The sequence below is a fragment of the Oreochromis aureus genome, linkage group 3 (assembly GCF_013358895.1).
Source record: "Oreochromis aureus strain Israel breed Guangdong linkage group 3, ZZ_aureus, whole genome shotgun sequence".
NCBI lineage: Eukaryota > Metazoa > Chordata > Actinopteri > Cichliformes > Cichlidae > Oreochromis > Oreochromis aureus.
In genome coordinates, this window is record NC_052944.1 from 42,450,972 (window position 1) to 42,523,060 (window position 72,089).

Here is a 72,089-nt window from a genome sequence, read left to right on the forward strand (position 1 = left end):
CCTGTATCATACTGACTGATGCGAAACACTGACTTTTTTCTTACAGCTTCTAACAGCAGTGCTTACTTAATTTCCTGTTCCCAAGTAAACGAAGCAGCTTGTATGAAGATAAAATACATGGTTGCACAACATCATAGATTGCGTGTCAGTGCAACCCAAAACATTTGATATCTTGAGCAAATTACTATCTTGTTAGCATCTTATCATTTCTCTGATGTAGTTTAGAAATAAATGTGGTATGTTGTGAAGTCCTGATCAGTTTGAGTTCTTAATCTGCAAACAACAGCTTTACGTTTTGCTAGAAATCACAAAATCACTGGCAGGGATGGAGCTTTCTAGGCAGTGGAAACTGTCCAGTGTCTTTATGTTGTACAGATTTCTTTGGCTTATCATAAAAAATAATAAAATCAAGATTGTAAATTTGAACTAGCTCCATTGTTGATTATCTAAATGAGACTTTTATGAATATTTAGTATTGCAAATATGCAGAGAATGTCTAACAGCTATGCAAACCACACAAAATAGTCTCAATCCAAGTAATTGTTTTTTGTCTGTTTGATCTAAGTTTTTAGGTTACGTACATACAGACAGGAGACAGGAGGGTGTGAGAGGAAATGACACACACCCTAAGGCAGATTCAAATCCATATCCTGCAGTGAGAACTCAAACCTTTAGTATATGGGTCACCTGTTTAACCAGGTTAACTATATCAACACTGTGAACTCAGTCTGACAATGAGTTAGTGAGAGTTAGTGACAGTAAGACAAACCCGCTCCCTCCTCCAACTATGACGGCCTAAAGAGAGGCTTTGTGCACGCTTCTCTGGAGTTCACAAACAGTTTTAAAGCGAGCAAAACTGGCAGCTTGTTCCTACTTTAATAACTGGGAAATTTCAGAAGTCCAAAACAACTCCCAAACCACCAGAAAACAGAAGTACCTATGTTTATGTCCATTGTAATTTGTTCCATCTTCCAAGCTGGTGAGAGGTTGTTGTTGTTACTTATGAATTTGATTGGTGAGATTCCTGCATGAAATCATTTGATCAGATATTTTTAATTTCATATTTTTATGGTATACTATTGGCTGCTGTCCTCACTGACAGACAGTGTTGGGGAGTAACGGAATACATGTATCGCCGTTACATATTTAAAATAGAAAATATGAGTAACTGTATTCCGTTAGAGTTACCGTTTAAAAGGGTGGTATTCAGAATACAGTTACTTTGTTAAAATGAATGGATTACATGGCGGTATTTTCCTGTTTCATATGTTAGGCTGTCCCCTCTCTATTTTTGGTAATTCCACGCCGGTGGAAACCCAAACAAAACATGCATTAAGAGGCTCTAATGCCTGTGTCTCATTCTCGTGGCTCATGTCACCTCTACTTGCGGTCGGCATAATGACGTGAAGGAATATTTTTTAAAGTTATTATTCAAAAAGTTATTTAATATGAAGGCAACAGGCAGAGTGTTACAGGCATAGCCCTAAAGAATGTAGGATAATGGGCAGTGTAGTCCGTGCTGCAGGGAGAATGGACTGCCATACACGTTATGTGTCTGTAAGTGTGAGGGAGGGAGAAAAAGAGTCGAAAAGTATGAGTTGTCACCAACCAGAAATGGGAGATGGAAGCATGTAGCTCAGGAGGTAGAGCAGGTCACCTACTGATTGGAAGGTTGGTGGTTCGATCCCTGGCTTCTCCAGTCTGCATGTCAAGTATCCTTGGGCAAGATACTAACCCCAACTTGCTCTTGGATGCATCCATCGGAGTATGAATGTGTGTGAATGTACTTAGAAAGCACTGAGTATAGATAAAGTGCTTGTGAGAATAGGTGTGATTGGGTGAATGTGGCATGTTGTATAGAGCGCTTTGAGTACTCTGTGAGAGTAGAAAAGTGCTATATAAGAATCAGTCCATTTTTTTTTTTTTTTTTTTTTTTTTTTTTTTTATACCATGTAAATATAATAATAACCACTGCAGCCATCTAGTTGGTATTGGCATGGTAAATAACCTTCAGTAAGAGTAATAAATCACACATAGTACATTCATGCAGTTGTAAAAAGCATGATAATATATTAAGTAATCCAAAGTATTCAGAATACATTACTCTCATTGAGTAACGTAAAGGAATACATTACAAAATACATTTGGGGGCATGTATTCTGTAATCTGTAGTGGAATACATTTTAAAAGTAACCTTCCCAACACTGCTGACATGATATGCGTTTTCCTTGTCAGACATTACAAACAGGTTCTTATTCAAGAAATCCTCTAAATCCATTTTACACTTGGCACCATTTGGCCAACTGTGCCATTAATTTTAAGTATTTACTATTAAATAATTTCAAAATGCGACAGCAAAAGAATATGTTGATTTATACATAAATATATTAATATTTTTCCTTACGCCTAATGGATGTTTTTTGAATTTCACTGTTCATTTTACTGTTCACAACACGAACATTGTATTAATTATAAAATGGTTACATGGCTACAAAACAAAGAAAAAATCTGTTTCATGTGCTCCTCTCAGAGCTTGAACCACCTGTCATCAGTATTTCAAAGTCAGATTTGGTCTGAAATTCTTTTCATCCACATTTACGGCATCAGAGAAGCTTCACAGTACTGATCTACAAAAAGGCAGATTCATAATGTTAGATATATGATGTTTTGTACACACATACGTTTCATTATCACATCATCATCATCTTTAGCGTGTGATAAATGCATCTAAAAAAATTTGAAGGAAGTGATAAAAAGGAAACAAGTCATTGAGTAACATCAGTTTTCTGATGATCTGACAGACACAGACAGAGTGAAGTGTCAGACGCTGTTCTTCTGAAGTTTAACAACTTTTCTGCATCAGGATTAAAGTCAGAATGAAAATCCTTCATTTTCTATTCTTCTGCTTGTTGTCAGGTGAGAACTGATGATCTTAATGTTGATCTATAAAAAAAAAGATATAAGTCCACTTTATGAAACATTTTATACAATACACATATTTTCATCTTGTGATTATTTTTTGTTTTTTAATTTTATGAAATTTTTTCATGTGACAGATGCAGGTGTGCAAGTCGAGGCAAAACATAATATCTGGTCTGCAGCTGAAGGAGGAAATGCGTCGTTTCTCTGCTACTTAACTTTATCTGGAAGCACAAAGTTTTTCTGTAAGGAAAAATGTGAGCGAGCAGAAGATATCCTCATTAAAACAGATGGAAGCACAGCTCAGAGTGGGAGATACAGCATTAAATATAAAGATGGATCTCCAGGAAGCGGAATTGTGTCTGCGACCTTCACACATATGATCAAGTCTGACTCAGGAATGTACAGGTGTGCTTTAGGAAGACCTTCTGTTCCAGATTCATACTATGACTTTGAGGTCAGAGTTTCAAATGGTGAGTTTTTACTAAAATTCCCTGAAATAAAAAATGTGAAGAACCCCACTAACTCGTATTTAGCAATACAGACCATATTTATATCAAACAGTTTAATTAATTAATAAATGTAACTTTAATGTGATATACTATGTAGGTGTACAGTTTACACACCATGTAAAAACTGTAGTTGAATTGAAATTCTAGCACCTCAGTGTAAAGCCTACAACAATATAAAATTATTTATGGACTCAAATTTAGGTTCTGCTAAAACCAACTCAGTTTTACACCAAATCCAACTCCCACAGTCTAAAGCCAAATCTGTCTCATGTTCACATATTTAACTGATTTTGAGTATCAGTGTGATGGGTTATATCATGATTTTAATAGCAAAATTCTATTAATGTATTATCAATAAGTAACAGAAGCCATTTTTGCTGTGTTTGAGAAACCTTAAAAAAGATGATGATCTTCCAAAAGTCTCATCATGCTAAAAACAAGTTAGTCACCTTTTATTATAAGTTTTGATACCAGGCTCATCTAGCTGCGAGTCCTGAAAAATGCTTCACAAAATAAGCCAAATGAAAGAAGAAAATAACTTCAAGGGTTCGTATCTTTGCCCTTCAAGTTCATAGTTTGAAGGCAACATTTTGCATGGCTTCATTATATATTGTACAACAAAAAGTGTTGATTCTGAGAGGATCAAGTAAGTATGTGTTTTTTCTGATCTAATATGAAAAGATAACTGTATTTATTTGAACCAGGAAATATAATTATGATATAACAGCTTACAGTTTCAGTTCTTACTCCAATCCAACTGAATGTTCTTCTATTTCACAGATCTGGGTAAAAGGGTTGGTTTTTATCGCACACAAACTGAGGGAGAAAACATCACATTGGGATGTTCCAATACTGTGTATGGACAGAGGAAGTTCTTTTGCAAGAATCAGTGTAAGAATGAAGGCGAGATCCTCATTGACACAACTAATGATAAATCTGTGAGTGGCAGATACAGCATTGAATACAGACCAGTATCCACATTTGGACTGTATGGGACCATCACACAGCTGACCAAGTCAGACACAGGAGAGTACAGCTGTGGTTATGGAAACCCTCTGTCTCCAGATTCATACGGCAGTGTAAATGTTCTTGTCATTGATGGTAAGTTTCTTTTCAAAATAGTAAAAACATTATTATCATTATTATTATTATTAAGATCACAACTCAAACAGGAACCAAAAACAAAAATAAAGTAAACAAATTATAACTATAAGTATAAGAATAAATAAAATCACAGTGAGATTAATGTTACTGCCCGAGATCAGCTGATACACTGGCTGAGACATCACTATACCTTCCTAGAACTTTCTAAATTGAAATAGAGGGTTTGACATTTAAAAAAAGGCTGGATGATCAATCTCAGAGTATTATTTTCTTTTTGTGCTGGTAAATTTAATCATCTGTTCACCATCTGCAAAACCGTATTTCTTATGATGCTTTAATTAAAAAAAAAACAAAACACGAAGATATTGTCATACGTAATAAGTTTCACAGCCATGTTTTTTTTAATCACTGCACATATTATATACTCCCAAAAAAAAAAAAAGCAAAAGTGTGTGTTTTAAAAGTGTGTTCTCCTCTTTAAATACATTTATTTTTTGGAGTTTCAAGAGGACATTGGAAAAAAAAATGAAGATGAGCTTTTCTGAGATCTCGCAAAAGTTCATCTTGATATTTTTTTCTCCAATGTCCCTTGCGGGGCTCCGTAATTTTTTGAATTATGATGGCAGAGCTAAAATTGATTTCATCTAACATTTTCCCACAAGGAGAAGTTTCTACTCTTGCACAGCTGCACTGTAACTGCAGGCAAGTGTAAACATTTTTAGTGTTTTTTTATATTTTAATGTGTAAAAGGTTATTAACTTATCCTTTAGCCAGTTTGATGAGATGAGACTGAACCTGACTGGCAAGATTATGTTATGAACAAAATTCATTTTCTTTTGTGTTTGATAAATGTTTGTATTTACCTGTCTGACAGTATTATTATTATGGTGTATTAGTGTGTATCAGTATTGATTTTTTATTAATTGTTTTATGTATATTATTCACAGCTTCAAACACAACTGCCTCCCCACTACAAACAACAACACAGAGTGAAAGTGTCACTCCAGGAGTCTCTACACATTGTCCTGACTCCTCCTGGCTTCTGGTTGTGCGTGCGTCCTTGGATGGTGTTTTGCTGATGGCTGTTTTCCTCATGCTCTTCTACATTAGTAAGACAAGGAGGAACTTTGGACTGAACACCAGAGAAAATGACACAAAGATGGAGGTGAGTTTGTGTCACTTGTGTCACTCATCTGTTGAACTTCTTATGATATTTTGAATGTTGTATCATTTTTTTCCTGTCTCTGAAAAAAAAAACACTTTGAAGTTTAAAAATAAGAAGCACAATCTCCATGAAACGGTAATGTTGCATGAGGTTGTTGAAAATCTGTTGTGCTTCTCATGTTTTATGCTGTTTGCTTAATTTGTTTGTTTTATTTTCAGTTATTTGCTGCACATGAGAACTTGGATCCAACCTCAGAACATAAAGAGCCCAAACGCAGCAGGACCAAACCTACTCTGCATTATTAAAGACCAAAATCTAAAAAGTAAAAAAATCTGATTCAAAATTTGGTCGATCTACTCTGTGAGGTTATCTTCTCTTTCATATCTGTTTAGTTTTGATGTTTTTGAGCATATTTCTGAGATTTGATGATCACCTCCTATACAATCTGCTTCACCATGTTTTATTTTTGTTCTGTTGTTCTACATCTGTATCAGTATAATTAATAAGGAGACTTTGGAGGAAGTTCATAGCTTGGCCACCTAATCTAGTAATCAAGCAAGAACAGAAATGCTGTTTTGCTCTTCTTCTCATCTGAGTCACTGTTTGAGTTGGACTGTTGATCAATAAAGTGTCTTTGCTTACGGTTGAGCACTTTCATTTTTACACATGAAGCTTTAATGTGTTCAGCAAAACGGTGCTACGGTGTAGTCATATTTGCTTATCATTATTTGTTATTATAGAAATTAACTTTACATTTGTTCATGTATACATGTCATGGATTTAGAAATTCAAATATTTTGTCAGAAACAGTTTTACTGCTGTGAAATTGGAGATACAAACAAAGATTTAAGGAGAAATGAAAGTCTTGATGCATGCTCAATCATACAGGTAGGAAAATCAATTCTATTCATCTGGACGTAGCAATTGCAGCTGTTCCCCAACTCTCTGTGAATGGTACTCATGGTCATTGATCAATTGCCTTCAATCAGTGGTTGTTGATTAATGATCTTAAAAAATTGCATATTAATGATCAAGAAACTGACCTTACAGGGCGTTGTTCGCCAGTGGTGCTAGTAGCTGTTTCAGTCATTATGCAAATATGCTGTTTTCAAAATTGGGGAAACCTGCAGTCATCCCGAGACTCTGACACTTCAACACCTTCTTGAACATGATACAGGACAGAGTTTTGGACTACCACAGAGAACCTTCACTGAAGTGATGAAGGTGTCAGGTTTGGTGGTGAACGTCCACTCCAGTGTGATGTTGTGGTTCTCCTCTGCCTGATAGGAGGTCTGTGTCACATTGACTACAAATGATCCTGTTGAGGAGACAGAGAGGGAAAGAGAGGAGCAGACACACTGAGAACTGGAACAAATCTGTTGTTGAGCTTTATTTGGAGTTCATAAAGTGAAGCTGTAAACTAACCAGAGACACATGAGGTGAGGATGATGAGCAACAGGATCCTGCAGATCATCTTCTCCCTGTGAGAGGAGACAGAGGTGAAGAGTCATCAACACATGAGGTCAAAGGTCAGCCATGAAGGAAAATCTACAGTCTGACCTCAGAGTTCATTGAGGCTGCTTGTGTCCTGTGTCATATCATCAATAAATACTACTGTCCCAGTGGTACTGGAAGCCATGCACACCCAGGCCACCACACTGCCTCCGCCGTGTTTTACAGATGATGTGGTTGCTTTGGATCATGAGCCGATCCACGCTTTCTCCATACTTTTTCTTGCCATCATTCTGGTAGAGGTTGATCTTCCTTTCATCTGTCCAAAAGATGTTTTTCCAGAACTGTGTTGGTTTTGGAGAAAAACAGTTTTTTGTTTGTTTGTTTGTTTTTTTAGCATAGTCCGATCTATCCTTTCTAAGCTAGAGGCCTATGAGTGGCTTGCACCTTGCAGTGAACCCTCAGTATTTACATTCATGCCATCTTCTTTTTATGGTAGACGTGAATATTGACATGCCCTTCTCCTGGAGAGTATTATTCACTTGGTTATGTCTGTGAAGGTTCTCAGTCATCCAGGTCATCGTAGACTAAGGAGCTTGGAAAGAAAAGCGTCTGGACACCTTGGCTCATGTGATTAGGTAGAGGATCATCAGGGGGTCCTTTGTCCCCCTTTGGGGGGGAAACTCCCACTAGGTTTAAATCTGGGACTCTCCACCACTGATCTTTAGAACTGAAGAAGCTTCTCAGATGAGAGGTGAAACGTCTTCAAGCAACTCAAGAAGTCCAGACGCTTTTCTTTCCAAGCTCCTTAGTGTTTATATAACACATTTCTCCAGATCAACACAGACAAAAATAATTATTACCAGTGTTTAAATAAATTAAGTATTGTATATTGACTATTGAGAGCTTGCTAAAGCTCTGCCTGTATAACTCAGTTTTTCTGTTATCTAAACCTGAATATTGCTTCCTGTCTTGGTTCCTGTGAGGCAGTTTTCTTCTCAGTGAGTTTCTTCTTGGTTATACGAAATTAACTTGTCAGTATTAATTCAGAATTAGAACCTATACTTCACGTAATTCTATGCATCTATCTATGCTTCAGTTTTCAGGCCCCTTTTCTATGGGACCAGCTTCCAGTTTGGATTTGGGAAACAGGAACTATCTCTACTTTTAAGATTAGGCTTAAAACTTCCCTTTTTGTTAATTATATACTTAGGGCTGGATCAGGTAACCCTTAATCCTCCCTTAGCTATGCTGCAATAGGTATAGGCTTCTGGGGGACTCCCATGATGTCCCATGAGTATTTCTTCTTCAGTCACCTTTATGTCTTAAAGACATAAAGACCTGGATGGCCGCTAACTTTTTGCTTCTTAATTCAGATAAAACTGAGGTTATTGTACTCGGCCCTGAAAATCTTAGAAATATGGTATCTAACCAGATTCTTACTCTGGATGGCATTACCTTGGCCTCCAGTAACACTGTGAGGAACATTGGAGTCATTTTTGACCAAGACATGTCCTTCAATGCACATATTAAACAAATATGTAAGACTGCTTTCTTCCATTTGCGCAACATCTCTAAAATTAGAAATATCCTGTCTCAGAGTGATGCTGAAAAACTAGTTCATGCATTTATTACTTCCAGGCTGGACTACTGTAATTCATTATTATCAGGATGTCCTAAAACCTCACTGAAAAGCCTTCAGCTGATCCAAAATGCTGCAGCAAGAGTCCTGACAGGGACTAGAAAGAGAGAGCATATTTCTCCTGTTTTGGCTTCCCTTCATTGGCTTCCTGTTAAATCCAGAATTGAATTCAAAATCCTGCTCCTCACATACAAGGTCTTCAATAATCAGGCCCCATCTTATCTTAAGGACCTTGTAGTACCATATCACCCTATTAGAGAACGTCGCTCTCGCTCTGCAGGCCTACTTGCTGTTCCTAGAGTATTTAAAAGTAGAATGGGAGGGAGAGCCTTCAGTTTTCAGGCCCCTCTTCTGTGGAACCAGCTTCCAGTTTGGATTCGGGAGACAGACACTATCTCTACTTTCAAGATTAGGCTTAAAACTTTCCTTTTTGCTAAAGCATATAGTTAGGGCTGGATCAGGTGACCCTGAATCCTCCCTTAGTTATTCTGCAATAGGTGTAGGCAGCTGGCTAACTCCCATGATGCACTGAGTATTTCTTCTCCAGTCACCTTTCTCACTCATGTTTTCTTAGACCTCTCTGCATTTTATTTATTTGAGTTATTATTATCTCTGTCTCTCTTCCACAGCATGTCTTTATCCTGTCTTTCTTTCCTCACCCCAACCGGTCGCAGCAGATGGCCCCGCCCCTCCCTGAGCCTGGTTCTGCCGGAGGTTTCTTCCTGTTAAAAGGGAGTTTTTCCTTCCCACTCTCGCCAAAGTGCTTGCTCATAGGGGGTCATATGATTGTTGGGTTTTTCTCTGTATGTATTATTGTAGGGTCTACCTTACAATATAAAGTGCCTTGAGGTGACTGTTGTTGTGATTTGGCGCTATATAAATAAAATTGAATTTAATTTAATTGAAATGCAGTCTGCATAGTTCACTTGGAAATAGTTAATTTTACATGAGCACATTGTAAACAAAAGTTCAGATAACTCATGGAGTAAATTTGCACCTTGAAAATAAACAAAAAACTGTGATGTTTTATAGTATTAATGAGAAATTGGAAAATTCTTGCATTCCTCAAACAGACAGTGGAACTAATATTACAAATCTGACAACCTACTTTTGTGTTCATTAAAACTCAGAAGGTTCTTCAAAATAACATGCTATGGCATCATATTACCAATTAGATACAGATTAATCCAGAAAACAAAAACCTGAAATTCTATGTAAAATGTATTTAATTTTTTCAGAATTGTTTTTTCACTTTGAGAATGAAATTCCTGTACTACAAGCTACTAACCAGATAACACTCATGCATCACTCACACCTTTAAGTAAGAAACATTTCAGGTTATTTTTTCCTGTATCATACTGACTGACGCGAAACACTGACTTTTTTCTTACAGCTTCTAACAGCAGTGCTTACTTAATTTCCTGTTCCCAAGTAAACGCAGCTTGTATGAAGATAAAATACGTGGTTGCACAACATTATAGATTGCGTGTCAGTGCAACCCAAAACATTTGGTATCTTGAGCAAATTACTATCTTGTTAGCATCTTATCATTTCTCTGATGTAGTTTAGAAATAAATTGGCTGCTGCCCTCACTGACAGACATGATATGCGTTTTCCTTGTCAGACATTACAAACAGGTTCTTATTCAAGAAATCCTCTAAATCCATTTTACACTTGGCACCATTTGGCCAACTGTGCCATTAATTTTAAGTATTTACTATTAAATAATTTCAAAATGCGACAGCAAAAGAATATGTTGATTTATACATAAATATATTAATATTTTTCCTTACGCCTAATGGATGTTTTTTGAATTTCACTGTTCATTTTACTGTTCACAACACGAACATTGTATTAATTATAAAATGGTTACATGGCTACAAAACAAAGAAAAATTCTGTTTCATGTGTTCCTGTCAGAGCTTGAACCACCTGTCATCAGTATTTCAAAGTCAGATTTGGTCTGAAATTCTTTTCATCCACATTTACGGCATCAGAGAAGCTTCACAGTACTGATCTACAAAAAGGCAGATTCATAATGTTAGATATATGATGTTTTGTACACACATACGTTTCATTATCACATCATCATCATCTTTAGCGTGTGATGAATGCATCTAAAAAATTTGAAGGAAGTGATAAAAAGGAAACAAGTCATCGAGTAACATCAGTTTTCTGATGATCTGACAGACACAGACGGAGTGAAGTGTCAGACGCTGTTCTTCTGAAGTGTAACAACTTTTCTGCATCAGGATCAAAATCAGAATGAAAATCCTTCATTTTCTCTTCTTCTGCTTCTTGTCAGGTGAGAACTGATGATCATAATGTTGCTCTTTAATAAAAAAAAAAGGAAGTCATCTTTATGAATCATTTCATAAAATACACATATTTTCATACATTATTTTATGTTGTGAATATCTATCTTTTTTGTGTTTTTAATTTTGTTATCATTTCTTTTCATCTGACAGACGCAGCTGCGCTCGTCAAGGCAAAACACAATATTTTGTCTGCAGCTGAAGGATTAAATGGCACGCTTAACTGCAACTTATATTTGTCTGGAAGCACAAAGTTCTTCTGTAAGGAAAAATGTGAGCGAGCAGAAGATATCCTCATTAAAACAGATGGAAGCACAGCTCAGAGTGGGAGATACAGCATTAAATATGAAGACGGATCTCCAGGAAGAGGAATTGTGTCTGTGACCTTCACACACATGATCAAGTCTGACTCAGGACTGTACAGGTGTGCTTTAGGAAGACCTTCTGCTCCAGATTCATACTATGACTTTGCAGTCAGAGTTTCAAATGGTGAGTTTGTACTAAAATTCCCTGAAATAAAACTATGAAGAGCGCTCACTACCTCTAATTTAGCATTATAGACCATGTTTAGATCAAGCTGTAGTTAATTAATAAATGTAACTTTAATGTTATACACCATGTAGGTGTACATTTTATACAGCATGTAAAAACTGTAGTTTCATAAGTTGATGATAACTTTGTTTATCTGAACCAGGACATATAATTATGATATAACAGCTTACACTTTCAGTTCAGGCTCATTAATGTTCTTCTTTTTCACAGATCTCGGTAAAAGGGTTGGTTTTTATCGCACAGAACCTGAGGGAGAAAACATGACACTGGGATGTTCCAATATTGGGTATAGACAGAGGAAGTTCTTTTGTAAGAATCAGTGTAAGAATGAAAGGGAGATCCTCATTGACACAACTAATGATAAAGCTGTGAGTGGCAGATACAGCACTGAATACAGACCACAATCCACATTTGGACTGTATGTGACCATCACACAGCTGACCAAGTCAGACACAGGACGGTACAGCTGTGGTTATGGAAACCCTCTGTCTCCAGATTCATACTACAGTCTAAATGTTCTTGTCATTGATGGTAAGTTTCTTTTCAAAATAGTAAAAACATTATTATTATTAAGATCACAACTCAAACAGGAACCAAAATCAAAAATAAAGTAAACAAATTATAACTATAAGTATAAGAATAAATAAAATCACAGTGAGATTAATGTTACTGCCCGAGATCAGCTGATACACTGGCTGAGACATCACTATACCTTCCTAGAACTTTCTAAATTGAAATAGATGGTTTGACATTTAAAAAAAGGCTGGATGATCAATCTCAGAGTATTATTTTCTTTTTGTGCTGGTAAATTTAATCATCTGTTCACCATCTGCAAAACCGTATTTCTTATGAGGCTTTATCTTTAAAAAACTTACCCCCCACCCCCCCCACCCCCCCAAAAAAAGAAAAGAAAAAAACCAAGTTAAAGTGTGTGTTTTAAAAGTGTGTTCTCCTCTTTGAATACATTTATTTTTCAATTATGATGGCACAGCTAAAATGGATTTCATCTACCATTTTCCCACAAGATACACAGACTCACTGTAACTGCAGGCAGGTGTAAACAATTTTAGTGTGCTTTATATTTTATGTTATGAACAAAGTTATGCATTTTGTGTTTGATAAATGTTTGTATTTACCTGTATGACAGTATTATTATTATGGTGTATTAGTGTGTATCAGTATTGATTTAATATTAATTGTTTTATGTTTATTATTCACAGCTTCAAACACAACTGCATCCCCACTGCAAACAACAACACAAATGGCTTCAAACCCACCTGCTTTCACTCTACAGAAAACAGCAACACAGAGTGAAAGTGTCACTGCAGGAGTCTCTACACATTGTCCTGACTCCTCCTGGCTTCTGGTTGTGCGTGCGTCCTTGGATGGTGTTTTGCTGATGGCTGTTTTCCTCATGCTCTTCTACATTAGTAAGACAAGGAGGAACTTTGGACTGAACACCAGAGAAAATGACACAAAGATGGAGGTGAGTTTGTGTCACTTGTTTTCTGTCTGTTGTTGCAGGTTTCAGTGAGTGTTGTTGATTCATGCTGTCAGTGTGACTTTCTCAGTGAAATTTAGTGAAAAGAGGTGATGTTACCTGATTTTTCCACAGTATCATAATTTCATGATGTCATATCTAAAAGTGTGAAAGCACCTTTAGTCTTGTTTCCTGACACTGCAGTACATGTAAGCTGCTCTGATGCAAACCTGTTGAACTTCTTATGATATTTTGAATGTTGCATCATTTTTTTCCTGTCTCTGAAAAAAAACCCACTTTGTGCTTCTTATTTTTAAACTTCAGTCTCCATGAAACGGTAATGTTGCATAAGGTTGTTGAAAATCTGTTGTGCTTCTCATGTTTTATGCTGTTTGTTTTATTTGTTTGTTTTATTTTCAGTTATCTGCTGCACATGACAACTTGGATCCAACCTCAGAACATAAAGAGCCCAAACGCAGCAGGACCAAACCGACTCTGCATTATTAAAGACCAAAATCTAAAAGGTAAAAAAATCTGATTCAAAATTTGGTTGATCTACTCTGTGAGGTTATCTTCTCTTTCATATCTGTTTAGTTTTGATGTTTTTGAGCATGTTTCTGAGATTTGATGATCACCTCCTATACAATCTGCTTCACCATGTTTTATTGTTGTTCTTTATTGCTGGGCATTATTCGAATGCATATCCGTATCAGAATAATTAACAATGAGACTCTGGAGGAAGTTCATATTTTGGCCACCTAATCAAGCAACAGCCATGTGCTGCCCCCCTTTAAAATGTAACTTTAAGAGGTTATGACCATTTGGTTTTGCTTTATGTATTTTTGTCTATTGTATCATTTAGAAATTTATGTGCTTACGTATGCAGTGTATTTGAAACTACTGGCCTTTGTTACAAGGTACAAAAAAATAAACATCTTTTAAAAATGCAAAATAATGCAATGTTTCCTTAAATGAATTAGACACATACAGAGTGCTCTACAATAATAATCTTTGTCACTATTCAGGACTTCCCATCCCTGTCTGTCTACACTGCCTCTAAACAAGCCTAAAAAAATAATAACGATAAATTTAAAAAAGTCTAATGAGTCTACAATGGAAGAAATAATTTCTCTTTTGCTTATCATTTGAAAACATGGCGCCACCATGTGACAAAAATAGAACATTTCTTCACCTGTGAACATTTTAAAATGTGAAATATGTTCAGAGTAAATTAAAGTGTGGGGTTTTCTTTATGGTTGCTTCTATTACAGTGGTTGTAGCTGATTAAATGTTTGTGTTGGTTTGTAGTTGTTCAGCCATCAGTGAGGTGTGAGCTGCAGAGGTGGTTCTCCTCTGCCTGATAGGAGGTCTGTGTCACATTGACTACAAATGATCCTGTTGAGGAGACAGAGAGGGAAAGAGAGGAGCAGACACACTGAGAACTGGAACAAATCTGTTGTTGAGCTTTATTTGGAGTTCATAAAGTGAAGCTGTAAACTAACCAGAGACACATGAGGTGAGGATGATGAGCAGCAGGATCCTGCAGATCATCTTCTCCCTGTGAGAGGAGACAGAGGTGAAGAGTCATCAACACATGAGGTCAAAGGTCAGTCAGTGCAGAAAGAAGAAGGAAAATCTGACTTCATTCACGGGTTACTGGATTTGAGCACACAGCATATCTCTAAACATCTCAGAGTTCATTGAGGCTCCTGTGTCACATCATCAATAAATACTACTGTCCCAGTGGTACTGGCAACCATGCACACCCAGGCCACCACACTGCCTCCGTTGTGTTTTACAGATGATGTGGTTGCTTTTGATCATAAGCTGTTCCACCCCTTTTCCATACTTTTTTCTTGCAATTTTTTTTTAGCAAAATCCAATCTGTCTTTTCTAATCTTGAGGCCTATGAGTGGCTTGCACCTTGCAGTGAACCCTCAGTATTTACATTCATGCCATCTTCTTTTTATGGTAGATGTGGATATCGATATGCCTGCCTTCTGGAAAGTGTTGTTCACTTGGTTAGCTGCTGTGAAGGGGTTTCTCTTCCCCATGGAAATGATTCTGTGATCATCCACCACTGTTGTCTTCTGTGGACGTCCAGGTCTTTTTGTCGTTAACTAGTGCTGTCTTTCTTTCTCAGGATGTACCAAACTGTAGATTTTGCTACTCTTATTATTGCAGCAATTTCTTCGATGGGTTTCTTTTGTTTTTAGAACTTAAGGATGGCTTTTTTCCCTGCATTGAGAGCTCCATGTTGTCTTTTCACAGGAAAACCTGCTAAATGCCAGCACCACACCACAAATCAACTCCAAGCCTTTTATCTGCTTAACCCTTTAAAACCGGTCGGAGCGGGCACGCTCCGTTTTGCATAACTATTATTATTTAAACCCCTGTAGAACCGGAACCACGTGAACGCATTTTTTTTTTTTTTTTTTTTTTCATATGAAACCGGAGGAGTTGTACTTGCATCTTATGCCATCAGCCTGTCCTAGGTCACGGTTTCCTTCCACATATAGCTTTGCAAAAATTGCATAAAATGCACTTGCAGCAACAAAAACATAATATTCCAGAAACACGCTTTGCCGATCCGATCAGCTGTTCATAACACTTCCTACGTTGGAATAGACGTCAGCGCGAACTATCGCATGTCCGCCATTACCTGCCTGAAACCGGACCTGACGTAATTTCCGCGGGAAATGTAGTTTTTTACCTTCAGGGCCTTAAGCCTATACTGGTGTCTTTAAAAGTCATGTTTGACTTCATGATTTTCTGTATCGTTTCTGGGATGCTTAGAACTCAAATTGCACTGCTGGAAATAGTTTATTTTGATGCACATGCTGTTTTCTTTTTTTTGAAAATTTGCATTACAATATTTATTTTCGTTTTTTCTGCAGTATATAAAAATTGGTGTATCTCAAGAATAAAACTATGAAAACACTCCAAATAAATTTCCTGTGGTTGGCGACTATTTTGTGCAGCTTTTTTGAAGCTGGAAGAACAAACAACAGCCTGAATATTTCTAATGAAGGATTAGCTTCAGCTCACTGTTCGACATGTCTGTTAAGACTCATAACTCACACAATGTACAGACTGTTTAATCATAAGTCCCAGTCACACCCGGCTTTACAAATAAACACTACGCACAAAATAAGTACATTTTTTTAAGAGAAATAGGAATACACACTGCTGTTGTCTGCTCTTCTTTCAGTTGGTAGCTTTTTATCCTCTTTAACACGTCGTCTCTGGCAGATGACTGTGTTTGGCTTCAGTTTTATAGCATAATAACATAATATGTACACAGGACTCATTCACGTCTTTGTTTCTTCATGGTTCATTTTTTCTTTCACTTTTATTTTGAGGTAAACGCCCAACACTCTGATGAACTTTTAGACACACCAGAGAAACCGGTTCTGATCAGCTGACAAAATTGTCCACAGTTTTATTTGAGTGTCAGAGTCTCATCAGTTATTTTGTTGTAAAGGTCTGAGTTTCTCTGCTAAGGCTGCTGACCCCGTGATCTCAGACAAAATAAAAAATAAAAAATAAATAAACTTGTAAGAGTTGCTTGCTTTGACGGTCCCTTGTCTCATGTCAATGTATGTAGTTTTGCTTCCTTGTTGTCTTGTTATGTCTAATTAATCCCAGCTGTGTTCTCCTCCTGTCTCCCACTCCCTGATTTCTCCAGTGTGCATATAAACCCTGTGTTTTCCTTGTTCTATGTCCTGCTGTACCCTCACTATGCTGTTGTGTTTGTTTTCTTGTTTAATTTAGTTTAGTTTAGTTTAGTTAAGTTCTTAGCGTCCACGTTCAGGTTTTGGTTTGCTTTTGTGGAGTTTATTTTTTATGAAAATTTGGTCCAGCGTTAAAGCTGCTTTTTGAGTTTATTCCTCTGAGTGTTATGTTTTTGGGTCCTACACCCTGCCTGCAACACAGCACTGACCATGAAAGTTTTTTTGGTTTTTAATACATAGGATAAAGAGTGTGGAGAGAGACATAGGTTCATTTATTCTGGCACCTGGACACCAAATGAGTAATGACCCTGTTTCCATACCCAGCTAAAGTGCTAACAGAATGAAGGATAAATGTTTATATTTAGATTAACTTTGTTATAACAAAATAATATGATTGACTAATGGAATATTTCTAATGTAGAATTTACAGAACTCTTTTTTGCAAAGAAGTATGAGTGACAAGTTTTTTTTCACATATAATTTTCACAGGAAGTATAAGTAGTGATGACAGTGGGAGTGCTTGTGTACATGTATGTGAGGGGAGAAAGCAGAGTTTACACATTTACCTGCAAATAAATTGAGTGAATTAAAATGAAAGGTCCCTCAAGAGGAGTTGTAGAATAATAATTAACTAAGATGACAACTGAGCAAAAGTGGAAACAGCAAAGTAAAAACATTGATTTTGATCTTATGAGATCAAAATCTGTCATGGTCAAAAGGCAGGCTGGACTCAGTAAAGCAGGTTTAGAGAGTTTATTTACAGTGCACACAGATATAAAGTATTTACAGACTTTACAAGTAGGGGATAATTCACTGCCTCTATTTACAAAGAGCCTTCAGGGAAGTCGATCCATTAGTAAATCCAGATTCTCCTCCATGGCTTTCTCTCACACACAAACACTCTTGTTGCAGAACATCTAGGCTTCTGCATAGAGGAGATGACAGATTAGCAGACTTTGGAGAAACCATGGGAGACACACTTCCTGTCTTTTTCTAATGTTAAGCACCTGCCTTTAATATTATTTACTGTACCTAAGGAATAAAAAAGGACATAAACTTCATTTACACATTTATGCAAAGGCAATCTATGGAAACATACTAGTTCATCCTTGATAGAGAAATCAGTTTCTCTGAAACATTTGTGTAAATGAACATTGTTTGGAAGATGAATGAAATGAGTTTTTTAGGTAATACAGCAGTCCCACACTGATAAATGAAACCTTGGTTACTTATGAAAGTGCCAGATATTATCCTGGAAAATGTCTAATGAAATCAAGACCACTATATAAATGAAAATTATGTTAAAAGTGCTCCTCCGAAATCTGTGTTCACTGATAAACAACAGCAAACAATGTAAAACCTATTATTAAATTAGTAACAAAACAGTGTAGAAGGCAAGTAGAGGCTTTACACACCACCAGCAGGCCTTATGCTTCTAGATGTGTGACTTCACAGCCCTCTGAGCCATCGTCTGCCTGTTTTCAGCAGAGAAAAGTCACAGAGTCAATGCAGCCTGATCCAAAACCGTATTATAAATGTTTCAGTTTCACACAGAGAGGTACTGTTTAAAGTTAACGACAGCAAATATTTATTGTTAATCTAACTCACTGGTCATTTGAAGTATTTCCCAGAATCTGTCGGTCTTTTCATTATAAACACCTGAGTAGCCTCACAGAACTTATCTTACCAGCCACACCTGTTTCAGCAGCTCTCCTCTAGATCTGTGCAGGTGGAATATAGCTGGATTTAGTATAGTAGCCTGGACAGTGTTCGAAAGACTGGATGTTAGAGGTTTTTTTTAATTGCTAAAACACTAAACTCCAGTTTTTTTAAACCAAATTCTCAGTGGCTTTAACTTAGTTTTTGATTCAAGCACTCTTTTGGCCAAACTTTTAAACACTGTTCAGGTACTTCGACACACTTTGCCAAACTCATATAATCTTTTTTCAAAACCTTAAACACATTCGCAGTCACTAAACATGGTGTGTAGCATGGTTTGTTTGTATATCTGTTAGCCCAAATTATTTTAACATTTTTATAAATCTTTTAAAGATCAGATTGAAGAATTCGAATGATAATTGGTGCACTGGTCTGGTTGATTTTACCAAGCTATCATTTTAATAAAAATAAGACGATTTTCCTTGACAAGTAACATGAAAAAGTTATCTAATTGTGAGGGAGATCTCCTTCAGTGAATTTTAAGTATCGGTAAGTTTTATTCAGTGGAATCAGTAAAGTGTAAGAAAATACTTCACACCAATAATTGAAGAGGAACTGTTGTTTCATCTGCATCTGATGCGGCCTCTTCTCTTACTCTGTAGAGTAAGCAAAAGTAAAGTAAAAGAAAAAAAATAAACATAAAGCAATGACATAAATAAGAAAAAAAGGGTTTTTAAAAGTTTAGTTTGGTTTTAAAAATGACAGGAAACACTAACTTACCCTTTGTTAATGAGGAATTTAGGGTCAACTATTTCACCTAATAGGACCATCAATCCAGCAAGTATTATAACTGCAATCTGTCCACCTGCTAAAGCATTTTTAACTTTCTCCCAGTACTTCTCCTTTGAATTTTTGGCTCCTGCAAAATGACCAAAACTGAACTTTACATTATTCTTTTGATCAAGAAATTTTCATATTGTTTTTTTAAAATTACTAACAAATATAAAACAGTTTCTGAGCACAAACTCTCTCTTGCTACAGTGTACCATTCTATACAACACAACTTTCAGTCATAAACTGTGAAAGGCTGCAGAAGGTAGACTAAACAAAACCTTGAGAAAAGAGAAACACAGAGGGACCACAACACTCTAACTTTGGAACTAATTTTGAGCCATGACCAAAAAAGAAGAACAACAGTGAATCAACTTTGTAAGCAAACTGTTTGTAGAGCAAATGCTTTTGTAACATTCTGTAACACAAAAAGAAAATGATAATCAGAAAAATAATGGCCTTCTCTGGATCTGAACTCCATTAAATTTAGTCAGTCTCACAGTGATAATAATACCTTTTAAAAAATCTGGATTCTATAACTCACCAGTGACGTTGAGTCGACATCTTCCAACACTGAAGCCATAATCAGTGTTGACCTCACACAGGTACAGACCCGAGTCATCAGTCCTGAGTCTGGACAGTTGAAGTCTGATTCGTCCTTCTCTGAGGGCGTCTTTGTCACTCTGGACTCGTCCTGAAAACTTTGCATCCTGAGACTCTGACACCTCAACACCTTCATGAACATGATACAGGACTGAGACGTTATCACTGATGAAGACTTCACAAAAGATGTTGAGGGTTTTGTTGGATCTGTCAGGTTTGGTGGTGAACGTCCACTCCAGTGTGATGTTGTGGTTCTCCTCTGCCTGATAGGAGGTCTGTGTCACATTGACTACAAATGATCCTGTTGAGGAGACAGAGAGGGAAAGAGAGGAGCAGACACACTGAGAACTGGAACAAATCTGTTGTTGAGCTTTATTTGGAGTTCATAAAGTGAAGCTGTAAACTAACCACAGACACATGAGGGGAGGATGATGAGCAGCAGGATCCTGCAGATCATCTTCTCCCTGTGAGAGGAGACAGAGGTGAAGAGTCATCAACACATGAGGTCAAAGGTCAGTCAGTACAGCTAGAAGAACAAAAATCTACAGTCTGACTTCATTCACTTATCACAACATCTACGAACAGACATAATGAGAAACTACAAAAATATCAAAGTAGGCTTGAAGTCTTTTAGAAACATGTTGTAGTTACAGAGTTTGTCCACCAGAGAGAAATGGCGATTTTTTTGTATGTGTTTGAAGGCTTTTCTTTTCAAACAGAAACACACACACACACACACACACACACACACACACACACACACACACACACATCCAAATCCACATGCCTACACACACATAAAAAGACACATTCCCAGCTATAGACATATAGTCAGAGTCAGCACATGTATCTGGCCTCTGTACATAGTGAGAGGAAGAGGAAGAAGTATATATTTATGTACAGTTAACTAGGTGTAACCCGTGACATTGGAGTTTATGTATTTCTTTAAAAGTACAATGATAATAAGATTTATGGTCTGTTTGCTGAGTTTTTTATTTATGGGTCTTTGTTCCTTTCTATTTATGTTGGCTCCCTTCGTGTCCAGTCTGTCCGAATCGTGTCTCTGTGGCTGTCTGATTCAAGTTAATATGTTTGTACTTCTTTCTCTATGTGTTGTCTCTCTTCCTGTCAATATGTTCATCTGCCTGTGTTTCATCATTTTCTCTTCTCACTCTGTCTTGGGGCCACGTCTGTTTAGCCTATTACTTACTACTCTCTGTGTTAATAGCTTCCTGTTTTATTTTGCCAGTCCTTTGTCTCATGCATTATGGTTGGTTTGCCTTCCCCTGTCTCATCATGTTTAATTTGTTCCTGCTCTGTTTCCCAGCTGTCTCCACTCCCCTAAATCTCCCTCCTGTGTATATATTGTGCCAGTGTTACTTTGTCCTTTTTCTGTCCATCTCATTTCCCCAGTGTTATAAAGCTTCTTGTGCCTTTCACAGTTTTGTTTGTGGAAGTTGTGGATTTTGGTTCTTTTTGTATTTCATGCTTAAAATTATCTCCAAGAACATAAAACTGTCTCTAAGTGTCTTCATTTGGGTCCTCCACATCAACACTTGGTCAGATCATCCCAGAAACTATGACACCCCTTTGTTTCATACAAATGATTAAACAGAGCAATGAATAAAACACAGTCTTTGAAGAATAACATTAACTTGTATTTAGTTAGATTTTTAGTTCTAGGCACTGAGTGCTTAGAGAGTTTATGGTGAACAGCTCAACTCAGTGCTGCACCTGAACATCTCATGTGAGTACAAACTCCCCAGTCAGTTCCTTCACACTAACGTGTGGGTGTTTTGTATTGTAAACAAAGTCTTCAGACAGTACAGTTGTTATAATAACCTTGTGATTTGTTAATGGAGTAAATCTTGTTTTTTTTTCTTGCCACTTTTCTGCTGCAGAAGTTTCCTATCAGGGATGCAGAGACTGACAAAGGGAAACACAAGTTTTCTCCATGGTGACAGCAAAATATAAAGTGTAACTCATAAAATGTGTTACACTTTATATTACACTGAGTTACACTGAGTTCTCACATTACAGTGAAATCAGAAATGACATCATCACTTGTTCAGCTTTGTATAAAATGACGGTAAAAAGACAAGAGAAAAGGAGTAGGACTATCTCTCTGAAATCAAACAATACCAGCGGTCTGGACTGAACATTGACATTTTCTGGTACAATTATTAAATAAAAAATATCACAGCTAATGATAATTAGGCCATATATTTTATTTTTAAAAACAGTCAGACCTTTTACAGTTTTCTTAAAAATGCAAGGCAACAGATGCATCCAGTAAGCCATAAAAATAGTTAAAAATATAAATAGTTTAAAAATAAAATACTTACTGTTGTTATTTCTTCTTTTAACTGGCAGACATGAAGCTAGAGACGGAGGGGTTTTCAGTTTGGTTTAAAACCCGTAGAAAGCCAGGCACCTTCTCTGTGATACGTCCCTCCTCTTAGTGATTCCAGGAAGTCCCAGTCCCTGGCATGCCAGTGAGAAGATAGGTCATGTCCTCTGACAGACAGCTAGAAGTGTTTACAAAACAACTAATATATAACACTCTGTCCAGAGGAAGCAACTCATGGTCCAGATCCATGCCGATTACTTATCCATTTTGTCAGTTTAAACCTGCCTTTAGACCAAATGGAAACAACGTCTTGGTACAGCATAACTGCGTACCTTTCACTGGCTGCTGATATGAGACAGTCATTCACATTTAAAAATAATAAAGATTTTATGAATAGTCACCTGATGAAACTAGTCCTTATTTTCTGGACACTGTCTCAAGGCAAAGTTAGCAACACTTAGTGATGAAGTTGCACCAAAACGTATGTGCATTCACATCCTGAAGTTATCAGGGACTATTTGGCCACCACAAGAAACAAATCGACATCCTCTTCTGGTACCATAAAATGATGATACATGTTGAAATAAAGGATCTTTCTTAACCCTGCTCTTTAGGTTTTGAGTACGTTGCTCAACAAACTTTCTATTGTTTGGTATATTTTGCTGACTCCTTTTCAGTGGCAATGCAGCCTGATAGTGACCATTAACAAGAGTTAGTGACCACCTTCATAAATTGTTGGCTTTCTCTGGACAAAGCAAGCTGTTCATCATGACTACATCATGACTTTATTATTACTATTATTTATAGTTGTATTGTTCAGCACTTTGGTCTAGGTGTGTTTTTAAAGTGCTATATAAATAAACGATGATGATGATGATGATGATGATGATGATGACACATTCAGGAAAATACTTTTTTCCCATCGTTTCTGTTTCTCCCCCCTTTTAAATGAATATGGAGCATTTGGGGATGCTTCAAATGATACAATTTGCATGAAATATGTTTCAGTCCTTGCTGATGTGCCCAATACACAAGCAAGCAAAGCATACCCCATTTTCCTTTCCATTAGAGCACACAACTCCAATGTGTGACCAAATCCACATCAAAGACATATTTTCTTGATCTCTGAAACAGTATCTGGTTTCCTTTCCCTTGTCTTAATGTTAGTCTTATTCTCCACAGCAGTTACATTAATACCAAAACTGCCTTGTTCTAGACCTCAAAGTAGCTTGTTTTACACTATTATTTGAGACTGGAGATGGATGGATATTTCCAAATACAGGATCTCCTAGAATATTTTCTTGTCGCTCTACAAATTTAGCAGTATCATTGATTGTGACTGTTTGATTAAATCTCTCTATTTCACTGGCTGTAGTCCTCCACCGATCCATTATGGCAACTTCTTAATTATGGTTAGCATATTAGCTGGTGTATCCAAATCATACAAGTACTGCACAACATTCATAGTTTTACAGCATCCTCTAAAAAATAAACTATAATTCTGAAGTGGCATCCTCTGATCATCCACATATTCTTCACTATCTTCTGTCGGTAACCTCTAGTTAATTGCTCAAGAAAATGCAGACTGTCTTAAAATGACTTTTAACACTGTTTTCAAAATCTCTCATAAGTGAGTCATACTCTAATGGATCAATCAAAAATGTCTTTTAGGCAAAAAATGACAAATGCTCTTGTTGTATCAGTAAAGTTATTTCATTTTGCCTTTTCAACGTGCTAAATACACTCCAATTATCACCATTGTTTTCTTAACTGTCCTAACTGAAGTGATACAGAGGTGTAGTGGTGAGGAATATCTGTTTTTTGGAGGTGACTTTAATTGCATCTGTGAGAACCACATGCTGCCTTAAAAAAAAAGCTTAAATATGCTGATAGAATCTCATGAGCTGTGCAATGTGTGGAGTAACTTTTAGTATCATAACCAATGTGCAGGCCCCTCTCAAGACTTCAGACTCAGTGAGTTTATTATTAGAGATTGTGAAAAGATAACATTTACAGAATCTTCGAGCAATGAAAAATCCACAGTCTCTATTTACAAAGTGCACAAAGCTGGTTTGTCTTATAGTGAAATACAGTGTCTCCATTCACAGTTGACAAAGGAACAGACTCTAGGAAACAAAGAAGAAGACTTGTGGCTTGAAGGACGTTGCAGTACAGCAGTTCGTTCAATGTTCAGGTGAAGACTGAAGGTTTGCTCTCAGTATAAGTAGAGGCAAGCTGATCAACAGATGATGAACAAGTAGAGCAGAGCACTTCCTAGACTGTGATGTTAACATTGATTGAAATGATTAGAGCTCACGTAAGCAAAGGTATCACAGTTATCTCAGTTGATATGAACTCTTGATACATAAAATGTCTTCCCTTAAAGTCAAAGGTCACCAGCATCTGCACTTTGACAGCTTTAACTGTTACACATGAAGCGTTAGTGTGTTGATTGTGAAGCTCAAACTTTCCAGCAGTTTTATTATTATCTATCTGACACACTGATGTTGGTAGAATTATGTAAACGTTTCATGTTAAAACTAATGCTACCAATTGATTTTTAACTTTAAACACAAGTATGTTGTTTTGAATTTAATTAACAACATAATATTTCAATACAACAAAATGCAGTAACGTAAAAAGTTCATTTAAAATGAAGAGCACTTTAATTTAAAGAGGATTGTCCTAATAGGCTCTCCATACTTCTGAGTTTGCACATGTGCAGTGTGGAAGATTTATCATCCGCCATTTTCAACTGAGACTTGCATATGCTTAGTATCCTGGATAGAATGCATCGCCATCTGAGGATTATTTGGTAAGTACAACAATTTAAGGATGACAAATTTGATTAATGTATACTAACTGATAAACATCTGACACTTTCGGGAATACTTTTGCATTTTTTTTTTTAAAGAAATGATGCCTGGTAAATTTTTTAACACTCTAGCTTGCATACCTCTCTCACGTGTTAGAAGTATGAAGACATTTAACAAATATTGTTGAACCTGCTTCGGTGTAATTTTCCAAAAATCTTTTGCGATTCCTGTTAAGGTGAGACTTGCCTACTAAGACCGACAGTTTTAAAATTACTCCCAACATCTACCGCACCTGCTCCCTGACATCAGTAATGACCACTGGGAGCGCCAGCGATCCTGTAGTTTGAAGAATGAAATGAATGTGTTGTGTATTTTAGAAATGTGCATCAATTAAGTTGCTACATTGTTTGAAAGAATTCGACTCCATGTTGATTTCTGGTTTAGTGTCAAACGCAGGGATTTAAGCGATTAACACTTTGATTTGTAAAGTATAAGACATGCATTCATCTGTTGTCATTGAAGTGCAGAATAATGTGTAATACTGTTATAAATAATGTATTTAACTCCTTGTATCAGTTTCCATTGGTTATCATCGCTACCGAAGACAGGAAATCATCAAAGACATGCCATTCATTGCAGAGGTCAAAAACAGATGGCCTGCCCTGTTTTCAGAGACTGAGGTAATTCTTACTAACTTTGTTCTTCTTCAAATACAAGTTCTTATGAAAATGACTTGCAATAACAAAGTACTGTAAATTTTGTATCTTTTAAAATTAACAATGTTTGACTGAAAGTTGTAACATTCTTGCATGTGGCCTCTAATAAAATTAATAGAGAATATTCTCTAGTTGTAATTTTTAATATGTTTCAGGTTGTTGCAGAGTTCACCCGCATCACCATGGTCCCTTTGTTGTCGACTTTCATGGCCAAGCTGGACCACTACGCTGACCACCTTAGTGTTCAAAAAGAAGGGGGGGGGACAGCTAAACGCAATATCAACTTAATCATGGCAGCCATGGATGGGGTATGTATTTTAGTTGACCTTGATTGAGCTCTGAAATTATTTGAATGCTTCTTCAACTTCTGTGTCTGTCATTAATCAGATTTTTTTTTTCAACTGAATATGTGTATATTTGAATATTTTGTAGATACATGTGAATCAGTGACATGCAGTCAAGTGAGGCACCTTAATGAGAAGTAAAATACTAACAAAAGAGAAATTCAATTTGTACACTAGATTTTAAATTTGCTTTCTGTGTGATTTCAATATTTTTATGGTCAAAATTGCTGTCATTACGGATTTTCTGTTCAAATACAAGGTAAAACGCTGAGAGGAGGTGATGATGATGTGTCTCACCGCGGACACACACATGCGCAATCCCACTGCTGTTTCTCTAAATCGCCAACGTACATGTTTGATTACACATGTAATACAGATGATGACTTGATGCAGACTACCTCATTTATTTGACGAATGTGTGTTACATGTTTAATGTTATTGGTCAAAAATGTGCTGCAAAAATGCATGGAGTGAGGCTGATGGAGGGCAGTGCTGAGCTCTAAAGGTATATGGATTCACAGTGTAATCACATTACACTGAGAGCGACATTGACACAGTGGATAAAGCAGCACACTTAGGGAACATCAGTAAATTTCACATAGGACAAATTGACACTAAATCAGTCCTAAGCAATTAGATGCACCAATTGTATTTCAATGCATCTCCTATCATCTCCTATAAATTAATAAATTGATGTAAAATTAATGGTTTTTCTATAATTGCTTCCAGGTCATTTGACCAATTTATTTACTACACACAAAAAATGAGACACACCAAATCTAAATAAATTTTAATGCATCTTCTGTAGGGCTGGGCACTTATTGCATCACTTATCAATATTGTGATAATACACATCCTATGTGATTAAAATGATACACTGCTTTCAAACCTCTAAAAATATATATGATAATTTAGTTGAGACTATTACTTCCATTAATGTCAAACTTATCATCAATTCAACAAGATAAATAACTGCTGGTTTGTCTAAATAGCACATTTGCTAAGTTTAATTTGCAGTATTTGTGAGGCTGCATTGATAGATTTATAGGCAAAAATACTATTATGATCTTTTATTGCAACTCTTATTGTTAAGAAGCTTGGAAAGAAAAGCGTCTGGACTTCTTTAAGTTGCTTGAAGACGTTTCATCTCTCATCCGAGAAGCTTCTTCACTGAAGAAGCTTCACTTTTCTTTCCAAGCTCCTTAGACTACGATGACCAGGATGACTGAGAACCTTCAGACTTATTGTTATCGCAAAAAATACCACAAAATGTCGTGATAAGATTTTAAGTCCATATTGCCCAGTTCTAATCTTCTATTTAATTTTAATATTTTTAGGGGCACAATTATTAAATATATTGTTGAACAATCTAGAATTGATTAAAGCAAAAATGAAAGCTTTCACGTAATGTCAAAATTGAAAAGCTTCGATTTTTGGGTTCATATATTTGTTGATCTGACTCAGAGGAGTCAGTGCCTTACCAATCATGAACCTCACTGCACGTCACTGATGTGAGTTATGAAACATTGCTTAATCACTTATCTGGATTATGTGTTAATATTTTTGACTTTGTTTTGTAAAGAGGTTGAAAGGAACCAAAATAGGAAACTTCTCTCATATTGAGTTCTTATCTCCACCAGAATCCCAGCGTTGATGTTCGACGGGAATGCATTCTGAAAGCTGTCTGTGTCTACTTAAATGAAAAGCCAGATGACCTGTTTAAGGAATTCTTGGTAAGTTAAAAAAGGAAAACGATCAGTTATTTTCCTTTTTTTAAATTTGGGTTTAGAAATGGAAGGTGGACTTACTTGTCCATATGTATATGTATGCAATTAACTTATCTTTTTCTTTTATTTTTATTTAAAGGATGTGGATCTTGGTGCAAGCAGAGAAATGGAGCAGCTGACTTTGGGAGTCTATGTTGTCAGACATGAAGGAGCAAACTCTGCAGATACACCTGAGGACATTGATGTCATCATAGAAGGATGCACTGTGCTGCAAGCTCTTAGTGATGTGGCAAAGGGGTGTGCCCTCCTGCTTGGACTAATCTACAGTCTAAATCTGAGCTACCCAAAGCACCTGAAATACACATTTGAATTTCTTCAGAAGGTGCTGATGGAGTTGGATGGGAACAACCTATCCATGAAGGTGCAGGTTCTGAAAAACAAACTGCTTGAGTGAAACAGCCTGCACTGAACTATAGAGGACACTGAACTTTAAGGTTCTCGAACTCTTCTCCTTGCACTTCATGAACTGTTCAGTTTGAATTGCTGCAAGAACTTCTGCAAGGCCTTTCACTTTTCTGCGTTCTTTGTTCTTGAACCTTTACCAACATCCAACTACACTGAAAAAGACTGCTCCTAACTTTGGACTTCAGTTTAAGTTTTGAAGCAAAGGTTATTTTTCTAAATATGGACAAAAATGACACTAAAGTAATTTCTACCTGCTGTATTGTGGGATTTTCATTGTAGCACAATCAACTTTAAATTAAGTCATGTTAATGTTAAATGTTGGAATCACAACACTTTCCAGTTTTACTCATTTCAGTTTAACATGACATTCTGTATCTTGTCTTCCTGCACTTAAAATGGACTTGAATATATGTAAAGATTGTTTAGGAAAAAAGATCTAGAAGCATTTGAACTGCTCAAAGTGTGCTTCAACAAGTTTTACACAAAGTGTTATTAAAGTTAGGTTAACTCAGAGGTTCCCAAAGTGTGGGGCCCGCCCCCTAGGGGGGGCGCAGAGCCATTGCAGGGGGGGCGCGGTATGAAAAGAAAAAGAAAAAAAAAAAGAGCGCTTGGACACTGTGGACAGGTTTTTGACGGGGCTCCCACACAAACGCAAAGCAGGAGATGAAGCATCGCCAAATATGTTTCCAAACCAACTTCCTTCCAAGCCAAAGACTAGAAAATATGGTGAAGCATATCTTCCCTTTGGCTTCACCTGCACATGCCAAGGTAGGTCTCCCCTGCAAAATTAGTTTTCCTGCGTCGGGAGCAGTGCTGTGCTCTCCAAATCACGGACAAACAGTATCCCACATTCTTGATTTTTAGTTCACAAACACTTCTTGTAATGACTAACTACTCCTGACATTTTGGACATGTTAGCTCTTTATGCAGTAAAGTTACAGTGGGATACAAATAATATCAGGCTGAACCTGCCACGATTTGTTCCCCCTGTTCAAATCACGGACAAACAGTATCCCACAGCTGTTTATGTGTTTAAACCCATTTTGCACAGAGAGGCATTTTTTTGAAAAATGTATTGATAGCAATGTTGAATATTATTACACAGAAAAAAACCAACTACACGTAAAATAATTACACCGTGATGCCTCTGCCTTTCTAAATGGAGGGACAGTAACTGCGTGTATATGTAAGCGTGTAAAACCTGAAGATAGTCAGATTAACAGTATTTTGTCTCTATCTGCCATTCTGCAATTCATCTCATGTAAACAATAACGTGGCGCACAGCGTGACGTGAAAAGAGGCACATACCTTTGACGTTGCGTGACGAACTCTGTAATCCTCGTCCACACGTAAACGCAAAAAAAGGAGTTTTAAATAATCTCCGTTTTCGGTGAATCGCAACGCCGTTTACGTGTTGACGAAAAGCCCAAACGCATAGAAACAGCTGCGTTTTCAAAAATACCGGTGTAGGTGTGACGTAGCTACGTAAAAGAGTTAGTAGTATATTTTATTACTACCTGTAATTTATTGCCGTTTACTTGTATTTGCTTAATTGTTTACTAAATGTTTGAGGTGTGAAATAAACCGCAATGGAGTGTGTAAACAAAATATGGGTGTGTGTGTTTGGAGGATGTGTTTGTGTGGGGGGGGGGCGCGAATGTTTTTCTTGTAAAAAAAAGGGGGGCCTGGCAAAAAAAGTTTGGGAACCACTGGGTTAACTGAATAAACTTGTTCGATTTTTTTAATTTACAAACTTATATAGAGTAAGTTGCAATTCTGTTAAAGTGATTTAATCCTATAGTTTCAGTAGAGCATGTTTTGGGTGAGTAGATTTATCAGATTTACTTAAAATTTCTTGTTCAAATTAAATATATCATACATTTTATATTTCACTAACCCAGTTGTGTGGAACCGGTTGACATAACTGGGTGGAGTAAATACAGCATTTTATTTCTTAGAGTGTAGGCATCATAGCCATTAACAATTCTCATCTGTGATTATCACCATTAATTCAACGTTAATTAATGCTTACAACATAAAACAAAAACAAGCGTCTTGTTGCAAACTAGTCTGTGCAGTCAAAGCAGTTGTAGGAAATCTTGCTTGTAGATTCCCACGCTCACTAAAATGGCAGCTCAAGTGTTGTTTTTTTTTCATCTTAGAACCCGCAACCCAAATATGTTTACCAAAAGGGGAAGTTGTCTCCGTCCTGGTTTCCGTCTTTGATAAAGAGAAAAGAAGCAGCATGAGCAGAAATGACTCTGCAGACTTTCATTAGTTTCAATAGAAAGTGACAAACTTTGGATTTGAGCAGTGCTGACATTGCCGAGTGTAAACCTGAAAGTTTTGGTGGGTAAGTAGTTTATCCGGCACTCAGACTTTTACATGTGTGTGATATTTGTAGAAGCTGGACCACTTGTTATACAGTGAGTCATCAGCCAGTGTGTGAGGAGCTGTATTTAATGGACTTCACTCTTTTGTTAGAGACATTACACTTTTCTTTATGTTACTTCTGCAAAGGCTCAGTCTGTTTTGTTGCAGCCTCGCTGAAGAAGATGGTGTGAGTTCATAATATAAGCTTCGTAATGTGTCCATCCCCGACCTCAGTCAGATGCATCATGATGCTGATCAAAAGCCGGAATGATTCTATATACTACTGATTATTTTTCACTTACTGTATATGTGTGTGTGTATGTTTGTGCACATGAGAGATAGACAGAGACGGACAGAGAGAGTGATAGAGGCTGCTGTCAACTTTGAGTTGCTGTGGCACAGTATTGATCTGTTGGTCAGCGTGTTTTGGAAGACTTCAATATCTGTTAATATGTTTTATATTCATATTATTATTTTTATTTTACTCTTTATTTTGTTTGTTAATGTTTTTGTAGCTAGGCATAAACGCCTGTTTTGTTTTTGTTTTTTTGCACAGCGGGTATATGTCTGTCGTACCTGACTTGTGTGACTCTGAGTGAGTTACAGGGTTCAAGAGATCAAGACCAGCAACCTTAAAATGGAGATTCCAGAAACTTTCCCAACCTTGATGACTGAGTAAAGATCAGGACTTAAAATTTAGAGCGGTTCTGAGTCAGTTTGAAACTGATGTAGTGAACTTTTACTCTCACATGTTTACACTGACTTCCTCAGTATTGTTCAGGTGACTGCTGGAAAATCTTGCACAAAAAGACTGTTTGTCCTTTACAAAATGTAGGGAACCTCTGGCTCTGATGTTAATGAAACATCAGTTGAGAATATAGTTATGTGGGACGTGAACTCTGTTTTCAGTTGTTTTGATGGCTTTAATATTTTTTTAAAGCATTTTAAATTGCTGTAATTTAACTGCTCATACAGAAAACAATTACCACTATACTTTAATAATCACTAATTACTATCACTGATTCTAATTCATGGTTTAAATATAAGGGGCATTAGGTGGTGTTCATTTCTAAATTTATTGATTTCTCTATCCGAAAAAAAAAAATAAAATTATATTTATATATTGGTCACCTTTTCATAAGCTACAGCCAACAACTCCATAGTAGGGTTGTTCATTACAAAGTTTCTGGAGTAGTTGTTCCAGCACACATTATGTCACGCAAGATTGCGAGTTTGATCGATGACCTTTGAGCTTGTGTCCGCTACTTTCCCTTTGACCTTTTGACCTTTCCGTAAGTGTTTCGGAATTGAGAACCGTTTGGAATTGCAGCCACAGCAGATTTCTGATGAGTCAATGGAGATCAGAGTGCATTCAGCTGTATAGAGAGGCAGAATGATCACAGCAGTTAGTTTTTGCCTGCCTGTTTTTTTTGTTTTTTGTTTGGTTTTTTTTGTTACAGACAAGAGTTGAACTCATAGTTTGAATTCTGTTTAGTACACAGTTTAAATGTTTTAGTTTTTTTCAGTCATTATTATTAGTATCAATATTATGACAAAGATGGTGAGTAGTCATATAGAATTCTTTATAACCATTTTCAACTATAAATGTAACCATTTTTTGGTAAAGACTGAAGCTGGGGGCTATTTCTTTCTTTTTACAAATAGTGGATTTAGATTTATTTTACTTTCCTATAATAACCTTATTACAGACACAGTAAAATTAACTTTGTCATCACATGAGATTTAAACCTTTAAGATTATCTGAGAGACCGTGAGCATGATTTTTTCTCATCGTTCAGCTAAAGTTTAACATGTTTTATTTCCTAATGCTTGTAACTTAGCAAAGTATTGATGTCCAAAACATCCAAGTTGAGGTCAGTGGTTACTGTTCACCACAACTAAGCAGGATCATGTTTTTTGGTTTTTTTGATCTAAGATTAGTTTCCGAGGGTCAAAGAAGCCAACAACCAAGTGTCATAAAAACTGTCAGTCTCTAAAGCCTATTTGTCCCACAGATGCTAATTCTGTGACAACTCAAGTCTGTGGAAATGTGTAAGGAAAGATTTGGGATTGGACCCCTGTCTCATCTTAAAAAACTAACTTTGTTGTTACATACAGTAATATTGAGGAAACATTTAACAGCTGGAGGTTGATCATGGAGCAGGAAGAAAGCTTTCCTTTGTTAAATCAAAATGCTTTCTTATCACTGATGGTGATTACGTTATTATTGTATTCAATGAGCTTAGAAAGTTAATAATGTGCGTGATAATATGTATAACATGTGGAGCAATGTGTATTTCATCAGTCATTTAAACCTTTGATGTATATACAATATTACAAGATAATAGAGTCTGAGTAGAAGCAACAGGATGACTGCAGTAGTAGCTGACATAACAGGTTATCTGGAAGTTACAAACAGCAGCTGACCTACATTTGCTCGCTTTTTCACTACTGTGTTTAAATAAACGTGGTCAGAAGTTTACATCATGGGCGTAAATGTCTAATTTTAGGCTTTTAACGATTTCTTTGAAATGCTCTTTTTGGAAGGATACAGCAGTCTAGCTAGAACCAAGTGGAGCAATGCCAATCTTGTCAGCTCCAAACTTAAAGTTGCCTCCTCCAAGCTCCACCCTCCCTCTCAGGATGAACATAAACATTCCTTTGCACGGATGTTCGGTTGTCTGACTCCTTCTTGACCCACGGTGTGGGTAAAACAAGGCCGTTTCCCTCATCTAACAGTAATTTTCTTTTAGGGTTGTGTTCTTGTTTTTCTGTCTATTGAGCATTTCTGCTAATGAGAAAACCCAGTACCCTGGTGTAAAAGTACCTCTAAAAATGAAAAAAAAAAACAAAAAAAAAAAACTCTTTCCCTCACTTAACCTCAGTCAAAACCTCTTTTCTATGCTCTTTGCACCTAACATCAGTGTTGGGCAAATTACTTTGAAAGATTAATTAGTTATAGTTACTAGTTACTTCTTCAAAAAAGTAACTGAGTTAGTAACTGAGTTACAATATTATACAAGTAATTAATTACTAGGGAAGGTAACTATTGCATTACTGTAAAAAATTGTTTAAAAGGAAGTGCTCTGCAAGCCAGGCTAATGATTTGGGTTCGAGCTAATGCTTGTGGAGAAATTTAGGAACTCTGTGCCTGAGTGTATTGCTTTTTATTTAAGTGAACAAAGGGTTTCCACTTTACAGCAGGCTGCCAAATGAGTTTACCCTAACTGATGAAATAAATGCTGTAGAATGTGACATCCCTTCTCACCATAGTACATCTTGGAGAGCTAGGAGTGTGCCAGCCAGCAAGGCTGATACAGTTATGGTTTCAAGTTCCAAAGCAAAGCTATGTTTTTTCTGCCACAAACCTGGCCACCTTGTTGCTAACTGTTTGAAACTGAAACTCAAACAGAAAGCAGACTCAAAGCAAAAAGGGCCTGCTTTAAGAATAGTCAGTTGTGGTTCTCAAACTGACAAAGTTGCCAGGCCTTGTAAAAGATGGTGCTAAAAAATGTTCTAAAAGCTTTAAACACTTATTTATTAATTCCAGCTTCAAAGACAGTGTTAAATCTGGGACAAGTTTTGAGAGCAGGACTCCATGGTGTAAATTACATGTAGGTGGTGTTTCATGTCTACTTTAAACATTTAAAAAATGATTAATTAGCAGGTTACAATTTATATTTGCATTTCGAGTTATGAAAATGATTCATTAAACATATTTGTGGTTGTTACAGTTAAAAAAAAAACTTTAAAAAAAAAGATTTTAGGTTTTTTTTCTGATTTTTAGATATTGTTTTAATACAGTATGTCAAAATGAAAAAAAAAAAAAAACAGTAAATTCAGACGTGAGGTTGTACTGAAAAAAAATTTATACCAAACAAGGGAAGAAAAACAGTTTTTAAAGGTGAAATGTAGAGGTCAAATCAAAAGTAGTCAAAAATGGCCAATTATACCCTGGACCCCAAAGGGTTAAAGAGCTTTTTCTTCTCTCTAGCCTTAAGTACTTCTAATTGCTGATGGGAGTCAGCTGTACAGAAAAAAAGGTGGCACCTAAGGCAGGAGATATGGCAGGACACATAAGGGCAACTTCAGGAGGAGGCCCTGCTAGGGCCGTAACAACAGAAAATTAGAAAAATTTGCATTTCCTGCGAAAATGCAGTGTGGATGCTGTAATGCTGAAGCTGTCTGCTGAAACTAGCAGAAAAAGCTGAAAAGTTGCAGAAATTGTAAAAACTTTGCAGAAGCAAAGGAACTTTGCTAAAATGTAGTAACTTAGCAGAACTGCAATATCTTAGGGGAAACATAATACTTGGCAGAAATACAATAGCATAGCAGAACTTAGCAGAAATATTGTAACTTACCAGAAACACGATAACTTCTCAAAATACAAGAATTTAGGAGAAATTGTATAAGATAACAGAAAGAATATATTTAGCCAAACATTCTTAAACATTACAGAAATACTATGATTTAGAAAAACAGTACAACATAGCAGAAATGCTGCGATTTACCAGAGACACTGTAATTTACTATTAATATTGAATTTTTTTTAAAAATACTATGTTTTAGCACAAATACTGTAATTTGACAGAAATACTATCATTCGGCAGAAATACTATGTTTCAGCAGAAATACTCTGGTTTAGCACAAATATTATAACATAGCAGTAATAAAATTATATAGCAGAAATGCTATATTTAGAAAGAAAAATATAATATAGTAGAAATACTATGATTTAGCAGAAATACTGTAATCAGCACATATACTGTAACATGACAGAAATTCCTCCACTTAGTAGTAATACTATAACATAAAACAAATGTTATGATTTGGCAAAAAAAAACGTAATTTGGCAAAATACTATGATTTAGCAGAAATACTATGATTGAGCAGAAGTACTAAGATGTAGTAAAAGTACTTTGATTAAACAGAAATACAATTATGGAGGAGTAATACTTTAAAATGGGAGAAATATTGATACACACACACATACACAGAGCCTAAAGGGAAGAGTATTTGTGCCATGGAGTGTTAAGAAGAATCTGAGGTCCATATTAGAAAAGCTGCTAAAATCATAAAAGTTTTCAGAATTGTAATAAATGATGAATATGAATTAGTGGTCTGTGATAGTGTATTAATTTGTAGGGGAAAAAAACATGTTGCCCAAGGTGTAATTGAACCCACGACCTTTGGGTTGCAGACCTGTTTCATTACCAACTGCGCCACTGGGAAAGAGAGCGAGCACCTGGAAAACAGGGTGATGAGCAGTCAGAATTAGATTGCGGTGAGAGGAAAAAACGCTGTTTTTTGAGTTACAAAACGTCGTGTAACTCAAAAACTAGGTGGACTAGAAGCATAATTCTTGTACTGGGTGAATCAGCGTACTGTCGTGTACTTTGACTGTGATTTGCATTGCTCTTTGTACATCTGTCGCTGAGATATGACGAGAGAAGAAAGGGCAGACCTCAGATATGATTGGCTGGCTGGGAAGCCGTGCAGGCCCTGATATGTAAATTTTATATGTATGAGTCCTCACAGAGGATTAGCTGCCTGGGGACCTGGCAGAAATATATACAAATAGTATGATTAAGCATAAATACTACATTTAGTAGAAATACTATGTTTTAGCACAAATACTATAAAATGGCAGAAATACTATAATTAAGCAGAAATACTATATTTGGCAGAAACACTATATTTAGTACAAATCTTATGAAATAGCAGAAATAGTATGATTTAGCAGAAATGCTGTATTTGGCACAAATCTCATAAAATAGCAGAAATAGTATGATTTAGCAGAAATGCTGTATTTGGCACAAATCTCATAAAATAGCAGAAATAGTATGATTTAGCAGAAATGCTGTATTTAGCACAAATACTGAAAAGCAGCAGAAATGCTATGACTTAGCACAACAGTAATAACTTATAGAAAAATTGGAAAAGCAAATGGACAGCTGGAAAAATCCTGAACATGCTAAGGGTCTCTCAAATCTAATTGTTAATTGAAAAAAAAAAATCAGCAAAAAAAAAGTATAACAGTCACACAATCACAAATATGGGCACATATGGAAACACACATGCACAGAGAGACACACAGGACCAAATTCAGTCAACCAGTTTAAATATATTGAATTTAAGTGATATAATAAGATGCTCCCATCAAAAGGCTCTCTCTCTCTCTCTCTCTCTCACACACACACACACACACACACACACACACACACACACACACACACAGAGCCTAAAGGGAACAGTATTTGTGCCATGGAGTGTTAACAAGAATCTGAGGTCCATATTAGAAAAGCTGCTAAAATCATAAAAGGTTGCAGAATTGTAATAAATGATGAATATGAATTAGTGGTCTGTGATAGTGTATTAATTTGTAGAAAAAAAAACATGTTGCCCAAGGTGTAATTGAACCCACGACCTTTGGGTTGCAGACCTGTGTCATTACCAACTGCGCCACTGGGAAAGAGAGCGAGCGCCTGGAAAACAGGGTGATGAGCAGTCAGAATTAGATTGCGGTGAGAGGTGAAAAACGCTGTTTTTTGGAGTTACAAAACGTCGTGTAACTCAAAAACTAGGTGGACTAGAAGCATAATTCTTGTACTGGGTGAATCAGCGTACTTTCGTGTACTTTGACTGTGATTTGCATTGCTCTTTGTACATCTGTCGCTGAGATATGACGAGAGAAGAAAGGGCAGACCTCAGATATGATTGGCTGGCTGGGAAGCCGTGCAGGCCCTGATATGTAAATTTTATATGTATGAGTCCTCACAGAGGATTAGCTGCCTGGGGACCTGGCAGAAATATATACAAATAGTATGATTAAGCATAAATACTACATTTAGTAGAAATACTATGTTTTAGCACAAATACTATAAAATGGCAGAAATACTATAATTAAGCAGAAATACTATATTTGGCAGAAACACTATATTTAGTACAAATCTTATGAAATAGCAGAAATAGTATGATTTAGCAGAAATGCTGTATTTGGCACAAATCTCATAAAATAGCAGAAATAGTATGATTTAGCAGAAATGCTGTATTTGGCACAAATCTCATAAAATAGCAGAAATAGTATGATTTAGCAGAAATGCTGTATTTAGCACAAATACTGAAAAGCAGCAGAAATGCTATGACTTAGCACAACAGTAATAACTTATAGAAAAATTGGAAAAGCAAAATGGACAGCTGGAAAAATCCTGAACATGCTAAGGGTCTCTCAAATCTAATTGTTAATTGAAAAAAAAAATCAAAAAAAAAGTATAACAGTCACACAATCACAAATATGGGCACATATGGAAACACACATGCACAGAGAGACACACACAGGACCAAATTCAGTCAACCAGTTTAAATATATTGAATTTAAGTGATATAATAAGATGCTCCCATCAAAAGGCTCTCTCTCGCTCTCTCTCTCTCACTCACACACACGCACACACACACACACACACACACACACACACACACACACAGAGCCTAAAGGGAACAGTATTTGTGCCATGGAGTGTTAACAAGAATCTGAGGTCCATATTAGAAAAGCTGCTAAAATCATAAAAGGTTGCAGAATTGTAATAAATGATGAATATGAATTAGTGGTCTGTGATAGTGTATTAATTTGTAGGGAAAAAAAACATGTTGCCCAAGGTGTAATTGAACCCACGACCTTTGGGTTGCAGACCTGTGTCATTACCAACTGCGCCACTGGGAAAGAGAGCGAGCGCCTGGAAAACAGGGTGATGAGCAGTCAGAATTAGATTGCGGTGAGAGGTGAAAACGCTGTTTTTGGAGTTACAAAACGTCGTGTAACTCAAAAACTAGGTGGACTAGAAGCATAATTTTGTACTGGGTGAATCAGCGTACTTTCGTGTACTTTGACTGTGATTTGCATTGCTCTTTGTACATCTGTCGCTGAGATATGACGAGAGAAGAAAGGGCAGACCTCAGATATGATTGGCTGGCTGGGAAGCCGTGCAGGCCCTGATATGTAAATTTTATATGTATGAGTCCTCACAGAGGATTAGCTGCCTGGGGACCTGGCAGAAATATATACAAATAGTATGATTAAGCATAAATACTACATTTAGTAGAAATACTATGTTTTAGCACAAATACTATAAAATGGCAGAAATACTATAATTAAGCAGAAATACTATATTTGGCAGAAACACTATATTTAGTACAAATCTTATGAAATAGCAGAAATAGTATGATTTAGCAGAAATGCTGTATTTGGCACAAATCTCATAAAATAGCAGAAATAGTATGATTTAGCAGAAATGCTGTATTTAGCACAAATACTGAAAAGCAGCAGAAATGCTATGACTCAACACAATAGTAATAACTTAAATAGAAAAATTGGAAAAGCAAAATGGACAGCTGAAAAATCCTGAACATGCTAAGGGTCCCTCAAATCTAATTGTTAATTGAAAAAAAAAATCAGCAAAAAAATTATAACAGTCACACAATCACAAATATGGGCACATATGGAAACACACATGCACAGAGAGACACACACAGGACCAAATTCAGTCAACCAGTCTAAATATATTGAATTTAAGTGATATAATAAGATGCTCCCATCAAAAGGCTCTCTCTAGCTCTCTCTCTCTCTCTCACACACACACACACACACACACACAAGATCCAATTCAGTCAACCAGTCTAAATATATTGAATTTGAATCTTACAATGAGATCATCCCATAAAAGGCATTTCTCTCTCTCTCTCTCTCTCTCTCTCACACACACACACACACACACACACACACACTCACACACACACAAGATCCAATTCAGTCAACCAGTCTAAATATATTGAATTTAAATCTTACAATGAGATCATCCCATAAAAGGCTTTCTCTCTCTCTCTCTCTCTGTCACACACACACACACACACACACACACAAGATCCAATTCAGTCAAGCAGTCTAAATATATTGAATTTGAATTTTACAATGAGATCATCCCATAAAACGGCTTTCTCTCTCTCTCTCTCTCTCTCTCTCTGTCACACACACACACACACACACACACACACACACACACAGGGAGAGAGAAGTAAGTTTCTAGCTCAGTCAAGCAGCCTGGGAGCTGCTGAATTTGAATCCACCAATCAGAGAGCCTGTGCACTTTTTCCCGCCAAAACAGGTGCAGCCGTTTTTACACACACAGAGCACAGAGACAGGATTTCTGCAGTGAATTTCTCATAGTGAGGATTCCTCTCAAACAAATGGCCATAATTTCTAAACCGTAGGGGCTAGAACGGTCATTCTTACAACCGTTTTGTTCAGAAGAGATGGGGAATCTTAAAGTGTTGACACTTTATCATTAAAATATGAATTATTGAAGATATTTGACTTCTAATGCACCATAACTGAGTAGAGGCAAGCGAAAACTGCCTTGGCTTGCCCTCAAACAACGCTTTCTAACTCTAAATCTATTTGGAGTATTGATATCATTCTTTCACCGTAAGAGACAGCAGGCTTTGGTGAACAATCATGGAAATTTTCAGGTCTCTGTGGAAATCCATTAAAAAGATATGACGAGAGAAAAAAAGTGGTTCATTTCCAGAGTTTGAAATCTGAAGAAATCTGAGCGAGGGACGAATTTCCTACCCTCAAACAAGTCTAACTCATTTCAGAACGGTAATAGGTGAGAAAGAAATTCTTGAATTGTGAGCGTCAGGAGTGTCTGAAGATATACCGGGACAAGCCTCATGTCTTAATGTCGCTTCGTTAAGGAGATATGACGATTCGAATATGCCTCTCATTACAGAAATCAAGCGGTGATTTTGAACAAACTCTCCATTGACTTTCTATGGAGAGTTTTCAGAGTTTGTGTTGGTCTGAGGAGATTTGCCAAAATTCTATAAATCTCACAACCATGATAGTGACATTTTCTGAAAGCCAGCAAAAATACCTACGTTTTGATGTATAATTTGTGGAAGTTGAGTGAAAATTGAGCAAGTAGCAAGAAGTTGTTCGGACATGAAGAGAAGACTGCGAAACCTACAGTGGCACACTGGAAGCCAAGTGCATAGCAACCATAACAACGCATGTATTTTCTGAAAAATCACAATTTTGCAACTGAAAACTTTAAGAGGGATAAAAGTAAAACTGTAACAGATATGAAAAAGCTGAATCATTCATGAATAGCCCAATAATTTGTGAACATTTTAAAGTTTGAATGGTTGTTCTACGTGAAAGTAGGAAAAAGTAGTTAAGTTTCAAAAACAAGCAAGTTTTAGCAGAATTGCGGAAGTTTCCCATTCATTTCAATGGGACAAATTAAAGGAAAAAAGCTTAATATTTTCAAAAGTATAAGAGCATAAAATACCAAAAGTCATAGCGATCATTAGCAGAAATAGCAGAATAGTTTAAAATTTGAACGGTGAAAATCGGCTGAAAATTGTGGAAGTAGAAAAGTGCCAAAAACGTACGGAAGCAACTGGAACTAGAAAAATTTGCATTTCCTGCGAAAATGCAGTGTGGATGCTGGAACGCTGAAGCTGTCTGCTGAAACTAGCTGAAAAAGCTGAAAAGTTGCAGAAATTGTAAAAATTTGCAGGAGCAAAGGAACGTTGCTAAAATGTAGTAACTTAGCAGAACTGCAATATCTTAGAGGAAACATAATACTTGGCAGAAATACAATAGCATAGCAGAACTTAGCAGAAATATTGTAACTTACCAGAAACACGATAACTTCCCAAAAATACAAGAATTTCGGAGAAATAGTATAAGATAACAGAAAGAATATATTTAGCCAAACATTCTTAAACATTACAGAAATACTACTCTATAGCAGAAATGATATATTTAGAAAGAAAAATATAATATAGTAGAAATACTATGATTTAGCAGAAATCCTACAATATAGCTCAATAACAATGATTTAGAACAGATACTATGATTGAGCAGAATAGTAATAACTTAAGTGAAAATATTGGAAAGGTAAAATGACAAGCTGAATAAAAGGAACATGGTTAAGTTTGCTCAAAACTAATTTTTGTTCACCTGTGAAAAAATAAAATAAAAATACATTTAGAAATACAAACAAGAACAGCCAACAGATACACACAAAATTAAATATGGATACACAAATCAACAAATACACACAAAATCAAATATGGATACACAAATGTACAGAGAGAGACACACACACAGGGTCTATGCCAGTCAACCAGTCTGAATATATTATATTTTTTTATCCAACAATGAGATGCTGCCCCCAAAAAGGGCTTTGTGTGTGTCTCTCTCTCTCTCTCTCTCTCTCTCTCTCTCACACACACACACACACACACACACACACACACACACACACACACACCAACTCTCAGGCTCACACACACACGCGCGCAACACACACACATAGCATCAGCAAGTGAACAGGGGCTGTTAACAGCATGTTTCTAGGTCAGTCAAACAGCTGTGAGATTCTCAATTTGAATCCACCAATCAGAGGGGCTGTGTGCTTTTTCCTGCCAAAACTGGTGCACCAAGTGCAGGCTTTTACAGCACAGAGAGAGACAGGATTTTGCAGTCTATTTCTCATAGTGAGGACTCTCCTCAAACAAACAGCCATAAATTCCTAACCAGAGGGGCTAAAACGGTCATTCTTAGACCGTTGTGTTCAGAAGACATGGGAGAATCTTGAAATGTTGACCATTTAAAATAAAAATATGAAATATTATAGATATATGACATAGATGATTGGTTGTCTTAGAAGCCATGATTGCCCCAATATGCAAATTTGAATGTGCAAGGCCTAAGATATGATTGGCTGGCTGGGAAGCCATGAAGGCAACAATATGCAAATTTGAATGTGCAAGCCCTCGAATATGATTGGTTGTCTTAGAAGCCATATAAAAAGCAGTAAAACTGTACTATGATTTGGTAGAAAAACTATAATTAATCAAAAATACTATATTTGGCAGAAATACTATTTTGAAGCAGAAACACTATATTTAGCACAAATCTGATGAAATAGAAGAAATAGTATGATTTAGCAGAAATGCTGTATTTAGCACAAATACTGGAAAGCAGCAGAAATGCTATGACTTTGCACAATAGTAATAACTTAAATAGAAAAATTGGAAAAGCAAAATGGACAGCTGAAAAATCCTGAACATGCTAAGGGTCCCTCAAATGTAATTGTTAAATGAAAAAAAAAACCAGCAAAAAAAAAAAGTATAACAGTCACACAACCACAAATATGTACACATATGGTAACACACATGCACAGACAGAAACACACAGGATCAAATTCAGTCAACCAGTCTAAATATATTGAATTTAAATCACACACACACAAGATCCAATTCAGTCAACCAGTCTAAATATATTGAATTTGAATCTTACAATGAGATCATCCTATAAAACGGCTTTCTCTCTCTCTCTCTCACACACACACACACACACACACACACACACACACACACACACACACACAAGATCCAATTCAGTCAACCAGTCTAAATATATTGAATTTAAATCTTACAATGAGATCATCCTATAAAACGGCTTTCTCTCTCTCTCTCTCTCTCTCTCTGTCTCACACACACACACACACACACACACACACACAAGATCCAATTCAGTCAACCAGTTTGAATTTGAATCTTACAATGAGATCATCCCATAAAAGGCTTTTCTCTCTCTCTCTCTCTCTCTCTCTCTCTCTCTCTCTCTCTCTCACACACACACACACACACACACACACACACAAGATCCAATTCAGTCAACCAGTCTAAATATATTGAATTTAAATCTTACAATGAGATCAAATATGTACACATATGGTAACACACATGCACAGACAGAAACACACAGGATCAAATTCAGTCAACCAGTCTAAATATATTGAATTTAAATCACACACACACACACACACACACACACACACACACACACACACACACAGGGAGAGAGAAGTAAGTTTCTAGCTCAGTCAAGCAGCCTGGGAGCTGCTGAATTTGAATCCACCAATCAGAGAGCCTGTGCACTTTTTCCCGCCAAAACAGGTGCACGCAGCACAGAGAGACACAGGACTTTTGCAGTCTATTTCTCATAATGACGACTCCCCTCAAACAAATGACCATAATTTCCTAACCGTAGGGGCTAGAACGGTCATTCTTACACCATTTTGTTCAGAAGAGATGGGGGAATCTTAAAGTGTTGACAATTTATCATTAAAATATGAATTATTGGAGATATTTGACTTCTAATGCACCATAACTGAGTAGAGGCAAGCGAAAACTGCCTTGGCTTGCCCTCAAACAACGCTTTCTAACTCTAAATCTATTTGGAGTATTGATATCATTCTTTCACCGTAAGAGACAGCAGGCTTTGGTGAACAGTCATGGAAATTTTCAGGTCTTTCTGGAAATCTATCAAAAAGATATGACGAGAGAAAAAAGTCGTTCATTTCCAGAGTTTGAAATCTGAAGAAATCTGAGCGAGGGACAAATTTCCTACCCTCAAACAAGTCTAACTCATTCCAGAACGGTAATAGGTGAGAAAAAAATTCTTGAATTGTGAGCGTCAGGAGCGTCTGAAGATATACTGGGACAAGCCTCATGTCTTAACGTCGCTTCGTTAAGGAGATATGACAATTCGAATATGCCTCTCCTTACAGAAATCAAGCGGTGATTTTGAACAAACTCTCCATTGACTTTCTATGGAAAGTTTCCAGACTTTGTGTTGGTCTGAGGAGATTTGCCAAAATTCTATAAATCTCACAACAATGATGGTGACATTTTCGGAAAGCCAGCAAAAATACCTACGTTTTGATGTATAATTTGTGGAAGTTGAGTGAAAATTGAGCAAGTAGCAAGAAGTTGTTCGGACATGAAGAGAAGACTGCGAAACCTACAGTGGCACACTGGAAGCCAAGTGCATAGCAACCATAACAACGCATGTATTTTGTGAAAAATCACAAAGATGAAACTCAAAACTTAAAGAGGGATAAGATGAAAATGGTAACAGATATGAAAAAGCTGAATCATCCATGAATAGCCCAATAATTTGTGAACATTTTAAAGTTTAAATGGAGTTTCTATGTGAAAGTATGAAAAAGTAGTTAAGTTTCAAAAACGAGCAAGTTTTAGCAGAATTGCAGAAGTTTCCCATTCATTTCAATGGGACAAATTAAAGGAAAAAAGCTTAATATTTTAAAAAGTATAATAGCAGAAAATACCAAAAGTCATTGCCGGAAAGAGCAAAAATAGCAGAATAGTTTAAAATTTGAACGGCAAAAATCGGCTGAAAATTGTGGAAGTAGTTAAGTGCCAAAAAAAAGTACAAAAAATTGGCGACTAGAATAATAAAGTAGGATAATAAAGAACTAGAAAGCGAAAATTTCAGAAGAAATTTTATGTGTGCCTATGCCGCTGCTAATCTGTGTAGTTTTCCATTCATACGGCTACAGACAGCAAAACTCAGAAGAGCAGCCATTCTCCACCATGAATTATGGTAAAAACAAACACCGCTCGCGCCTCACAGATGACAGCTTACAGTTTTGGGTAAAGATGAGGTCACTTTGTACAGCCCCGATTTGCAGACGCTGTGCACACAGGTTCATAAGCAGAAGTCCCTCTGTACCACGGCAGACCCCGACAATGTTTGCACGAACACACTTTGAACCAGTACGTTATGGACCACTTTTCACACATGGTTGGTGTACCCTCCCAGCCAGCTGTAGCTTTTCAACTCACAGCCCGACACACACCCAAAAACAGCCGAGAGAGCACAGACTACGCCCGAGAGGTGTGATTGCAGATGCCCCTCAGGTGGGTCCACCTCCCCTGCAGCGGCACTGCAGACCACGCCCGCCACACATATCAAACGCGTAAAATAAATATTTATGCACTTTTGCATTCACTTTTTGTTTTTGTTATTTTTACACAGTGTTCTGAATGATGAACAATGGTCTACAGCCAATCTTGTGTATTATTATACAAACTTTGGTTGTAAGATTCAGATAACTATTTAATAAAAGCTAAATATTTTATACAGGAGTGCAGAATTATTAGGCAAATGAGTATTTTGTCCACATCATCCTCTTCATGCATGTTGTCTTACTCCAAGCTGTATAGGCTCGAAAGCCTACTACCAATTAAGCATATTAGGTGATGTGCATCTCTGTAATGAGAAGGGGTGTGGTCTAATGACATCAACACCCTATATCAGGTGTGCATAATTATTAGGCAACTTCCTTTCCTTTGGCAAAATGGGTCAAAAGAAGGACTTGACAGGCTCAGAAAAGTCAAAAATAGTGAGATATCTTGCAGAGGGATGCAGCAGTCTTAAAATTGCAAAGCTTCTGAAGCGTGATCATCGAACAATCAAGCGTTTCATTCAAAATAGTCAACAGGGTCGCAAGAAGCGTGTGGAAAACCAAGGCGCAAAATAACTGCCCATGAACTGAGAAAAGTCAAGCGTGCAGCTGCCAAGATGCCACTTGCCACCAGTTTGGCCATATTTCAGAGCTGCAACATCACTGGAGTGCCCAAAAGCACAAGGTGTGCAATACTCAGAGACATGGCCAAGGTAAGAAAGGCTGAAAGACGACCACCACTGAACAAGACACACAAGCTGAAACGTCAAGACTGGGCCAAGAAATATCTCAAGACTGATTTTTCTAAGGTTTTATGGACTGATGAAATGAGAGTGAGTCTTGATGGGCCAGATGGATGGGCCCGTGGCTGGATTGGTAAAGGGCAGAGAGCTCCAGTCCGACTCAGACGCCAGCAAGGTGGAGGTGGAGTACTGGTTTGGGCTGGTATCATCAAAGATGAGCTTGTGGGGCCTTTTCGGGTTGAGGATGGAGTCAAGCTCAACTCCCAGTCCTACTGCCAGTTTCTGGAAGACACCTTCTTCAAGCAGTGGTACAGGAAGAAGTCTGCATCCTTCAAGAAAAACATGATTTTCATGCAGGACAATGCTCCATCACACGCGTCCAAGTACTCCACAGCGTGGCTGGCAAGAAAGGGTATAAAAGAAGAAAAACTAATGACATGGCCTCCTTGTTCACCTGATCTGAACCCCATTCAGAACCTGTGGTCCATCATCAAATGTGAGATTTACAAGGAGGGAAAACAATACACCTCTCTGAACAGTGTCTGGGAGGCTGTGGTTGCTGCTGCACGCAATGTTGATGGTGAACAGATCAAAACACTGACAGAATCCATGGATGGCAGGCTTTTGAGTGTCCTTGCAAAGAAAGGTGGCTATATTGGTCGCTGATTTGTTTTGGTTTTGTTTTTGAATGTCAGAAATGTATATTTGTGAATGTGGAGATGTTATATTGGTTTCACTGGTAAAATAAATAATTGAAATGGGTATATATTTGTTTTTGTTAAGTTGCCTAATAATTATGCACAGTAATAGTCACCTGCACACACAGATATCCCCTAAAATAGCTAAAACTAAAAACTACTTCCAAAAACATTCAGCTTTGGTATTAATGAGTTTTTTGGGTTCATTGAGAACATGGTTGTTGTTCAATAATAAAATTATTCCTCAAAAATACAACTTGCCTAATAATTCTGCACTCCCTGTATTTGTCTCTCAAAAATAGTTCATAACTTCCCTTCAACTTATTCATGTCACCTAAAGAGTAAACCTGTTTCTCCATCACCAGTTCAGCTCTGATGATTCAGTAAGGACATCTGCCGTTTTTACAGCTGTAGCTCCAGCAAACATCAGCTGATACCAGAAATTAAAAGCAAATGAATTCTAACAACAGCTGATCAAGCTTAAAGGTGCTGCTGTTGTTTTGCGCGATAAACAAACAAGAGAGAAACGCCGATCATTGATCAGTTTCATGACAGGGGAGGCTGTCATAAAGTTCACCATGCACACACAGCTGTATAGAAACTCTGTCGTGCTAGCTAGAACGCAGTACGAGTTATTGTAAGTGATTGAAAAAGTCAGCACAACGAAAATAAACTACACCTAAACTCGGTTTATATCTGACCCAAATAGAGTGCAGTTCATAACTTCTTACCTGAAATTCAGTTCACCTCACGCTCCTGCCTTCGCTTTCCCTGATCCATGATTGACCACGCGTTAGCAATCGCCTGCCCGGCCTCGTATGTCTCGTTGGCGGCATGTCCTTTCTGTCACACACCGTGGATAGCTGCCCTCTGTTGTAGCTCCACCACCAAACAACTCAGTTATTTTTTCCACATCGACCAGCATCATCAGCCCATATAAACGAAAAATAAGTCCAGCTAAGACACAGACCCTTGCTGAGCGATCAGGCGATTAAACAAATTTTAGCCACCTCACTATCAGCCAAGCCTGGGTGGTTTTTCACGAAGGGTCGCTAGTCGCCGCTTAGCTAGCTAAGCTAGCTAGCGCTAGCTAGCTAGCCAGCCGGCTATCAGCAACACGTAAGAGAACTGTTGCTAAATAAACTACACCTAAACTCGGTTTATATCTGACCCAAATAGAGTGCAGGTCATAACTTCTTACCTGAAATTCAGTTCACCTCACGCCCTGCCTTCGCTTTCCCTGATCCATGATTGACCTCCGCGTTAGCAAACACCGGACGATCGGCGGTAGCCTCACCGCCTTGTATGTCTCGTTCGCGGCATGTCCTTTCTGTCACACACCGGTGGATAGCTGCCCTCTGTTGTAGCTCCACCACCAAACAACTCAGTTATTTTTTCCACATCGACCAGCATCATCGGCCCATGTAAAAGCGAAAAATAAGTCCAGCTAAGACACAGACCCTTGCCGAGCGATCGGGCGATTAAACAAATTTTAGCCACCTCACTATCAGCCAAGCCTGGGTGGTTTTTCACGAAGGGCGCTAGCTAGTTAAGTTAGCGGCGCTAGCTAATTAGCTAGGTGGCTATCAGCAACACTTAAAAGAATTGTCGCTAATATGGGATGTCTTGATAAAACGAGCAGATATTTGAAGTTTACACACCTACATTCTCGCCTGAAAATATCTTAAAAGTGTATTTTGTGACCTAGAAACACGAATAAAAGACATATAAAACGAAGTGGTGTCCGCCATTGTTTGACTCGGTAGAGGCATGCTATGAATTGTGGGATATGTAGTTTTCACCAAGCATGGCACCCTTTAGGCCGTACTACTCCCGGTATACCACTAGAGAGAGCCAACCCACCACAAATGAAGTCTGTTTCTATGGTGCCAAAAGCAGAATCTTTCTCAGGAGCCTAGAAATTGGCCTAAATTTGCACTAAAATCTAAATATTTCAAAAACTATAAAAGTTATGAACACCAAAAGTCACACCATACTAGCCCAGCTCCAGCCGCACAAAATGATGTAACATATGTACCCCTATTGTCAAAACTGTTTGGCAGAGGGCGCGGGAAAATTTTCACTAAAATATTAATATTTTAAAAACTATAATAGTCATAAACACCAAAAGTCATAGCACACCATTCCAGATCCGGCCGCACAAAATGAGGTAACATATATGAAGCTTTTCTCAAAACTGCGGGGCGTGATACGTGCCGAAATTTAGGCGGAAGATGGAGAATAATAATAATAACTAGAAAGCGAAAATTTCAGAAGAAATTTTATGTGTGCCTATGCCGCTGCTAATCACTGTAGTTGCCATTCATACGGCTACAGAGAGCAAAACTCAGAAGAGCAGCCATTCTCCACCATGAACTATGGTAAAAACAAACACCGCTCACGCTTCACAGATAACAGCTTACAGTTTTGTGTAAAGATGAAGTTACTTCGTACAGCGCCGATTTGCAGACGCTGTGCACACAGGTTCATGAGCAGAAGTCCCATTGTACCACGGCAGATCCGACAATGTTTGCATGAACACGCTTTGAAGCATTACGTTATGGACCACTTTTCACACATGGTTGGTGTACCCAAACAGCCGGCTGTAGCTTTTCAACTCGCAGCCCGACACACACCCAAAAACAGCCGAGAGAGCACAGACTACGCCCGAGAGGCGTGATTGCAGGTGCCGCTCAGGTGGGTCCACCTCCCCTGCAGCGGCACTGCAGACCACGCCCCGCCACACACATCAAACACGTAAAATAAATATTTATGCACTTTTGCATTCACTTTTTGTTTTTTGTTATTTTTACACAGTGTTCTGAATGATGAACAATGGTCTACAGCCAATCTTGTGTATTATTATACAAACTTTGGTTGTAAGATTCAGATAACTATTTAATAAAAGCTAAATATTTTATATGAGAGTAAGAAAGAAAAGTATATCTTTGTGTCCACCTTTCTCTGTTAATGCCCTACCTGGCCCCCTGGCAAAAGCTTTGCTAGATCCGCCCCTGCACAGTTACCAGCTGTCAGCTAAATGAAAAAAAGGAGCTTGGTGTTTATTTCTCTCAGAAACAGTTCATAACTTCCTTCAACTCATTCATGTCACCTAAAAAAGGTAAACCTGTTTCTCCATCACCTGTTCAGCTCTGATGATTCAGTAAGGACATCTCCTGGTTTAGACCAGCCCTTTTTACAGCTGTGGCTCCAGCAAACATCAGCTGATACTAGAAATTAAAATCAAATGAATTCTAACAACAGCTGATCAAGCTTAAACGTGCTGCTGTTATTTAGCGCGATAAACAAGAGCGAAAAGCCGATCGTTGATCAGTTTCATGATTGCAACAGGCGAGAGAATGACAGGGGACGCTTCATAACCACAGAACAAATCGTAATATTTTCTCTGAATGTGGGACGATTCCGTTTGTACGGCAACTCTACGAACTAACGCTTATGAATAAAATAAAGTCCAACGTCAGCAACTTAGCGCCACACAGCTGTATACAAACTCCCGTCGTGCTAGCTAGCACACAGTACGATTGTAAAAAGTCAGCACAATGAAAACAAACTACATCTAAACTCGGTTTATATCTGACCCAAATAGAGTGCAGTCCATAACTTCTTACCTGAAATTCAGTTCACCTCATGCTCCTGCCTTCGGTTTCCAGCATCATCGGCCCATATAAACGAAAAATAAGTCCCATTTCCCTGATCCACGATTGACCTCCGCGTTCTGAAACGCGGGTGTTGAAATGCGTTTCAGCCGCGTCACTATAAGCCAAGCCTGGGTGCTTTTTCAGGAAGGGTCGCTAGCTAGCTAGCCAGCTAGCTATCTGCAACATCGTCAGACAACTTTGCTAATATGGGATGTTTTCACAAAACGAGCAGATATTTGAAGTTTACACACCTACATTCTCGCCTGAAAATATCTTAAAAGTTTATTTTGTGACCTAGAAACACTAATAAAAGACATTTAAAACGAAGAGGTGTCCGCCATTGTTTAACTCGGCAGAGGTGTGCTATGAATTGTGGGATATGGAGTTTTCCGTTACCGTAACTATTCAATGGTTCGCGCAACCTTAAAACTTCCAATGGTTCCTGAAAGCAGAGACGCTGTGTGCGCCATTGATATTGTCGTCATTACGGTAATCCAAATAAGGGTAGACAGGCCGTACCACTCCTGGCATACCACTAGAGAGAGCCAACACACCACAAATGAAGTTTGAAATTTGTTTCAATGGGACCAAAAGATGGAGCCAACACACCACAAATGAAGCCTTCCCATTCATTTCAATGGGCAAAACTTGCAGTAAAATATTCATATTTAAAAACTATAGAAGTAATAAACACCAAAAGTCATAGCACACCATTCCTGATTCAGCCGCACAAAATGATATACCATATGTGAAGCTTGTCTCAAAACTGTGGGGCGAGTTACGCAGCAAAATTTTAGGCGGAAAAAGGAAAATAATAATAAGAATAATAAATCCGAGGAATAGTAATATGTGTGCCTCTTGTCATAGGCACACATAATAATAACTAGAAAGCGAAAATTTCAGAAGAAATTTTATGTGTGCCTATGCCGCTGCTAATCACTGTAGTTTGCCATTCATACGGCTACAGAGAGCAAAACTCAGAAGAGCAGCCATTCTCCACCATGAACTATGGTAAAACAAACACCGCTCACGCTTCACAGATGACAGCTTACAGTTTTGTGTAAAGATGAAGTTACTTCGTACAGCGCCGATTTGGAGACGCTGTGCACACAGGTTCATGAGCAGAAGTCCCATTGTACCACGGCAGACCCGACAATGTTTGCATGAACACACTTTGAAGCATTACATTATAGACCACTTTTCACACATGCATTCACTTTTTGTTTTTTGTTATTTTTACACAGTGTTCTGAATTATGAACAATGGTCTACAGCCAATCCTGTGTATTATTATACAAACTTTGGTTGTGAGATTCAGATAACTATTTAATAAAAGCTAAATATTTTATATGAGAGTAAGAAAGAAAAGTATATCTTTGTGTCCACCTTTCTCTGTTAATGCCCTAGCTCCCCCAAAAGCTTTGCTAGATCCGCCCCTGCACAGTTACCAGCTGTCAGCTACACAAAAAGGAGCTTGGTCTTTGTCTCTCAGAAACAACTCATAACTTCCTTCAACTCATTCATGTCACCTAAAGTGTAAACCTGTTTCTCCATCACCAGTTCAGCTCTGATGATTCAGTAAGGACATCTCCTGATTTCATCTTCATGCTCCAGCAAACATCAGCTGATACTAGAAATTAAAATCAAAAGAATTCTAACAACAGCTGATCAAGCTTAAACGTGCTGCTGTTGTTTAGCGCGATAAATAAGAGCGAACAGCCGATCATTGATCAGTTTCATGATTGACGTTTCAACACGCGAGAGAATGACAGGGAGGATTCAGTAACGACAGAATAAATCATAATGTTTTCTCTGAATGTGGGACGATTCGTTTGTACCGCACGGCAACTCTATGAACTAACCCTAATGAATAAAATAAAGTCCAACGTCAGTAACTTAGTGCGCACACAGCTGTATATGAACTCCCGTGGCATTACGATTGTAAAGGTCAACGAAAATAAATTACACCTAAACTCGGTTTATATCTGACCCAAATAGAGTGCAGTTCATAACTTCTTACCTAAAATTCAGTTCACCTCACGCTCCTGCCTTCGGTTTCCAGCATCATCGGCCCATATAAACGAAAAATAAGTCCAGCTAAAACACATACTGTCGGCGAGCGACCGGTGCTGACACGAGTTTCACCCGCCTCAATATAAGCCAAGCCTGGGTGCTTTTTCACGAAGGGTCGCTAGCGGCGCTGAGCTAACTATGCTAGCGGCGCTAGCTAGCTAGCTAAGCCGGCTATCAGCAACACATAAGAGAACTGCTGCTAAATAAACTACACCTAAACTCGGTTTATATCTGACCCAAATAGAGTGCAGGTCATAACTTCTTACCTGAAATTCAGTTCACCTCACGCTCCTGCCTTCGCTTTCCCTGATCCACGATTGACCTCGCGTTAGCAAACACCGGTCGATCGGCGGTAGCCTCACCGCCTTGTATGTCTCGTTCGCGGCATGTCCTTTCTGTCACACACCGGTGGATAGCTGCCCTCTGTTGTAGCTCCACCACCAAACAACTCAGTTATTTTTTCCACATCGACCAGCATCATCGGCCCATATAAACGAAAAATAAGTCCAGCTAAGACACAGACCCTTGCCGAGCGATCGGGCGATTAAACAAATTTTAGCCACCTCACTATCAGCCAAGCCTGGGTGGTTTTTCACGAAGGGTCGCTAGTCGCGCTAAGCTAGCGGCGCTAAGTTAGCGGCGCTAGCTAGCTAGCCAGCCAGCTATCAGCAACACGTAAGAGAACTGTTGCTAAATAAACTACACCTAAACTCGGTTTATATCTGACCCAAATAGAGTGCAGGTCATAACTTCTTACCTGAAATTCAGTTCACCTCACGCCCTGCCTTCGCTTTTCCTCATCCACGATTGACCTCTGCGTTAGCAAACAGCGGTCGATCCGCGGTAGCCTCACCGCCTTGTATGTCTCGTTCGCGGCATGTCCTTTCTGTCACACACCGTGGATAGCTGCCCTCTGTTGTAGCTCCACCACCAAACAACTCAGTTATTTTTTCCACATCGACCAGCATCATCGGCCCATATAAACGAAAAAATAAGTCCAGCTAAGACACAGACCCTTGCCGAGCGATCGGGCGATTAAACAAATTTTAGCCACCTCACTATCAGCCAAGCCTGGGTGGTTTTTCACGAAGGCGCTAGCTAGCTAAGCTAGCGGCGCTAGCTAACTTCTTGGCTATCAGCAACACTTAAGAGAATTGTCGCTAATATGGGATGTCTTGATAAAACGAGCAGATATTTGAAGTTTACACACCTACATTCTCGCCTGAAAATATCTTAAAAGTGTATTTTGTGACCTAGAAACACGAATAAAAGACATATAAAACGAAGTGGTGTCCGCCATTGTTTGACTCGGTAGAGGCATGCTATGAATTGTGGGATATGTAGTTTTCACCAAGCATGGCACCCTTTAGGCCGTACTACTCCCGGTATACCACCAGAGAGAGCCAACCCACCACAAATGAAGTCTGTTTCTATGGTGCCAAAAGCAGAATCTTTCTCAGGAGCCTAGAAATTGGCCTAAATTTGCACTAAAATCTAAATATTTCAAAAACTATAAAAGTTATGAACACCAAAAGTCACACCATACTAGCCCAGCTCCAGCCGCACAAAATGATGTAACATATGTACCCCTATTGTCAAAACTGTTTGGCAGAGGAGCTGGGAAAATTTTCACTAAAATATTAATATTTTAAAAACTATAATAGTCATAAACACCAAAAGTCATAGCACACCATTCCAGATCCGCCGCACAAAATGAGGTAACATATATGAAGCTTTTCTCAAAACTGCGGGCGTGATACGTGCGTAAATTTAGGCGGAAGATGGAGAATAATAATAATAATAATAACTAGAAAGCGAAAATTTCAGAAGAAATTTTATGTGTGCCTATGCCGCTGCTAATCACTGTAGTTTGCCATTCATACGGCTACAGAGAGCAAAACTCAGAAGAGCAGCCATTCTCCACCATGAACTATGGTAAAACAAACACCGCTCACGCTTCACAGATGACAGCTTACAGTTTTGTGTAAAGATGAAGTTACTTCGTACAGCGCCGATTTGGAGACGCTGTGCACACAGGTTCATGAGCAGAAGTCCCATTGTACCACGGCAGACCCGACAATGTTTGCATGAACACGCTTTGAAGCATTACATTATGGACCACTTTTCACACATGCATTCACTTTTTGTTTTTGTTATTTTTACACAGTGTTCTGAATTATGAACAATGGTCTACAGCCAATCTTGTGTATTATTATACAAATTTTGGTTGTGAGATTCAGATAACTATTTAATAAAAGCTAAATATTTTATATGAGAGTAAGAAAGAAAAGTATATCTTTGTGTCCACCTTTCTCTGTTAATGCCCTAGCTGCCCCCTAAAAGCTTTGCTAGATCCGCCCCTGCACAGTTACCAGCTGTCAGCTACACAAAAAGGAGCTTGGTCTTTGTCTCTCAGAAACAACTCATAACTTCCCTTCAACTCATTCATGTCACCTAAAGTGTAAACCTGTTTCTCCATCACCAGTTCAGCTCTGATGATTCAGTAAGGACATCTCCTGATTTCATCTTCATGCTCCAGCAAACATCAGCTGATACTAGAAATTAAAATCAAAAGAATTCTAACAACAGCTGATCAAGCTTTAACGCGTGCTGCTGTTGTTTAGCGCGATAAATAAGAGCGAACAGCCGATCATTGATCAGTTTCATGATTGACGTTTCAACACGCGAGAGAATGACAGGGAGGCTTCGTAACGACAGAATAAATCATAATGTTTTCTCTGAATGTGGGACGATTCCGTTTGTACGGCACGGCAACTCTATGAACTAACCCTAATGAATAAAATAAAGTCCAACGTCAGTAACTTAGTGCGCACACAGCTGTATATAAACTCCCGTGGCAGTACGATTGTAAAAGGTCAACGAAAATAAATTACACCTAAAGTCGGTTTATATCTGACCCAAATAGAGTGCAGGTCATAACTTCTTACCTGAAATTCAGTTCACCTCACGCTCCTGCCTTCGCTTTCCCTGATCCACGATTGACCTCCGCGTTAGCAAACACCGGTCGATCGGCGGTCGCGGCATGTCCTTTCTGTCATACACCGTGGATAGCTGCCCACTGTTGTAGCTCCGCATTATAGCACCACCAAACAACTCAGTTATTTTTTCCACATCCAGCTGTAACTCCGATTCTGTGCGAGCATTTGCGAGAGACCGGGAGGTGAAAGGAGAGAGAGTCCCTCGCTGTCCATTTGCAGCCAGGCGCGGCAGCTAGCTAGGTAGCCGGCTAGCTGTCAGGCAGGACCGAGGTCGTCAGAGCATTGTCGCTAATATGGGATGTCTTGATAAAACAAGCAGATATTTGAAGTTTACACACCTACATTCTCGCCTGAAAATATCTTAAAAGTTTATTTTGTGACCTAGAAACACTAATAAAAGACATATAAAACGAAGTGGTGGCCGCCATTGTTTAACTCGGCAGAGGTGTGCTATGAATTGTGGGATATTGAGTTTTCCACCAAGCATTACCGTAACTTTTCAATGATTTGCGCAACCTTAAAAATTCCAATGGCTCCTGAAAGCAGCGACGCTGTGCGCACCGTTGAAATTGTCATCATTACGGTAATCCAAATAAGGGTAGACAGGCTGTACCACTCCCGGCATACCACTAGAGAGAGCCAACACACCACAAATGAAGTCTGTTTATTTGGCGCCAAAAGATGAATTGGCCTAAATTTGCACTAAAATATTAATATTTAAAAACTATAAAAGTCATAAACACCAAAAGTCATGACATAATAGTCCAGCTCCAGCCGCACAAAATGATCTAACATATGTAACCCTAATGTCAAAACTGTTCGGCAGAGGAGCGCGGGAAAATTTTCACTAAAATATTAATATTTAAAAAACTATAAAATTCATAAACACCAAAAGTCATAGCACACCATTCCAGATCCGGCCGCACAAAATGAGGTAACATATATGAAGCTTGTCTCAAAACTGCGGGGCGAGATTCGCTGCAAAATTTCAGGCGGAAACTGGAGAATAATAATAATAAATCCGAGGAATAGTAATATGTGTGCCTCTTGGCATAGGCACACATAATAAAGAGAAACAGGAACTCAATAGTGTGGATGCTTAAAGCATCCACACAATTACATACTGGGTTGGTTGGTTGCTGCTAATAGAATTTGCCTATTTTAGCGTACGAGTGACAGAATAAGTGGAAAACAAGGACATACAGCTAGAATTGAGTTTAAGGTCACTTTTTATCGGCGCTTGCTGCAATGAATTTTATCTTAAAAATCAGGGACAATTCACACTCTATGAAGCATTAAGTAGTTGTTCTTTGTTTACTAGATGAATTGAAAAAGCAAACTTGTTAGCTGTAATGTTTAAGTATGTAAAGCAATTTATAAATTTGGACACTGTGAAGGAAAGCCTGTTTGAGTCAGGTGTGTTGGTGGTTCACCGGATTGAGCAGCGCAATCAGGTGATAGAGCAGTTGTCTGCAAAATGCAATCAGCACTACTTTATTCGATAAAAAAGTTTTTTATTTTCCCAAACACATTTAAACAGTTTACAACATAGGCGGTTACTACATGTGCATCACACCATAAACATAACTATGATTATTACTAAAGCATGATCAGTAATCCTGATATCCATCAGCATGTCTGCAGGGAGAAATATCCTCACTTACATTTAGCGTTAGCTTTATTTCACTTGAGTTTGCAAAGAAAAGCGTCTGGACTTCTTTAAGTTGCTTGAAGACGTTTCACCTCTCATCCGAGAAGCTTCTTCAGTTCTAAGGTCAAATGGCCGAGAGTCCCAGATTTAAACCCAGTGGGAGTATCCCCCCAATGAGGGACAAAGGACCCCCTGGTGATCCTCTAATCACATGCGCCAAGGTGTGAAAGCGGGTGTGGGACCTAATCAGCCAGGGTTTCGGGTGAGCCCATAGTGAAACCTGGCCCCACCTGGCAGGGCTGGACTGGGACAAAAAATCGGCCCGGGCATTTTGACTAGAGACCGGCCCACCAGGATAGAGATTGAAAATGTGACGTCATTCAGGGTAAACCGCAAAGGATTCTGGGAACTTGAGGCAAGAGGTACTAGCGCACGCAGGCTTTCAATTGAACTCAGTTACACAGCGATAAAAAGAAACCCAAAAAATGGCAAGAAGCTGTTGTATTATTAACTGCAATAGCCGGTCGCATGACAGCCACGGGAAGCCTACGGGTAAAGAGATCGGGTTTTTTTATCGGATGTCTTTGAAGAGAAATTTTTAAGCCATGTTTCCAAGTAAGAGCCAACGGATGGTCTAGATATACCAAATATAACGTCTCAGAACACTCCAGCTCACATGTTAGTCTGCTCCAAGCATTCCCACAAAGGTCAGTGTTTTGTAGTACTTAATACGTCATTTTTCTTACCATAATTGGTGATATAGGTTACAAGCAAGTCTGGCGCTGAACAGAAATTGTCACGCTATGCTTCTTTATTTATTGTATATAATATTGCGTTTCGCTTCTGTTATTACCAGGGTACATTGACAAAAACATATACTTTTATTCACAGGATAAAACAGTTGTTTTGTATCACTAATTGTCCAGTGCGATTACAACATACAATATTATTGTCACCAGAAATTATTTCCACTACTAATTAATTACCGTTGAGCTCAAAGGTTATATTAATAAACGGTTAACGATTGTGTATTTATGAAGACGATTTGTGAGACTGGTAAACTTACCTTTGATTGTACATGGTCTTTCGTTCTACACAGTGCATTTCAAGGTCCTGTACCCATCCGTCGGTAAACTGTACCCGGGCTTGTTGCAGTGACCTGAAGTTACTAAAAACTTCATGAGTGTATGCACTCACCCAAGATCCATATAATTATAAATCTGAGCGTGGTTAAAGTTGGGCAGCACGCTAACGCCTTTTGTCCACTTTGTGTGCTCGTAAGGGTCTGACCCTTTCACTCCTTTGATTTTTCCTCGTATCTTTTCTTTGCCTTTTTCGTCGAGTCTGTCTTTGTACGGACCGGCATTGTTCTCCTTAGTTTTGTACATTCCTTTTTGTGCGGCAAAAAAAACCAAGAAGGTATTGGAACCGGAGAATGAACGTTTTGCGGTGCTGCAAATGCTTGCATTTGATACGGTATTTGGATTGTTTTGCCACGAGTTCCTGGCATGCAATGCGCGAAAGTCACGTCATCTGTCAATCGCTATAGGAAAAACCATAAAGCCTTTGCATGAAAACAACTGCTTTGATGTACACTGCCTTGTTGGTATATATGTATCAATCTAATAAACTTAAACCTACACCATCCTCCCTATTCTGGATTTTAAACAGTACATAGCGGAAACAAAAGACTGCTTGGTCGAGTTAACCTCCTGAACTATCTACAACACATGGTAGAAACCTTAAATTAAGACCAAGAACACTAGAGGTGAGACATGATCATTAATTAATATTAAAATTAATAAATGACAGATTTAGTGATATAAACATCTCCTTTCCTTTTTTTGTTCTCCATTTTCTTTAGTTCGTCTATAAGATTGCTGAACAAGGGGGAGGGTGCATTCGGCCTCCTCGGCTGTAATTGGTCCAGCCCAGAGTCGATCATGACCAATTGGCCAATCCAACACCTTTCATTATATATACCCTTCCTAAAAAAAAAAAAAATAAATAAAAAAATCCATCGGCCCATAAAAACAAAAAATCGCCAGCGGCCCACCGGGCAAATGCCCGGTATGCCCGATGGCCAGTCCAGCTATGCCACCTGGTCATGTGAATTCCTGAGGTCAGATGGCCCAGGATGTGAGTGGGCGTTAAGGCGTCTGGGGAGGGAACTCAAAACTGGATTATAGATGGCAGACAGATGGTGTCGTAAACCACCGCCTCTGTTCAAAGATGGTCACTCACAGTGGACATAGATGGCCTCTTTCACTCCTCTTTCAAACCATCTGTCCTCTCTGTCCAATATGTGAACATTGGCATCCTCAAAAGAGTGACCTTTATCCTTAAGATGCAGATGGACTGCTGAGTCTTGTCCTGTGGAGGTGGCTCTTCTATGTTGTGCCATGCGCTTGTGAAGTGGCTGTTTGGTCTCTCCAATGTAGAGGTCTGGGCATTCCTCGCTGCACTGTACCGCATACACCACGTTGTTCAGTCTGTGTTTTGGAGTTTTGTCTTTCGGGTGAACCAGTTTGTGTCTGAGTGTGTTGCTGGGTCTGAAGTACACTGGGATGTCGTGCTTGGAGAAAACTCTCCTGAGTTTCTCTGATACACCGCTACATAGCGGATGACAATGTTGTTGCGTCTGTCTTTCTTATCCTCCCTCGCTGGTGTCTGATCTTCTTTTCTGTGCCTCTTTGCTGACTTTATGAACGCCCAGTTAGGATAACCTCATGTTTTCAGTGCTTCCTTTACATGTGTGTTCCTTCTTTTTCCCTTCAGGCTTGGAGGAACATGTTCTGCCAGTGGCGTGCGGGTCCTAATAACTCCAAGTTTGTGTTCCAGAGGGTGATGGGAGTCAAAGAGGAGGTACTGGTCGTGTGTGTGGGCTTCCGTAAACTTCAGTGTTGAGGTTGCCATTCTCTTCAATGTGCACCGCGCAGTCCAGGAAAAGGCAAACAGTTGTCCTTTGTGTCTTCCCTGGTGAACTTGATGTTTTTATCCACAGCGTTAATAATGTGCGCAGTGAAGGATTCCACTTCTTGTGTCTTGATTTTGACCCAGGTGTCGTCTACATATCTGTACCAGTGGCTGGGTACTCCTCCTTTGAAAGAGCCAAGAGCCTTTCTTTCCACTTCCTCCATGTAAGGTTGGCTACAATAGGTGACACTGGGGAGCCCATGGCACAGCCATGTTTTTGTCTGTAAAGCCTTCATTGTATTTGAAATATGTAGTGGTGAGGCAGAGGTCTAACAGTGTGCAAATCTGATCGGGTGTGAAGTTGGTCCTGTCTTCCAAGGAGCTGTCTTCTTGTAGTCGTTTTCTGACAGTCTCCACTCCACAAGACAGGACCAACTTCACACCCGATCAGATTTGCACACTGTTAGACCTCTGCCTTACCACAACATACTTCAAATACAATGAAGGCTTCTACAGACAAAAACATGGCTGTGCCATGGGCCCCTGTGTCACCTATTGTAGCCAACCTTTACATGGAGGAAGTGGAAAGAAAGGCTCTTGGCTCTTTTCAAAGGAGGAGTACCCAGCCACTGGTACAGATATGTAGACGACACCTGGGTCAAAATCAAGACACAAGAAGTGGAATCCTTCACTGCGCATTATTAACGCTGTGGATAAAAACATCAAGTTCACCAGGGAAGACACAAAGGACAACTGTTTGCCTTTCCTGGACTGCGCGGTGCACATTGAAGAGAATGGCAACCTCAACACTGAAGTTTACCGGAAGCCCACACACACGGACCAGTACCTCCTCTTGACTCCCATCACCCTCTGGAACACAAACTTGAGTTATTAGGACCCTACGCCACTGGCAGAACATGTTCCTCCAAGCCTGAAGGGAAAAAGAAGGAACACACACATGTAAAGGAAGCACTGAAAACATGAGGTTATCCTAACTGGGCGTTCATAAAGTCAGCAAAGAGGCACAGAAAAGAAGATCAGACACCAGCGAGGGAGGATAAGAAAGACAGACGCAACAACATTGTCATCCGCTATGTAGCCGGTGTATCAGAGAAACTCAGGAGAGTTTTCTCCAAGCACGACATCCCAGTGTACTTCAGACCCAGCAACACACTCAGACACAAACTGGTTCACCCGAAAGACAAAACTCCAAAACACAGACTGAACAACGTGGTGTATGCGGTACAGTGCAGCGAGGAATGCCCAGACCTCACATTGAGAGACCAAACAGCCACTTCACAAGCGCGCACGGCACAACATAGAAGAGCCACCTCCACAGGACAAGACTCAGCAGTCCATCTGCATCTTAAGGATAAAGGTCACTCTTTTGAGGATGCCAATGTTCACATATTGGACAGAGAGGACAGATGGTTTGAAAGAGGAGTGAAAGAGGCCATCTATGTCCACTGTGAGTGACCATCTTTGAACAGAGGCGGTGGTTTACGACACCATCTGTCTGCCATCTATAATCCAGTTTTGAGTTCCCTCCCCAGACGCCTTAACGCCCACTCACATCCTGGGCCATCTGACCTCAGGAATTCACATGACCAGGTGGGGCCAGGTTTCACTATGGGCTCACCCGAAACCCTGGCTGATTAGGTCCCACACCCGCTTTCACACCTTGGCGCATGTGATTAGAGGATCACCAGGGGGTCCTTTGTCCCTCATTGGGGGGATACTCCCACTGGGTTTAAATCTGGGACTCTCGGCCATTTGACCTTAGAACTGAAGAAGCTTCTCGGATGAGAGGTGAAACGTCTTCAAGCAACTTAAAGAAGTCCAGACGCTTTTCTTTGCAAACTCCTTTGACTACGATGACCTGGATGACTGAGAACCTTCACAGACTTTATTTCACTTCTATTATGAGTAATCCACTCAGGAAGACAATGTGAGATGAAAACAGGTATCCAAAACTACAGGATGTGTCTTCCTCAAAGCTACTGTTTTTTTTTCTTTTCTTTTTTTGTGTGTGCATCTATTCTGTCCCACACTTATATGTGTGTGGACCCTCAAGCTCACAGTTGCCTCATCGTTCCTGTTTGCCAGTGGGATTCCCAGGTACTTGTAGCTGTCCTCACTGTCTGCAGTGTTGCCTTCTGGTAGTCAGATCCCCTCAGTTTTGACTATGTTTTCTCTCTTTATTACTGTCCAACTGCACTTCTCCAGTCCGAATGGCATTACAATGTCATTGTTGTAGATCCTCATGGTGTGGATCAGTGAACTGATGTGTCATTTACTCCTGGCATACAGCCTGATGTCATCCATGTAGAGATGGTTGTTGATGCTTGCTTCCTTCCATATCCAGTATCCATAGTCAGTCTTGTCAGTGATCTCACTGAGGGCATTCAGGCCTATGCAGAACAGCAGTGGGGACAGGTCATCTGTATAAAAGGCTCTGAGATTTTATGTCGATGTTCTGCAATATTGTGTGGGGTGGAGTCGCGGGAAATGACGTAGGCAGAAGTTTGGGGTACCGCGCTGCTACTGCAGAAGGGGAGCTTGGTTTTCCGTGTTAGTTCTGTTTGCCTCGTCACGTAAGGTGTGTTCCTGTTTGTCATCCTTCACTGTGATGGTCCGAGTGTTCAGTTCATGACTGGAAGTAAGTTTCCTTAAAAATGTATTAAATATGTTTATTTTCTGATCCTGATGTTTGCCGCGGCTTTAGTTACTTTCTACCGCGTTGTAGCAGCGCATTTTTCATCTCGTGATTAGAGGCATGTGCCGCTGGCTGCCAGCATTATGTAGTAATTTTATTCGGCCACACGATGGCGCCAAAGCCCCTTTGTTCACAGTTAGAGTGGATGTTTCTGCTATGTATGACATTCTCACTGTGTTTAATTCTGTCCTTTTTTGTGTTTGGAGCCAGAGATGTAAGATTGGCATAGTTCGAGTCATATGTTATGTTATGTATATATTCAGATGGATGTGTTGGTTTATTTCATTTAATATTTTATGTTTATCTTAGTGGAGCTGTTGTTGTATATATTTATATACTCATGGCAATTTGTTTGTTACTACAGACTGCTGTCAACACTGAGCATCTAGGTGGCAATAAAACAGCTGGCGGTGACAATCCAGCAAAGTGGAAGCCTCTTGTCCTCCTTCCTGTATCCTGACCGATCCACCATCTTGTTAGCTGCTGAACCTAAAAGAACTAGCCCTCACCAAGTACTCCTCAACACCATCTCCTTGGTAAATCCCACACTTGGTAGTGACTTGTGGAACTGTCTTAAAGTTTGCCTCTAGTTCGACACATCCCCATCAAATTCCTGATGAAGGCTTTTAGGATCTTTTTTGATCTTGTAGACTTCTCTTCATTCCAGGAACCATGTTTCGGGCACTGAGTCGTAGGTTTTCTTGTTGTCAATCTAGATATTGCATAGTTTTATCAGTTTTGCCTTACAGTCTGAGAGTGTGCTCTGTTCAGTGACTGCTCTGTCTACCAGTAGCTGTTGGTCTCCCCCTCTGGTGTTGCTGCCATTTTCTTTTATAGGTCCAGCTCATTGAGCAATATGCATGACAGAAGCTATATTGTGCTGAGGCAGGCTATTGCTCTGTAGTTTATGGGACTGTTCAGCCTTCACTTCCCCATTTTCGGTGAATCTCAACCATTAGCAGACAGTTCACCTTATGCTGCCTGATGATCATGGAGTGCAAATACCTTTATAAACCAGTAGGTGTGAATCATGTGAGGCCCTGGTGATGTCAAACTCTTCTTGCTTGAGACATCTTCTAGGATGTCTGAAACTGTTCAGGGAGGATGCTGTGGTCTGCTCTTAGATCCACTACCCACCCACCTAGCAGAGTTGTTATGTGCTGCATTCTTCTACAATATGTTCTTCCAGTATTACTCCGTCTCGAGCTTTCAGAATCAGAAAGACTATTTATCCCCAAGGGGCAATTAAGATACACTCTTAGAAATGCTGGGTTAAAAATGACCCAATCAGTACGGGTGAAATATGGACCAAGCCAATGCTGGGTTGTTCAACTTATCAGGGTTGGGTTATTGGTTTGACCCAGCACACTGGGTTAGGATAATTATCCAAAAAAATGGGTTATATTGACCAATCTGTAAAGTTGAGGTTACCAAAAAATTGGGTTAAATTGACCGATGTTTGAAGTTGAAAAATTGGGTCGAAAGTCAAAACCCATCAGATGGGTTCTATTACCATTAATGTTTGGGTTAAGATTTCTACTTATTATAAAATTCATTAAAATTCAGCTTGTAAAAACTAGATTCAAAACAGATTTTCTAAAAAAAAAAAAATCTTTTATTGCCATATGATACATAGAACATAGACAGAAAATTCATACAAAATATATCAATGAAAGTAAAATGCAAGTAACAAAAAGTATATAATTCATTATATTATATTCATTACATCAAATCAGTCTTTGGTTACAGCACATGTATATGTTAATACACATAAAGACATGCTATTGATCCTGATGAATTGACGATTATCTCAGTACTTACCTTTGTGGTGTCCTCGGGATTCCCATATGCTTGTTTGCCATTCACCTAGGGACAATTTTGATCCGAGGACACCACAAGGGGTATTACCATACATCAACACTTTGAAAAAGTGACAAGAGGGAATCTCCCTCTCAGATCATTTCAGGCACCTTTATGAGCAACATTTTATGCTTCCATCATAGCTAAATGAGCCCTCATTCATTTGATCATATTTGGTTCATGTCCTGGGATTCATCTATTCCTGGGATAGATGACAGTGTGAAGGAATTCCCAAACCTGGGCGCATGACTTTGGGTAACTTGCATCAAAAACAAAAAATTCTTTGAAGCAACCATCAGCAGACTTTAGATTGCTGCAAAAAGCAGAATCAAATCTATTTTCAGGTACCAGGCAAGATGAACATTTTCTTTGGGTTACTTTGGTGCTGAATTCTTCTTCCTGATAGAACGAAGTCTTTTCCTGACATTGCGTAGACACCACTTCAGAAATCCAGTTGCTGGCCTATGAGTTCTGCAAGGGCTAACCACGCATCCTGTAATTTTTAAAGAAAAGAAAAGAGTCAGTAAAGTAAGTATTAAAAGATTATTTGCAGTTGTTTGGTTAATGTCAAGTTGTCTGTAATCCTGGAGCAGTGAGCTCCAACACTATGCCTGACATTTGCTCAGAGAGGACAAAATAACAATGAAGCAGACCAGTCTGTGGTTGTGAATGCTTGTAATTAATTGTTAGGAGATGGACTAAGCCAAGATCAAGTATTGTGTTTCACACACTTTATACTGTCACGAGGTTCTACAAACCTTTTTGCCAACTTCGCAATGGATTTAAACAAATGTTATTATTTATGCATCTATAATGTGCATATGACTGAAGATGTCACTTAGATGAGTGACATATAATGTGCATACATCTTTTAAAGATATGGAAATTGAGTACATTATTTTTATAATCACAGTGACACTCAGTATACTGATTGAAAAACTGCCCAGTATTCAGGTTTTTTAATTGTTGTTGTGTATCCGTTGAAGTGTAGATACTTACATATCCTGTGCCACAGCAGTTCTTTAAACATGGAAACTGATCTACTATTGATGATGCCAAAATTGCCTTTATTCCTGAAGTTGGGCTGCAAGCAAAAGCAGTTGCATTTAATAAAATTCGATGAACAAAAACTTTACTTTTCTGTAGATTTCTTGTAAAATAAACAAATACAAAGAGCAGAAGTGTCAGCTCTGTCAGCGGCTGATCAGCTGATTACGGGGCCGGGCTTAAAAGAGAGATGCCACTCACCTGTTCGCCGCTCAGACATCGTTCCCTTCATGTCAGGAGCTCGAAACTTTGCCTACGCCAGTCTCCGCCTGATTCAGCAACTGTGAGTGTTTTTCCTCTCGATTCTTTCTCTCATCCGAGCCCCGCCGCTCTCCATTTGTAACGCCAGTTCAAGCCAAGCTTCGTGCACGGATCGTTACTAGAATAACTGCGTGTCTGTTCCAACCCACCGCTAGCCTTCGCCGCGTTTGGGTCTAGCCAGCACGCGCCACACGGCACGCCCGAATTACTGTGTGTAATTCGCCCCGCCGTGACAGGATGTCTGAGCCGCACATAGACCCAGCGGAATTCGAACGGCTGAAAGCTGAAGTACTATATCTGCGCGGTGTGGTGGATCGGATGAGCACGAAACTGGAGTCTCTCACCGAACCGTCCTCCAACTTTCCTCTTCCGTCACCTCGCTGTAACGCCAGCCAGCGCCGTGAGCGCGGAGCCCCGGATCGGACTGCCAGATAAGTGGAACGGAGTTGATGGCCGGCCTGATGGTTTGCTTGCCACTTTAGACATGCTGTTTGAATGCCAGCCCACTAAATACGCCACCGCCCGTGCCAAAGTTGCGATGCTAACCTCTCTCCTGTCTGGCCAGGCTCAGGAATGGGCGCATGCTCTTTACAACAACAAATCTGCTGCTTGTAATGACTATGCTCTGTTTGTGGAGGAATTAAAAAGACATTCGTTCCTCCGAGCAGTGAAGTGGAGGTGGAGTCGCAGCTGCTTCATTTACGCCAGGGCAGTCGACCCGCCTGTCACTTTGCCTCCCAATTCCGCACCCTGGCCGCTAAGCTAAAGTGGGAGATGCTTCTCACGCTCCATCTTCCTGGAGGGGCTGGCTGATTACATCCGGGATGAGATGACCGCCGTGAGGCCCCTAAAACCCTGGATGAGGCCGTGGATCTCGCCTGAAGATCGACCAACGAGTGATGTCGCGGCCTCGCCACACCCCTCGGGCCTTCAAACCCTTCCAGCCTCAGAGGACCACGTCTTCGCAGCCTCCTCCCCTCTGACGGAGCCGCTGCTAGCCCAAGCCGTACATCCAGCGAGGAACCCATGCAGCTGGGCAGACTCTCCAAAGAAGAGAGAGAGAGACGCTGGCGTGAGGGGTCTCTGCGCCTACTGCGGATCAGCTCGCCACCGTCGTCCCCAGTGCCCGCCACGTCCGGAAAACGACGACGCCAGGTAGACTGCGGGGGTCCCACCTGGCCAGTCGCACTCCTCCGGCCCCTCTCGCTTCCTGTTACCAGTAATATTTCATCTGAACTGCCGCCAGTCCCCATCAGAAGCCCTCCTGGACACCGGAGCCGCTGAGAACTTCATCGACCAAAAACTAGCCTCCCGACTTGGCATTCCACTAACTCCTGTGGACCGATTCCTCCCGGTGACCTCAGTGGACGGGCGACCCTCCAACCCTACCCGATCCAGCTCCAAACCCAGCCGGTTCACATGTCTATCGGGGACCATCAGGAGGAGATCCAATTTCTAGTCGTCTCGGCCATTTCTTCACCACTTATCCTTGATACCCCTGGTTCCGCCAGCAGCACGACCCCCACGCCTCATGGTCTTCCTGTCAAATCTTGGGTTGGGGTCCCCGGTGTCCTTGCCGCTGCCTTCTCTCTCGGACCCAAAAGGACTCAAAGTCAGAAGAGGCCCCTCCCCGGAGCTCATTGATCTGGATAAGATCCTCCGCGCACCATGACCTATCTGAGGTCTTCAGTAAGAGGCGAGCCTCCACTCTACCTCCTCATCGCCTCCCACGACATGGCCATTGAGCTCCTCCGGGAGCGGTCCCTCCTCGTGGTCGCCTGTTTTCTCTGTCTCCGCAGAGAATAAAGCCATGGAGGAGTACGTTACTGAGGCCCTCCAACAGGGCTTTATTCGCCTCTACCTCTCCTGCTGCTGCTGGATTCTTCTTTGTTAAGAAGAAAGACGGCGGGCTCCGCCCCCTGTATAGACTATCGGGCTTGAATAAAGTCACCATCAAGAACCGCCATCCGCTTCCTCTGTTATCCACCGCGCCGATTCCCTCTCCCAGGCCTGCATCTTCACCAAACTGGACCCACGCAGTGCCTATAACCTGGTGCGCATTAGGGAAGGGGATGAATGGAAGACCGCCTTCATCACCCCTAACGGGCACTGGGAGTATTTGGTGATGCCCTTCGGCCTCTGCAACAGCCCTGCCGTCTTCCAACATCTGATCAACGACGCCCCTGCGGGATATGCTAGGCCGGTCGGTGTTTGCTTATCTTGACGACATCTTAATCTACTCCCCGCACCGAAGTGGACCATGTTCGCCATGTGAGGGGCCGTGCTGAGCAGGCTGCTCGAGTACCAGCTGTTCTGCAAATTGGAGAAGTGTGCATTCCATCAGCGGTCCACCTCCTTCCTGGGCTTCACCATCTCCTCCGATGGCCTGACCATGGAGCCGCAAAAGGTTCAAGCGGTGACCCAATGGCCTCAGCCCTCCAGCCTTAAGCAACTACAGAGCTTCCTGGGCTTCGCCAATTTCTACCGGCGCTTTATCCGCAACTTCAGCACCGTTGTCGCCCACTGACATCTCTCACCAAACCAGCTAACCTGCCTAAACCCTTCTGCCTCCCCGGATGCAAGACAGGCGTTGCCCGAGAGCTTATCCAGCGGTTCACCACGCCCCCGCTCTGCTCCACCCTGACCCTACCAGAGACTTCGTGGTGGAGGTGGATGCCTCCGATGTTGGCGCTGGCGCCATCCTCTCTCAACACGGCCCGGATGGAAAACTGCACCCATGCTGCTATTTCTCAAGGAAGTTTTCTCCCACGCAGCAACGATATGGTGTCGGAGACCGAGAACTCTTGGCCATTAAGTGGGCCTTAGAAGAATGGCGGCATTGGCTCCTGGGGCAAAAGACCCTTTTCTGATCTGGACTGATCATCAGAACCTGATCCACATCCGCCGGCCAAGCAACTCAACCCCGGCAGGCCCGTTGGGCCTTGTTCTTGAGCCTTACAATTTCCACCTCGCCACCGACCTGGTTCCAAGAACGCCAAGGCAGACGCGCTCTCCAGACAGTTCGCCCAGGACGACCTCACGTCAGACCCAGGACCTATCCTGCCTTCTCAGCGCTTTGCTGCCCCCCTTCGGTGGCCCCTGGAGGACTCTATCCGGGATGCCCTGACCGCCGAACCACCTCCGCCTGACACCCCTGCTGGGAGACTCTATGTACCATCCCGATGCCGTCAGGAGGCCTTGCTCTGGGCTCACTCCTCCCGCCTCTGGTCACCCGGGGTCTGACAGGACTCTCCAGCTCCTCCGTCGTGCCTTCTGGTGGCCCTCCATGACTCGGGACGTCCGGGAGTTCGTTTCCGCCTGTGACACCTGTGCTCGGGCCAAGTCCTCCACTCAGCCTCCCGCAGGCGACCTTTGCCCTCTCCCTGTGCCAGGACGTCCCTGGTCCCATGTCGGCCTTGACTTTGTTACCGGCCTCCCGTCCGTGAACGGTCTGGACACCATCCTCACCTTTGTGGACCGGTTTTCTAGGCGGTACACCTGGTCGCCCTGGCCGGCCTCCCTCCGCCAAACAGACAGCTGAGCTCTTCTTGGGCCATGTCGTCCGGCTTCACGGCTTCCCCAAGGACATAGTCTCCGACAGGGGCCCCAGTTCACCGCCAGGTTCTGGAAAGCCTTTTGCCGCCTGATTGGAGCATCTCCCAGCCTCTCGTCCGCTACCACCCGCAGACCAATGGGCAGGTCGAACGGACCAATCAACAACTGGGACGCTTCTTGAGGTGCTTGTCTCTCCGCCCAACCGCCGCTTTGGCCTCGTTACCTGTTGTGGGCTGAGCTGTCTCACAACCTTCACGTCTCTTCAGCCACCGGTCTTTCGCCTTTGAAGTCTGTCATGGTTTTCATCCTCCTATCTTCAGCCACCAGGAGGCGGAGGTCGACGTGCCTGCTGCGGAACAGATGGTCCGCCGCTGTCGTCAGGCCTGGATCAAGGCACGGGCTGCCATCTCCCGCCCAACACTCGATACGCTGCGCGCAGCATCGCCGCCGCCACCGTCCGGGTCATCCTTTTCAGCCGGGGACCGCGTCTGGCTCTCCACGAGGCACCTGAGACTCCATACCGAATCCAGGAAACTCACTCCCAGGTTCGTTGGCCCCTATGAGATCACTGCCCGGCTCAACCCCGTGACTTACCGCCTCCGGCTTCCATCCGCCATGAAGGTCCACCCTGTTTTCCACGCCTCCCAGCTCAAGCGGCGCGTTGCTTCCTCGCTGGCGCCCGCCCCGCCCCCGCCTCCCCGGTTCCTCGATGGGGACCCTATCTACACTGTCCGGCGGCTCTTGGACTCCCGCCGCCGGGGTCGGGGGTCCAGTACTTGGTGGACTGGGCTGGTTTCGCCCTGAGGAGCGCTCCTGGGTGCCGCCCCGCTTCATCTTGGATCCTCCTCATCTCGGATTGCCGCCGCCGCCCTGGACCGTCGGGTGCCGGTCTTCAGGGGGGTCCTGTCAGCTCTGTCAGCGGCTGATCAGCTGATTACGGGCCGGGCTTAAAGAGAGATGCCACTCACCTGTTCGCCGCTCAGACATCGCTCCCTTCATGTCAGGAGCTCCAAACTTTGCCTCACGCCAGTCTCCGCCTGATTCAGCAACTGTGAGTGTTTTTCCTCTCGATTCTTTCTCTCATCCGAGCCCCGCCGCTCTCCATTTGTAACGCCAGTTCGAAGCCAAGCTTCGCGCACGGATCGTTACTAGAATAACTGCGTGTCTGTTCCAACCCACCGCTAGCCTTCGCCGCGTTTGGGTCTAGCCAGCACGCCACACGGGCACGCCGAATTACTGTGTGTAATTCGCCCCGCCGTGACAAGAAGCTTTGCAAACATAAAAGAAATCAAACATTTTTGACTGATCCTCTTTGTTTTCATCACTCCAGTGCACACACTTTAAGAGCTGCCACTGGAGTCATTTTACTTGGGCAGCACAGCGCAGTATCCCTGACATTTTGACAAAGAAGCCCAAATGTAGCCACACTGAAAATGACACACACACACACACACACACACACACACACACACACACACACACACACACACACACACACACACACACACACAAACCAACAACAACAAAAAAAACCTTATAACTGATTTAGTTTATGTACAAGAAATACTCACTTTTCCCCATAGTGCTCCATTAAGTGTAAAATAAGCATTTAGACCCTCCATCTTTCATGTATGGATATGTGCTGGTGTTCCTCAAGACTGGCAACCAAAGATATCCCACTCAGGTGAACTTCACACATGTTCTAAAGTTGATTAAAGTTAAAACATTTTTAAAAAAGTAGCAAACAAGGACAAACAAGATTATTTATTTCAGTGTCATTCTGGGACTTTACCCTTTAGGGAGCTCATGAAATGTGCTCACTTTTTTTTAATAATTTTACTATACAGAAAATAACTTTAAGAATCACACCATTATCAAGTGAAAATCCAAAGAGGGCTGGACTAAGCCCTCAATGTTCCAAGCCCCTAGCAATACTCCTGATCTGACACGACTTAAATTATTCGTCAACTATTCATTCACTCTTTCATCAATCACGTAGTTCCAATATCTTAGATGTGGAGTGTTGTCTTTTTTCTTTACTTGAGATGGAATGCATTTTTTGTTTGCAGTGTCAAATAAACTGAAATTGTATTGTTTACCAGACAACAACAACATAGCCGTTGAAGTTTAACGACTTTTCTGCATCAAGTCAGAATGAAAATCCTCAATTTTCTCTTCTTCTGCTTCTTGTCAGGTGAGGACTGATAATCTGATTGTCTCTTTAATTGTCGCATTTTGTCTTTGATAAATTGTTGTATTTAACAGTATGATAGTATTTTTATTATTATACTGTATTTGTCTGTATCTCTAT

At 39.9% G+C, this 72,089-nt stretch overlaps 2 protein-coding genes and 1 long non-coding RNA gene across 5 annotated transcripts; 1 reads left to right on the forward strand and 2 right to left on the reverse strand.

Moving 5' to 3' along the window:
• The first annotated feature begins 2,814 nt into the window (after positions 1-2,814).
• Positions 2,815-6,005, forward strand: LOC120433752 (polymeric immunoglobulin receptor-like). Its single transcript, XM_039600582.1, has 5 exons — positions 2,815-2,916; positions 3,057-3,392; positions 4,212-4,532; positions 5,483-5,700; positions 5,919-6,005. The coding sequence occupies exons 1-5, from the start codon at positions 2,877-2,879 to the stop codon at positions 6,003-6,005; spliced, it is 1,002 nt and encodes a 333-aa protein (XP_039456516.1). The 5' UTR covers positions 2,815-2,876.
• Positions 6,006-6,925: 920 nt separating this feature from the next.
• On the reverse strand, positions 6,926-16,436 carry LOC120439372. The gene is made up of 3 exons (XR_005612597.1): positions 16,328-16,436; positions 7,126-7,181; positions 6,926-7,018 (listed from the first exon to the last, which is right to left on the reverse strand). It is a non-coding gene; the product is annotated as an uncharacterized LOC120439372 (long non-coding RNA).
• A 1,146-nt stretch (positions 16,437-17,582) lies between these two features.
• Positions 17,583-53,658, reverse strand: LOC120439368. 3 transcript variants are annotated; one of them, XR_005612596.1, is made up of 9 exons: positions 53,531-53,658; positions 22,313-22,451; positions 20,376-20,431; positions 19,909-20,268; positions 19,314-19,452; positions 19,132-19,189; positions 18,483-18,595; positions 18,290-18,349; positions 17,583-17,799 (listed from the first exon to the last, which is right to left on the reverse strand). XR_005612596.1 is itself a non-coding variant. In XM_039610294.1 (8 exons), the coding sequence occupies exons 3-7, from the start codon at positions 20,422-20,424 to the stop codon at positions 18,302-18,304; spliced, it is 654 nt and encodes a 217-aa protein (XP_039466228.1). In that variant the 5' UTR covers positions 20,425-20,431; positions 22,313-22,451; positions 53,531-53,658; the 3' UTR covers positions 17,583-17,799; positions 18,290-18,301. The 3 variants fall into 3 exon arrangements, 2 of the variants coding, with proteins under 2 accessions (XP_039466228.1, XP_039466230.1); XM_039610294.1 differs by lacking the exon at positions 18,483-18,595; XM_039610296.1 differs by lacking the exons at positions 18,483-18,595; positions 53,531-53,658 and having other exon boundaries at positions 22,313-22,472.
• Positions 53,659-72,089: the final 18,431 nt, after the last annotated feature.

What these genes read in the sequence shown, in the direction of transcription:
- LOC120433752 (XM_039600582.1), top strand. Translation starts at nt 2,877, where the DNA reads ATGAAAATCCTTCATTTTCTATTCTTCTGCTTGTTGTCAG. An exon ending in TGAGGTCAGAGTTTCAAATG is followed by an intron (nt 3,393 to 4,211) that starts GTGAGTTTTTAC and finishes TCTATTTCACAG; the next exon opens with ATCTGGGTAAAAGGGTTGGT. An exon ending in AAAATGACACAAAGATGGAG is followed by an intron (nt 5,701 to 5,918) that starts GTGAGTTTGTGT and finishes TTTTATTTTCAG; the next exon opens with TTATTTGCTGCACATGAGAA.
- LOC120439368 (XM_039610294.1), bottom strand. Translation starts at nt 20,424, where the DNA reads ATGATCTGCAGGATCCTGCTGCTCATCATCCTCCCCTCATGTGTCTGT. An exon ending in ATGTCGACTCAACGTCACTG is followed by an intron (nt 19,453 to 19,908) that starts GTGAGTTATAGA and finishes GTCATTTTGCAG; the next exon opens with GAGCCAAAAATTCAAAGGAG. An exon ending in AAATTCCTCATTAACAAAGG is followed by an intron (nt 19,190 to 19,313) that starts GTAAGTTAGTGT and finishes CTTACTCTACAG; the next exon opens with AGTAAGAGAAGAGGCCGCAT.